Source organism: Lactuca virosa, chromosome 1 (genome assembly GCF_052849685.1).
Source record: "Lactuca virosa cultivar CGN04683 chromosome 1, Lactuca_virosa_CGN04683_v6, whole genome shotgun sequence".
In the NCBI taxonomy this organism is placed as follows: Eukaryota; Viridiplantae; Streptophyta; class Magnoliopsida; order Asterales; family Asteraceae; genus Lactuca; species Lactuca virosa.
Genome location: NC_136426.1, coordinates 290,817,445 through 290,889,533, shown reverse-complemented (window position 1 = coordinate 290,889,533; position 72,089 = coordinate 290,817,445).

Sequence of the window (72,089 nt, the reverse complement as noted above, 5' to 3'; positions counted from 1 at the left end):
TAATATTTATATATGTATAAGATCAAATCGTCTTACCGCTAGTACGCCTCATTCACGAAGCCGGTCTATAAGGGGGGTATAAGGTTGTTGCCTATAAAATGACAACTTAATGGGTGTCCACTCTCACCCACCGCTTCCTTGATCGGTGGAGGGTCGTTAGCCGAACCGGTAGGACAAGGACTTATAAATTCTCATTAAAAGTATAATGATAATACTAAAGTAACTAAACTTTATTGAATTCCCAATCTTAGTTATTTTAGGAAAATGTGAATAAGGTGCTAATCCATGAAATTACACTTTACACTTTGTTTAAGTCATTAGTGGAGCGTGTGTGGTTAATCGGCACACTAACTTGAACTTAACAAGGTAGGTAAAGGGTGACTTAATGTTTATCATAGTATCGATGGAGCGTGTGTGGTTAACCGGCACATCGATTGAGGGGTAATACATTAAGGGTACCAAGTAATTTGCATGGTTACTTCACACCTTGTTTTGTGATCCTCGGCATCCCAGTCACAAAACTTGAAGGGCACACTCGAGATTGAAACATGTCATTGAAGAAATTTCAATGAATCTCAAAGAATCTAGGAGTTTCTAAACCAATTAAAACCTAATTAAATATTTCGTTTTTCATGGTGGAAATTGGAGAATCGTCATTCACCTACCTTCAAATATCTTATAGCTTAGATTACGGCATCCCTCTTCTAAGTTATAAAATATTGTGTTGGGTCCTAGCCTTAATATTACATTTGGGTGTTTTGTTAAGGACTATCTCTATATCTAATCTAATCTATTCCCTCTTCTTTTCAGATGTCTTCCAATAACAATGCTTCTGGCTCAAACCCTACTAGCTCCTTCTCTCTCATGAATCTTTGTGGGAGAGTCATCTTTGATGGGTCCAACTTTACAGATTGGATCAGATACATCAGGATGGTCACTCGGTATGAGAACAAAGAATATGTTCTCGACAAGGAGCTGAAGGTACCCGAGCCAACTGCTACTCCTGAAGAGCTTGCTGAATATGAGGTACATGAAAGAGATACTACAAAAGTGGCATGCATCATGATCGCCACCATGACAGCCGAGCTCCAAAAGTCCTATGAGGACTATTATCCTTTTGAGATGCACCAGGAGTTGATAGACCGCTACCATCAAAGTGCTCGTCAAGAGCGATATGAAATAATCTCCTCCATGATAACAACCCGAATGAAGGATGGTGAACCCATCACGGGCCACATGCAGAAAATGCAAAGGTATGTGGACCGTTTACTGAAGCTGAATGTGAACTTCCCTGAGGAGTTAGCAATAGACATCATTTTGCACTCCTTGCCATCGTGTTATGATCAATTCCGCATGACATATCACATGAACAAGGAATAAGTCACCCTCAGCAAACTTCAAGGACTCTTGAACACCGCCGAAAGTGGTCTAAAGGGTAAGTCAGTTATTACTACTCCTACTCCTACTCCAACTGCGGCCAATGTCTTGGCAATCGGGCATGGCAAAGGGAAGAAGAGAAAGAACCCTTCTAAGGGTACCAAGGGTAAGAACCTTGAAGGCTCCTCTTCAAGCAAAACCAAGAAAGGTTTTGTCACTCCTTCTGCTAACCCTAATGAGGATGAATGCTTCTATTGCCATGAAAAGTCGCACTGGAAGCGAAACTGCCCAAAGTACCAGCAAGATTTGAAGGATGGGAAAGTAAAACCCAACCATGCAGGTATATACACTATATTGTCTAATAACTCACCTCATTCTAAGTCATGGGTCCTTGATACAGGTTGTGGTATTCACATATGTTGTGATTTGCAGGGACTAAAAAGAAGTGAGAATGTGGAGTAGGGAAAGATAAACTTGATCATGGGAAACAGGAAAGCGTCACCAAGATAGGAGTTTATTCCTTAGTGCTAAATAGTGGGTTTACATTAGATTTGAATAAATGTTATTATTCGCCAGAAATGGCAAGAAATGTTATTTCTTTTCATTCATTGTATAAACAAGGTTTTACCTTTTATTTTGATAATAATAATGGTAGTATTGATGCTTTCTTTAATAATGTTCTTTATTTTAAAGCATTACCTTGTGATGGCATGTATGAAACTGTATCTGTTGTAGATGATCTAGGAAATAATGTATTATGTATTAACTCTTCCACTAGCTTAGATAAAGCATCCTTATGGCATTGTCGTCTTGGACATGTAAGCAAAAACGCATAGGCCAACTCCAAAATGATGGAGTCTTGGATTCATTTGACCTAAAGTCAGATGATAGTTGTGAATCTTGTTTGCTTGGTAAAATGACAAAGTCACCTTTTACTGGCACTTGTGCTAGGGGTGAAGGTTTGTTGGACCTCATACACACGGATGTGTGTGGACCCTTCAGAACCGCCACAAGAGATGCTAATCGGTTCTATGTGACTTTTACTGATGATTTTAGTAGATATGGATATGTCTACCTAATCAAGCATAAGTCAGAAACCTTTGAGAAATTCAAAGAGTTTAAGCAAGAAGTGGAGAATCAGTTGGGCAGGAACATTAAGATGCTTCGATCCGATCGTGGCGGTGAGTATCTTAGTACTGAGTTCCTTGACTATCTTAAGGAATGTGGGATTGTCTCACAATTGACACCTCCTAGGACACCACAGTTGAATGGTGTAGCTGAGAGGCGGAATCGGAACTTGTTGGACATGGTTCGTTCCATGATGAGTCGAGCTTCGCTACCAATCTCATTTTTGGGGTATGCCTTAGAGACTGCCGCCCATATCCTTAATCTAGTCCCTACAAAGAAGGTTGCCAAAACACCTCACGAGGTGTGGACTGGAAAAGTTCCCAATCTAGACCACATCAAGATTTGGGTTGCGAGGCTTTCATGAGACGCGAGACTCACGATAAGCTCGAACCCCGAAGCGAAAGGTGTATTTTCATCGGCTACCCACAGAAATCCTTTGGTTACATCTTCTACAGACCCAGTGATAATGTGGTCTTTGTAGCAAGAAGGGGATTCTTTCGAGAGAGAGAATTCATGAGCCAAGGAGACAGTAGGAGGCAAATTGACCTTGAGGAAATTCAAGAGTCAAGTGGTGAAGGAACCTCAAACCCTAGCCCTCAACCTGAGGAGGAAACTCCTGTTGAGCCGACTGAAGAATCTATACCTCTGAGACGTTCCACCAGAGTTCGGAATGCACCTAAGCATTATTATGGTTTTCATATTACTGCAGAAGGTTAGACACTTATCAGTGATAACACACTGGTAAATCTGGATGAGCCTAACAGCTACACGGAAGCCATGGCTGGCCCTGAGGCTGCTAAATGGAAAGAGGCTATGGATAGCGAGATACAGTCCATGTATGACAATCAAGTTTGGAACTTGGTTGACAATGTACCTGATCGTAAGATAGTTGGGTGCAAATGGATCTTCAAGAAGAAGACCGACATGGATGGTAATGTACACACTTATAAGGCACGACTTGTTGCAAAGGGTTATTCTCAAACTCCGGGAGTTGATTATGATGAGACCTTTTCACCAGTGGCCAAGATTAAGTCTATTAGGGTTCTGTTAGCCATTGTTGCATTTCATGATTATGAAATATGGCAAATGGATGTCAAAACCGCTTTCCTTAATGGAAAGTTGGCTGAAGATGTTTACATGGTTCAGCCAGAGGGTTTTATCAGTACAGAGTACCCCAGTAGAGTGTGTAAGCTCGAGAAATCCATTTATGGATTAAAACAGGCACCTCGCAGATGGAATCTTTGCTTTGATGAGAAAGTCAAAGAATTTGGCCTTTCAAGGAGTGAAGATGAATCTTATGTCTATATCAAGGCTAGTGGGAGTATAGTCAGCTTTTTGGTACTGTATGTGGATGACATACTACTCATAGGAAATGACATCCCAACCCTGCAGGAAGTAAAGTCCTGGCTTGGGAAGTGTTTCGCTATGAAGGACCTTGGAGAAGCTGCCTATATCCTAGGGATAAGGATTTTGAGAAACAGGAGTAAAAGACTAATTGGACTTAGTCAAAGCACCTATGTGGACAAAGTGTTGAAAAGGTTCAACATGCATAACTCCAAGAAAGGAGAGTTACCCATCCAGAGTAACGCCAGATTGAGTAAGACACAAAGCCCTAGTACTGAGGCTGAGATAGCAGAAATGAGTCGAATACCTTATGCTTCAGCTGTAGGATCGATCATGTATGTTATGACATGTACTCGACCTGATGTAGCCTTTGCTTTGAGCAGGGTTAGCAGGTATCAGGGGAACCCTGGCAAGGCACACTAGACTGCGATAAAGAATATCCTCAAGTACCTACGGAGGACTAAGGATTGGGTCCTTACCCTCGGTGGCAGTGAGGACTTGAGAGTTGTAGGGTACAGTGATGCTAGCTTTCAGACTGACAGGGATAATTTCCGCTCTCAGTCGGGCTGGGTCTTTACTCTAAACGGAGGGGCAATTACTTGGAAAAGTTCCAAGCAGGAGACAGTGGCTGATTCCACTTGTGAATCAGAGTATATAGCAGCAAGCGAGGCAGCAAAGGAGGCTATATGGCTAACAAACTTCATCGGAGACCTTGGAGTTGTACCAGCTATAAAGGAGCCAATGGAGATTTTCTGTGACAGCAATAGTACGGTTGCCTTAGCCAAGGAACCAAAAGATCATGGGAGATCGAGACACATTGACAAAAAATATCACTTCATCAAACATCGAATAGAAGAAGGAATCCTCGTGGCAAAGAGGGTATCATCGGATGAGAACCCAGCAGATCCCCTCACGAAGGGACTGACTCGGGCTAAGCATCTCCATCATGCTCGGAGCATAGGGCTGAAGGATGATATTAGTTTTAGTAGTTAGATAATCTTGAAATTTGTAAAATGTAATTGACATTTGATGATAAATAAAAGCTGTTATTTATGAGTAAAGTGTTGCTATCTCTTGTCAATCGTTTACTATTATTTCTTTTTGCATGTTTTGACTTCCAGAATAATTATGTTATGGTTTATATCATATTATTCAAACTCTCCACAGTCGGTTATATGTTGGAAGTAGATATGAATCAAGACTGTCGTGGGTTGGCTTGTAGAGGTCTAAGATGTTAGACAAAGCGGGGCTACAGCACTCATGAGTGCTCATAAGTTCTGAGTATTGGATTCAACCCATGCTCACTTGTATCACTTCATGGAATTTATCTCGAGTGATCGTGAGACGGTAATATCATATAAGTCTTCAAACCTAGAGATATGATTTGTTGCCTATGAGTTGGTTATGAATTGATTGCACGAAAACGCATTGGTAACTCGATGTTATAAACCGTGCCTTTGTGTGTAGTTCAACAAGTAGTAGAGCAAACATATGAGTCGAAGTTTATCTGTTCCTTCTAGGATTAGAAGCGATATCTGGGCCCCTCGATAATTTTTTTTGAGCTATGTATCGGGCCCGGTCAGAACTAAATTGATGTGTTCAGTTAAGTTCTATGTCAAACAAATCAGAAATCGGGAAACAAATACTGGACAATAAGCAAGACCATGTTCCATGTATTTGTCCGGCTGATATCTAGAACAGAGGATTATATGATCACTTATCTAAAATGGAGCTTCATAGTTCAACAGAGTTTTAAGAGCTACGATTGCTGATCGGTTCCTGAAGTCATACTTGCAACTATAGTTATTAGACTTATCCAAGTAGGAGACTGTTGGAGATAGTGTCTAAGTCCATAACTATATTTGGTATGTACTTAACCCGACCCGGCATGGTCCATTTCGGTTGCAATTCACCCGAACAATTTATGGATAATCTTTTGAGAATAGTATAAGTTATGATTTATTAATATATTATAAGTTCTAATATATTAATATAAAATCATATTATTTAATTAGTGTTGATCTATAATTAATTTAAAGATCAAAAGTATGACTAATTATATATGGGCTCTTGTATTTATATAGTGTGGGCTAATGCTTATTTGGAATGGGCTAGGCTTGCATGGAAAGTCCATGGATACTCCATAGAGCTTTAACCCATGGATCTCATGGAAATGAAAAGACTTGGGTATTAGGGTTTACATGGATGTAACCCTAATCCACCACACTATATAAAGGAGGCTTTGTTCTTGAAATTGCGCTAGTTGATGTGTGTAAACCAAGAGGGCCTATTTCAAGAAGTTTGTGACTATTCTCTCAAGTTTCCAAGTTTGTGGAGATTTGTAACTTCCATTTGAGGCATCCACAATATTGGTGCTAGGCACTCAAACTCCAAGCTATGAACTACTACTACAAGGTAAGTAATTCTACTAGTTTTATTTGATTCAAGTATCCCATGCCATGCTTGTTAGGATAAGAACCTTGGAAAAATAATTATTTGCATGTATCTTAGTCAAACATAGATCCAAGGTTTCTAGGGTTGCATGTACACCATAGGAGTGTTAGAATGCTGAAAACCCATCAATGAGATCCCAACCCTCCAGGAAGTTAAGTCCTGGCTTGGGAAGTGTTTCTCTATGAAGGACCTAGGAGAAGCTGCCTATATTCTAGGGATAAGGATCTTGAGAGACCGGAGTAAAAGACTAATTGGACTTAGTCAGAGTACCTACTTGGATAAGGTGCTGAAGAGGTTCAGCATGCAGGACTCCAAGAAAGGAGAATTGCCTATCAAGTGTAATGCCAGATTGAGTAAAACTCAAAGTCCGAATACTGAGGCTGAAATAGCATAAATGAGTCGGATACCTTATGCTTCGGCTGTAGGCTCGATCATGTATGCTATAACTTGTACTCGACCTGATGTTGCTTTTGCTTTGAGCACGGTTAGCAGATATCAGGGGAACCCTGGCAAGGCACACTGGATAGCGGTAAAGAATATCCTCAAGTACCTGCGGAGGACTAAGGATTGGGTCCTTACCCTCGGTTGGAGTGATGACTTGAGAGTTGTAGGGTATAGTGATGCTAGCTTCCAGACTGATAGGGATAATTTCCGCTCTCATTTGGGCTGGGTTTTTACCTTAAACGGAGAAGCAATTACTTGGAAAGGTTCCAAGCAGGAGACAGTGGCTGATTCAACTTGCGAATCAGAGTATATAGCAGCTAGCGAGGCAGCAAAGGAGGCAATATGGCTGAAGAACTTCATTGGAGACCTTGGAGTAGTACCAGCTATAAAGGAGCCTATGGAAATTTTCTGTGATAGTGAAAGTGCAGTTGCCTTAGCCAAGGAACCAAGGGATCACAAGAGATCCAGACACATCGACATAAAATATCATTTCATCAGACATCATATAGAAGAAGTACTCCTCGTGCAAAGAGGGTATCATCGGATGAGAACCCAACAGATCCCCTCACGAAGGGACTGAGTCGGGTTAAGCATCTCCAGCATGCTCGGAGCATAGGGCTGAAGGATGATATTAGTTTTAGTAGTTAGATAATATTGAAATTTGTAAAGTGTAATTAACATTTGATGATGAATAAAAGTTGAGTTTATTTATGAGTAAAGTGTTGCTATCTTTTGTCAATCGTTTACTATAATTTCCTTTGCATGTTTTGACTTCCAGAATATTATGTTTTGATTGTTACATACTATTCAAATTTCCACAGTCGGTCATATGTTGGAAGTAGATATGAATCAAGACTGTCATGAGGTTGGTTGTAGATGTCAAGTTGTAAGACATTGCAAAGTATTGCTACGACACTTCATGAGTACTTATAAGTTCTGAGTATTGGAATCAACCCATTTATCTCGAGTGATCGTGAGACGGTAATATCATATAAGTCTTTAAACCTAGAGATATGACTTGTTGCCTATGAGTTGGTTGTGCATTGATTGTACGAAAATGCATTGGTAACTCGATGTTATAAAACGTGTTTTTGTGTGTGATTCAACAAGTAGTTGAATAAGTGTTGAGAGAAAAACTTGGAGACACACTTGAACAAAAGTTAGAACAAGTATAATGCGGAATAGTTAATCTCAAAGGATCTAAAAGCTCAACAATAATATAGTTAGATAGTTAGAGAGTTAGTTGCGGAAATGTAAAGGAATAGAAATGACTGCAATTGTTATATCAAGAAGACACTTAAGCGGATTCATAACAAGGAATGCATTCACTCCAAGTTAATAAGGAAGATCAAGCTTAGTGATTAAGTCTTACAGACTTGCTCCGAGGAGGGATTATGATCAGCAGAGTTATGATATGATTTAATTAAGAAGAGATAAGTGAAGAAAGATAGAGAGATAACTTCAGAATGTGTATTCAGATAGAATGCATAAGTTATCGGTATTAAATACAAAGAGAGTAAGTCTCTATTTATAGAGACTTAGAAACTACACTAGATTACAACTCTATAAGCAGCCGTGCAAGGCATACTGGATAATAGAGTGTATTACATAAAAGACAAATAAAGTAATCTAGCTAAGTTGACTACGGTAGCTGACTCCGGTTGCTGATGCAGTTGCTGATGAACAAGATTGACTCCGGGTGCTGAACCGTTGCAGTAGAGAGATGGTTGCGGTAGCTGAGTTCAAGAGGGTCACTTTTATGATTCAACAATTTCCCCCTAAGTGACCTCTTTAACTCCGGTTCAGCTATCAAGTTTGAGGAACTTGATCAAAATCCACCAGAACTTCCTGACGTTTTCCAACCATGTGATTCTTCTTGTGATCTCGAACTTGACTTCTGCGGTAGTATGCTTCGATCTTTCAATTGCGGTCCGGCAGATGTCAAGTTGTTTCTTGGTCAGGCGGTGCATGGCAGTCATAGGAATGAAATATTTGACGTTGTCAGTCTTCCTTTTGAATATGACTCCAAGTTCAGGGTAGTTTGTTGCGCCTAGGGATCTTTCTTGGAAGCCTTCGGTAGGCATTGGCACAGGTTCAAGCGGTTGGAGATCAAGCTTCTTGAAGATGGTGGGGTAGATATCCGCATGTATCTTGGCAAAGTCACAGACCGTATCCCTCAGAAAAGAGTTGGCTTTTTCAAGCGCTATCTGCATTTTAGGGTGCTTTTCTGACTTGTTTTGGAACACCCTGGCAATAAGGAAGATTTCTTCCGGATACATACAAGGAAAGTCTGCCTGGGTGCGGATGTAGTCGTGCTCCCTTCTGGTGAGGGTATACTGGATGTAGTCAACCTTCATGAACTTTCGGACTTTGTAGTTCTTGACTGCGGATGGTCTATCGTTAGACTATATGTTTTCGATGGAGGAGGCATGTTTAGTGTGAAAAAGACTAAGTCTCTCAAACTCCATTGGCAGTCTCTTGTGATCTGGAAGGCTTTGGTCAAACTGCTCAAATACAGTGAAGTACTTGGCATTTGGAGAAATTGGTATATCCCAGTATCCATCAGCAGGGGGTTCAGCATAAGTGAGGTGCAGTCTGTAATCTTCGTCTAGGTGCCTGCGGTGCGGATTGATCCAAGAATTGATCAAGGACTCGTCCATCATGGTGTCAAACCCGCATTCTCTCCAAATTAATTCTGCCAGCTTGGCTGCTTTCCAATCATGCTTCCTTTGAGCGATGGCAGGGGAGTCTGTGGTGCTTGGAGAAGACATGTTTTCAGCCAAGTTCTTGAAGTGCGGAGGAGTCTCTGGCTTTTTGGGAGTATCCTTTGGAGGTGAAGTGTGAGGAGATGGAGTATGTTGAGATGGTTGCGATGAAGGCTGCGGGGTGGGAATTTTGTCAGTGATGATGGGGGGACTCTGATGGATGGAAGTATCAGAGTGATGGACTTCTTCTTCTTCTTCACTTCCCCCTCTTGAGGGATGCAACTGATGGATTTTGAGCATTCTAACACTTCCTAAGTGTACATGCAACCCTAATAACCTTGAATCTATGTTTTCTCTATATACATGCAAATTTCATTTTCAAGGTTATTTCCTAACTAGCATGGCATGGGGATTACATAAAACATAATACTAGTAGAAATACATACCTTGTTGTTGCTTGGATTCCTTCAAGGCTTTGTAAGCCTAGCACCCCAAATGTTGTGCCTCAAATGCTTCACACAACACCACAAAACTTGGAATAACTTGAGAGAATAATTCTTACACTTGAAAATCGGTTATGCCCTCTCTAGAAACACTCTAGTGCCCATTTTGCATGCTATAGGGTTTCTTTTATAGTGTGTCATAATTAGGAGTTACAAATGTAAACCCTAATTGTCATGACTCTTCATTCCTCATGACCCATGGGTTTGTAACTCCCATGGACTATCCATGGAGCTCCATATGGTTATAACCAAACCCATAAACCATGGATCATTAATCCACCATAAAAGAATTGATGATTGTCATAATCAACCCTATACATTTAATTAGTCTCACTTTGATCACCAAATTAATACTAGATTAATACTTGATCAATACTAATTAAATAATACTATTATTAATATATTAGAACTTATAATATATTAATAATCACAAGTGTACTTTCTCTCATTTTGTCTATCCAAGTATTGCAATGCCATGCAACCCAAATGGACCATACCGGGTCGGGTCAAGTACATACCAAATAAAGTTATGGACTTAGACACTATATCCAACAGTCTCCCACTTGGATAAGTCTAATAACTATATTTGCAAATATGACTTCAAAATCCGACTAGCAATCGTAGCTCTTTCAAAGTCTCTCGGAACTGAGATGATGATGATACGCCATTTAAGATAAGTGATCATATAATCCTCTGCTCTCATGATATCAGCCGGACAAACACATGGAACATGGTCTTACTTATTGTCCAGCATTTGTTTCTCGATCTCTGATTTGTTTCGACATAGAACTAAATTGAACACATCAATTAGGTTCTGACCGGGCCCGATACATAAGTCAAAACCAAATCATCGAGGGGCCCAGATATCGCTTCTATTTCTAGAAGGAACAGATAAACTTCGACTGATATGCTTGTACTAACTACTTGTTGAATTATTCACAAAGGCACGTTTTATAACATCGAGTTACCAATGCGTTTTCGTACAATCAATGAATAACCAACTCATAGTCAACAACTCATATCTGTAGGTTTGAAGATTTATATGATATTATCGTCTCACGATCACTCGAGATAAATTCCATGAAGTGATGCAAGTGAGCGTGGGTTGAATCCAATACTCAGCCCTTATGAGTACTCATGAATGTTGTAGCAACCATTGCATTGTCTAAAGCACTTTGGACAAATCATACAAGCCAAATTCATGACAGTCTTGATTCATATCTACTTCCAACATATGACTGACTGTGGATGGTTTGAATAATATGATATATACCATAACATAATTATTCTGGAAGTCAAAACATGCAAAGTGAAACACAAGAATAATACTAATCTTATATGGCCCCAACACTTTGAGTGTAAATAAAAACACCTTTTATTTAAGCACCATATTGATTACTCATTATTTATATTTCGATTAATCAACTTTATGCTTGAATTAAAACATTAGTTGTCCCATGCTCCAAGCATGTACACTATGTTTTTCCAAACAACAATTATGCCATACTCCAAGTATGCATACTATGTTTACATATAGATCAATTGATAATATTCCAATGATGCTCATTTCACAATTCCAATCCTCGTTGTAAATGCAAGAATACCAAACTCTTGCCATTTACTGTAATCTGTTAGATTCTAAACTTATATGCAATGATCCCCTTGTAATGACTATACACAGAAGTCACAAAGACTTGGCAACAGACATTACAAAGTATTCCAATGGAAAACAATTCCATGGAAATGAAGTCTCAAATTCAAAGTACATTCCTTTGAACATCCTTCTTAGCATTAAGTTCTTTAATCTTACACAGATTCAAAGAATAACTTCCACCCATGGAGACAATTCCACATTACCATTTTGACCATCACTTATGAACAAGAGTTGCCTCTTTTCAAAATATGTCAATATGGTCCTTACTATATACTTCTAATTGTCCATGAGCAACCAATCTTTGGTAAACCTCAGATTGTCCTCGACAACTTTGCTTAATCATTTTAGTCATTTCCAGTTCTATTCCTTTTTCCATCTTAATGCCCTAGGCATTTGGAAAATTTAGAATGGATGAATATTATAGCACATGTAATCAAACCTATACCCAAAGCATATGGGACATGATTTATGCTATAAATTTTTTTTATTTGCCATAATTCGAACTATGAAGAGGGATGCCCTAATCATAATCGAATTTTGAGAACGCAACATATATAGAATTTCCTTATGTTGAACCGTTCCAGCATAACATTCATATATATTCTTGACTAAAGTAGATTAAATTCTCAATCTAAGCTTGTAGAATTGGAGTAAAGTACAAAATCCTCTCCCTTAATTATAGCAAAACAACTTTTTCAAGGCGAATTGAAACTTTTGTTTTCTATAATTAACATCATCCTCCCACTAGCATAATGATTATTATCTTACAAGCATAACACTTATGCTCCCACTAGCTTTGACATGTATCCAGAGATCAACTGGACTTTTAGAAACCAACACTTTATTGACTTTTCTACCAAAGTTCAGATTTCTGATACGTAATTTCTTTGATAAGACTTTATCAAAACCATACACCTTTCCTTAGATAGCTCACTTGTGTATCTAAACAATTATGAAGAGGGATGTCGTAATCATAATGTTTAGACCTTTTGTCATTCTCACAATTGCTATCTACTCAAAATCTACTTAGTGAAAGAGTTTCCTTACCATCATTTTCATGAATCGAAAAGAAACCTTATGACACTTAGATTTTTATGGTGTATGTGTTCCTATCCATTTGAATTTGTCATAACCATAATCACAAGACAAGGTTAGTGACAAATCCAAACTCATATAGACTGAACTTGTTCAATCTTAATTTCTTGTCACCTGGTAGCACAATGCCCACCATTGCTTCCGGTTTGTTATGCAAACAATTGAGAACTCATAGAACTCACAAGCATAATCAACTTTTAACTGGAATAGACACAGAAATAAGAATATGTCAACACGATAGGTTACAAACCTCAAGTCGTGGGATAGTGATTAACAAAACTCTTGATTAGTTTTTGAAACTATTTCAGAATCTTTTAGACTCCCACTGTCGTCTTGACATATAAGACTTCTCTTTGTCAAGAACCATTTCTTGACAATACAAATATTCAAAAGCTAGTGCGGATTCTTATCAAGTTGAACACTTCTCACTATTGGTCTTAGCTGGTCTTTGTTTTATCCAAAACATCACAACTTACCAATCTCAAATGTACAAGAATAGGAAACATCTTACTCTACATTTGACAAGTGTTATGAACCTTCTAAAGACTATGTCACTCAAGTTACAATCTTGGAGTATTACTCCAGGATTTGTTTTTGGAACGAAGTATGAATTATATTTTGATTTAACCATTTCAACAATTCACGATTCCTCTCCTCGGGCAACAAACACACTAAGGTGTCCTTAGAGGATCAATTGTGATATGGTTCCATAATCACTAAGATAATCATAAAACAAAATACACAAGTACTCTCCCATCTCTTTCAGATTGTAGAAACTTTTATCTTTCTGCCTTATTTGATTCTTCTTATTCATTCTGCCATACATTGAAACTTTTCCAATGTTTCAGAATTACACTTAAACTCGTAAGCATAACCATATTTACTAAACTTTAGTAAATCATAACGAATAATCTTATCTACCTTTGTGGTGGACCTGACTGGTGCACAACTTAATGTACCCGATCCTTTAGTCCTTCGCTTGACTCACATGCGAATGTGAACAAGGAATTAGTCTTAATTTACCAAAGATGAAAATTCTCATTCATCACACAATACAACTTGCATGATTCCAAGTTTCTATCCAATTGAAACTTGGGTGATGAGAATCTTTCCTTATTTGGTAAATTATGACACTGCCACTAATGAAAGAATCAAATTCATTTACCCATATTGCTTATCAATGGAAACATATAAGCAACAACCTTTTTCACAAATGCCATTGTAAGGATACTTAAAATAAAATCAAAACCATTTTCTTTTATTTTTAAAACTTTGCGGAAAACTTATCCTTACAATCCATATGGAAAACTTGTTGTTATCTATTCCTAAGAAATATATCATAACTTTTAAGTAACAACTCAAAATTCTGATCACCGAACCATGCGATCGAAATCCATCTTCACGATCAGAATCAGCATATACTTCCTTTAAGTTTCTTCACTCTTCTTTGATTCTTAAAACATCAATATGTGACCCAGTCACATCATGCAATAAGAATCTCAGAATAGAAACTTAATAAAGTTAGATAATGGACTTTACCTAAAGCAGAGTCAAACATTTGACTTTACTATCCTTATAGACTTTTAGGTAAATTTGGCAGCTTCGCAACCAATGCCCTTCCTTTGGCAACAGAAACATATGAACTCTTTGGAAACGGTACATAGACTTAGCCTATCTCTTTACCATTTGGTCAACTGAGTTGACTATGGCCAACCCTTTCAATTGGGAAGAAAAAGTTTTTCTGGACCTCCAATGTTACCATTGTCAATGTCCATGGAAGTTTGGGAAGTTGATCTTCCAATTAAATTTTGCTTTACCAATGCTCCAAATCATTGCTGATTCAGCATCATCAAGCAAATAGGTAAGATCATTAAGGGTCATGTCGTGATCTGTCATCAAGGAGTGACTGAAGAACCAAGTCAACAGCCAGCTACCTCGATACTTCGACACCCGGCTCTCCCGGCTTGTCAATATGGGACTTAATCTCCAAGACCTAAGCACATATAGACTTTGTTTACCAATAGGGATTGAGTGACTTAGAACTTATCAGGTCTTGAAACTTGTGGGATAAGGAGATTTATTGGAGGAGGTGGAGGAAGTGAAGTATGATTTCCAGTCCCACTAATGCACAACAAAGGGATTGATCTTTCACCTTGGTTGCCATTTGGGATATCATCTTCATTAGGAAGCTTGTTCATAAAGATTTGCGAAGACCATAGCTGTCTAAACTAGACATCTATAATGGGAGAAATTCAAGTTAGTTGATTTAAAGTCCTTAATATAACACCCAATATGAAATATTAAGGCTAGGACCCAACAACCTATTTATAACTGGAAGAGGGATGCCGTAATCCAAATTATAAAATAGTTGAAGGTAGGTAAATGATGATTTACCAATTTCCACCATAAAAACGAAATATAATTAAGTTTTTAATTGGATTTGAAACTCCTAGATCTTTTGAGATACATTGAACTTTCAATGGCATGTTTGAATCTCGATTGTGCCCTCTCAAGTTTGTGACTGGGATGCCGAGGATCACAAACAAGGTGTGAATAACCATACAAATTGACTTGGTACCCTCAACAATATTACCTAATCGATGTGCCGGTTAACCACACACGCTCCACCGATCTATAATAAAGTCAAGTTACCCTTTGCCACACTTACTAGTCCATGTTAGTGTGCCGGTTAACCACACACGCTCCACTAACGACTTGGTAAGGTACAAAGTGTAATTTTATGGGCTAGCCCCAATTTCACATTTTCCTATAGTAACTAAGATTGGGAATTCATAATGTATAGTTACTTTATAATTCATTATACTTTTAATGAGTATTTAAAGTCGTATCATACCCGTTCGGTTAACGACCCTCCACCGATCAAGGAAGCGGTGGGTGAGAGTGGACACCCATTAAGTCACCATTTTATAGGCAACAACCTTATATCCCCCTTATAGACCGGCTTCGTGAATGAGGCCTACTAACGGTAAGAATGACATATTCTTATACATATCTATATAATAAAATTATAATAATAGTATAAGTGTTGATTTTTAAACTTTTTAAAAATCTAAGGTTCAATTTGGAATTAAAGTATTAAAGTGTAAGACTTTTCAAATTCCAAAACTTGAGGGCAAGATTTGAAACTATTCCAAGTCTCTTCAATTTGTAACTTATGAGTTTTTAATGGTTCATAAAATGAAGACTCTTCATTTTATGAAACCTCTTTAGTTCTTTAATCACAATTTAAAGAAGTGACTTTTGGTTATCCATAACTTGAGGACAAGTTATGGACACCCTCATTTCCTAACTAGCATGGCATGGGGATTACATAAAACATAATACTAGTAGAAATACATACCTTGTTGTTGCTTGGATTCCTTCAAGACTTTGTGAGCCTAGCACCCCAAATGTTGTGCCTCAAATGCTTCACACAACACCACAAAACTTGGAATAACTTGAGAGAATAATTCTTACACTTGAAAATCGGTTATGCCCTCTCTAGAAACACTCTAGTGCCCATTTTTCATGCTATAGGGTTTCTTTTATAGTGTGTCATAATTAGGAGTTACAAATGTAAACCCTAATTGTCATGACTCTTTATTCCTCATGACCCATGGGTTTGTAACTCCCATGGACTATCCATGGAGCTCCATATGGTTATAACCAAACCCATAAACCATGGATCATTAATTCACCATAAAAGAATTGATGATTGTCATAATCAACCCTATATATTTAATTAGTCTCACTTTGATCACCAAGTTAATACTAGATTAATACTTGATCAATACTAATTGAATAATACTATTATTAATATATTAGAACTTATAATATATTAATAATCACAAGTGTACTTTCTCTCATTTTGTCTATCCAAGTATTGCAATGCCATGAAACCCAAATGGACCATGCCGGGTCGGGTCAAGTACATACCAAATAAAGTTATGGACTTAGACACTATATCCAACAGCAACCCCGGTGCTTCCTCAAGCCATTGCTTAAGTCCATCAACCTTGTTGAAGACTTCTTGGAACTGAGCTTTGAGAGCTTCTGCCAATTGTTGGTTGTTTGGAGTGGAGGAGCTAAAGAGCAACTTGTGGATTTCTTTGGTGAGCTGGAGGATCTCAGGGCCATGGAAGTTGGAGGAAAGGGATTTCTGCAGTCTGTTGATGGTTGCTTGAAGAACAGAGATAGTGGACTCATAAGCAGTATGAGTCTCATCTATCAATTTCTGAGACTGAGAGGCTTGATCCGCGATGGCCGCTTGAAGATCCGTTTTGATTGCGGTCACCTCAGTGATGAGGCGTTCCACTGCAGCCATGAAGTCCTTGTGGTCAGCCTTGCGGTTATTGTCAAGGGACCGGATCCCCATCTCTACTTTGTGGGAGATTCGTTCAGCAGCCATGCATTCCCTTGTTTCCAGACGCTCTATTCTTTCAATCAGTGACTGCGGTCCTGGAGTGTCTTCAGGTTGCGGTTGAGTAGGCTTGACCGAAGCCAAGATCTGATCGATTTTGGCTTGAAGGCTCATGAACTCCTTCCGGGTGGCAACATTCTTCTTCTTTTTCTTCTTCTCTTTAGGCTTGGAAGTCGAATGTTGAGAACCGCTGCACTCCTCTTCTTCTTCAAACATCATGAGGTCATCATCAGAAGGGCTTGGCTTGTTTACCTCTTGGATGTCTTCATCATCAAGACCGAAGGTGGGAGCTGAACTGAGTTCGATTGCAGGTTCTTCTTCTTGTGATGGATTGACTTTAGGAGTGGGAGATGGAATGGGAGTTGGAGTAGGAGGAACTTTGGAGGTACCTGTGGCTGCACCTGAAGCTTGAGCTTTTAAAATTGTTTCAGCCATCTGATCCATCCAGTTCTGAACTTTTTGAATGGTGGCTACGGTACTGGCATTGCTGATGGCATTTGCCCAATACCTAGCCACAGACTGGATCTCCTGTTCTTTCTGTTGTTGCTGCTTGATTTGTTGTTCCTTGCGGGCTTGGAAAGCCCTTTTGAACGCAACATACTTCTTCTTGTCTGACTCAGTTACCGGATTGTACTGTAACCAAGAGTCATTGGATGCATCACCATCAAATCCTTCACAGCGCACCGAAGTGTCCTTCGGGTCCACGGATCCTTGCACATTTGTGCTCACCGTGCCTAAACCACATGTAAAAGATGAAAGCAGAGTAGGATTTCCTGAGCTTCCTCGGTCTCCTTGACCCATGGTCAAGTGTGGCCTCTACTCAGTTCTAGCATGGGCGAAAGAAGTGCCCTGCGGGTGGGAAGGTGTTTGTAGTGTTTGGGTGACAGAAAGAAGGATGGAGCGCAACTCCTCTGGTGAAAAGAAATACAGTCGGAAAGCCCTGTCTTGGGAGTGCACTGGGGGGAGTCTCCACGTAGTTGAGAATCAGACTCACTTTCTGAGACTGACTGGAAAATGTTGGTGGTGTTGAATGGGTGTACGGGCACCCCAAGGACTACTGGAGCCTGTTGAGAGGCTTCAGCATCGGTCCGGTCACGCTTATGGATAGTGGTATCAGTTGTTTTCCTTTTCTTGAGGATAGAAATCGGTTGCCTATCCTCAGAGTCACTATCAGATGGAGGTGTGACTGGTTTGGTTTTTCTTTTCTTGGAGGGTGCGGTTGGTTTTGGAGCGTTTTTCTTTGGAGTTCTCTGCTTCTTGGTTGCCAACTGCTTTCTTCTTTGAGAAAGATTGGATAGTGTAGTGGAAGAGGGGACTGCGGTACCCTCAGGGATAATGGTTGCGGATGGAAGAGGCGGGGTAGAAGGGTATGGGGCAATACCCTCCGTAGCCTCAATGTTGTCTGAGACATCAGCAGTCTCAAGACCAAGAGAAGAAAGGATATGAGTAGGGAGTCTGCGGATCGGTCCAAATACAGTTTGATCAGACGAAGGGTTGTACCTTTTAAGATCCTTAGTGACGAAAAAGTTGATGTCACTACCCATGTCTATTCCAGCATCCGCATGTAAGTCTGAGATGCAAAGTGACCAGAACCGTGCAAATGTGAGCTTGGTTGGGATCTCGCTTTGGTGCTCTTTGGGAATGTATTGGAGGAAGTCGTCCCAAAGGATTTGTCCATAGTTTACGCCGTGGCCTGAGTAGATGCTCCATACCAATTCCAGTAGCTTCAGTCCCATGTTGTCGATGCCTCCGGTTCTGCCGGATAGGCAGCGGATGACAAAGTGACACACAAGCTGCCATACCGCAGGCAGCTGATTCTTTTTGAACTTACCAATCCCTCGAATTGGTTTCTGATACCCCATCTGGTAGAGTGCGGATGTAACGTCTGCCATTGAAGGTGAGAAAATCTTGATGGAAGGGTGAACCAGAAGATTAATGACATTTAAGAACTTTTCTTTGGACAAGATGACCAAAGAATCGTTCATGAAGTTGAGGTGAACTTCTTGGGGGTTTTCCATTAGGCGATATGCAGAGAACGCACATTTGAATAGAGTAGAAACTGGAACAACGTCTGTAAATGCATCGAATGGACCAAACAGAGGGTGGTTCTTGAGAAACTTCATCATAAGCTTGATGGGAGCATTATATGAGGGATGATCTTTAAATATTGCTCTGAAATTACTTGAAGCGATTGTTGGAGAATCGGAACCTGTTGGATTCACAGAACCTGAAGCCTTGGATTGCTTCTTTGATACACCTGATTTCACCATTGTTGAAGATTTGAGAGAAGAAAACAGAGTTCTTGAGAGTTTTAAAGGTTTTGAAGGATTTGGGAGAAATAATCGATATTCAGAAAACGTAAAGTATTGTTGGGGAAGAAGATGGGTTTATAAAGGGGGGTGAAAAATGTTTAACCCTAGGTAAATGGTAAGGATATGGTAAAACGTCGATTGCGGTTTTGGGGCGAATCTATGAATTTTGGATTAAATATCAGCCACACATAATTAAAACGGGTTTGAAAAGATTTTGGGAGATTTCCAAAAAGGGGTTTTGCATTTAATGTAAAGTCATACGCATGTCAATACATCAGGTGATCGTGGGGGGTGATGGGAGAGGAAGTTGTAACGGATGGGACGTATTAGGGAGAGGAAAGGATAAATTAAGGATGAGTTTATTGGAAAAACGTTCTTTTTGTGTGACAGTTTCTAAAGAGAATGTTTTATTTTATTTAATGAAGGATCATTAAATAGCACACAAAGATTCAAGAGTTGATAAAACAGTTGAGAAATTATCACGATGATTGCGGATGGAAATTTCATTGCGGTTGAGAAACGTCATTGCGGATGGAACTTTAATCGCGGTTGAGCACTTCATCGCGGATGAACAAGGAGAGACTGCAGTGAGGAACTGAGAGAAAAACACTTGTACAAAGATTAGTAATAACATACCATAAAGACCCATGAGAGATACGTATGATATATGGTTGCGGTACCTAGACTGCGGTACCAAAACCATCTATCACATGTAATTCTCAATTAGAACCGCAACGGAGACCAAGGATGGTCTGCGGTAGCTATCAATTCAAAAAGAATTGCGGGTCTGGATTCATCATTCATAACATTTGTAGGAAGGTGTTAAGCTTTGTTGAATCGAGCGCTTTTATGAACACATCAACAATCTCTTCATGAGAAGGGATAAAGACGAGTTCAATATTACCTTTTAAGATGTGGTCTTTGATGAAATGATACCGTAGTTCAATGTGCTTAGTCTTGGAGTGCTGAATTGGATTGTGAGAAATAGCAATAGCACTTTCAGAGTCACAATAGATCGGTATCCGCAACATTCTATACCCGTAGTCCATTAGTTGAGTTTTCATCCAAAGGACTTGAGAGCAACAGCTGGCTGCGGCCACATACTCGGCTTCTGCAGTTGATAGAGAGACACAACTTTGTTTTCTTGAGGACCAGCTGACCAGTCGTTCACCCAGAAATTGACATCCTCCTGAAGTGCTTTTTCGATCGAGCTTGCATCCGGCATGATCCGCATCTGTGAAAGCTTGCAGGCTGAAGTCATTGCCTGCGGGGTACCATAGACTAAGAGATTTGCTTCCTTTCAGGTACCGTAGTATCTTTTTGGTTGCGGTCATATGTGAGACTTTTGGGTCAGCCTGATACCTTGGACATACACCAGTTGCAAAGACAATGTATGGCCTGCTTGCGGTGAGGTACATCAAAGAGCCGATGATGCCTCTATAAGTCTTGTGATCCACAGATTCGCCTGAGGGATCAACAGAGATCTTATAACCAAAGGCCATGGGGACCTTAGCAGATGAACAGTTGTCCATAGAATATTTCTTCAATAGTTCATTGGTGTATTTCTCTTGATGAATGAATATGCCTTGCGGTACTTGTTTCACTTGAAGACCTAGAAAGAAATTAATCTCTCTATTCATGCTCATTTTGAACTTGTTGGTCATGAGCTTAGCAAATTCATCCACCATGCCTTGATCAGTCGAACCCAAGATGATATCATCCACATATATCTGTACCATCATAAGGTGGTCGCCTTTTGCTTTTCTGAATAGTGTGGGATCAATCACTCCTCTCTTGTACCCGGATGAGACAAGGAATTCAGAAAGAGTCTCATACCATGCTCTTGGGGCTTGCTTCAGACCGTAGACTGCCTTTAGGAATTCAACATTTTCAAAGCCTGGAGGTTGTTGAAGATAAACCTCTTCTTTTAGTTCCCCATTGAGAAAGGAACTCATTTGGTGTACCTTGACGTTTTTGTGGGCTGCTTATGCTAGAAAGATCTGGATAGCTTCCATGCGTGCTACCGGAGCATACGTTTCATCGTAGTCAATGCCTTCAAGTTGACTATACCCCTTTGCAACTAGCCTTGCCTTGTTTCTGACTACCGCACCAGATTCATCCAACTTATTTTTGAACACCCATCTAGTGCCAACAATGGAGTGACCACGTGGCTTCGGAACGAGCTGCCAAACTTTATTTCTTTGAAATTCTTCAAGCTCTTCTTACATTGCGGCTATCCAGTCAGGTTCAAGCAATGCTTCTTTGATCGTTCTGGGTTCTATCGAGGACATAAATGCTGCATAGTGGCAGTGATCAGATAGGTCCTTGGAAAATCGAGTCTGGATGCCTGCGGATGGGTTCCCAATGATTTGACCTGGTGGGTGGTCTTTCGTCCATACATGAAGACATGGCAGCAGATGATCAGCAGCTGCAGTAGAGCGAATATCTTGAATGTCAGAGGAATCTGCGGTTGGAGATGGCAGTTCCCCCTGGACTTGAGAACATCCTGCTGAGTCATCTTGATCTATTGGAACGGAATTTTCTTGAGCAGTTGGGAGAGGTTCCCCCTGGGTTGCAGATGGGAGTTCCTCTAGAACCTGAGAAGGTTCCCTCTGGACTGCGGATGAGAGAGTAACAATCCTTGGATCGGTTCTAGTGTCGATATTTTCTATGAGTTCATCATCCGAATCCGAAGATACGTTTGATGGTAATGCTTCTCTGCGGGCAGGAATTTGAACAACATCAAGTACTGGAACCTCGACGGTAGCGGCTAGATCCGGAGTAGAGCTTTCCCCCTCAACCGGAGAGGTGGAAGTGTTGAGAGATGCTACTTCAAATAGAGATGGTCCAGAAACATCAGCATGTTGTTGTTGAGCTGCGGGTGACACAAGAACTTCGGATAGTTTCGCCGTTTCAACAGGATCAAAAAGATCATCATAATTGACTTCAACTAGATTCAAGGGACCTAAAGAGGCAGGAATGTCACTTTCCCTGATTGCGGTGGTTTCAGTGGATGGAGGGGCGTCGCGGATGTGAGAATCATCAAATTTCACATCAAAGCTTTCAATGATTATCCTTGTACGCCTGATGAGCACTCGATAAGCAACCTTGTTAGTGGAATAACCAAGGAAGATGCCTTCGTCGGACTTTGGTGCAAACTTGTTGAGCTGATCTCTGTTGTTGATCACGAAGCATCTACACCCAAAAATATGAAAGAAGCGAACATTGGGCTTGCGGTTGTTAAGGCCCTCATATGGTGTTTTATTGAGGTTGCTACTGCTTCAGCCCAGAAGTAGAGAGGAAGTTGGGTGAAGTTAAGCATGGATCTGGCTGCTTCTACCAGTGTGTGGTTCCTTCTTTCTACTACACCATTTTGTTGCGGTGTGTAGGGTGCTGAGAAGTTGTGAGAAATGCCTTTGGACACCAGGAAACTGTTGAGAAGATGATTAGTGAACTAGGTTCCATTATCACTGCGGATGCGTCTAACTGGAAGCTTGATCTGAAGTTCGATTTCTTTGATGAAGTTGATGAAGATCTGCGGTGTCTTTGATTTGAGTATGAGGAAGAAGACCCATGTGAAGCGTGTATAGTCATCAACAATAACCAGTATATACTTCTTGTGGTGGAGACTGGCTACGGTTGATGGACTGCAGAGATCAATGTGCAATAACTCTAGTGGTTCAGAAATAGAAGAGTCCATTATCAGAGGATGACTTGCTTTAGACTGCTTACCACATTCACAAGCCGGACAGAGAGTATCGTTGCTGAATTTGAGAATAGGGAGACCGCGGACTAGTTCTCCAGTGACTAAGTTGTTGATGTACCGGAAGTTGAGATGAGCTAGCTTATGGTGCCATAGCCAGCTGACTTCGGATACAGCTTTGGAAAAGAAACACAACTGCGGTCTACCAATGATTAGAGAAACATCCAAAGGGTACATGGTACCTTCGGATCGAGATTTGATCAGGCAGGAGTTTCTATCACTCGTCATTACATAGCAAAACTGATCATCAAATTCAACACGATGTCCTGCTTTACATAGTTGGCCAACACTGATGAGATTGTGTTTAAGGCTTTCTACATAAGCAACCTTCTGAATGGAAAAGTTCCCCGTAGTGAGAACACCGTAACCTCGGATGACACCGTTTGCATTGTTACCAAACGTGACATTTCCACCATTGCATATAGGCATGAAATCCCGAAGGTACTCTAACCTTCCGGTCATGTGCAAGGAGCAGGCACTGTCAATTAACCACTCTTCTTCTTGTTCCTCCTTGCAAAAAGCCTGAGAATTACACGCTTAGTTTAGGCTTCCAAACAAGTTTGGAGCCAGGGACAATTGATGTGTTTCTGAATGATGCATGGTCCGAGGTTGCAGGGACAGGTCTCTTGTCAACTTTTAGGCCTGGTCCTGGGTGTTTGAGCAGATTTGGATTGTTGTGTTTTTTTGAAAAAATACGAGGTTTCGTGTTGTGGTTTTGAGAAAAGATACGAGGTTTCTGACTTTGACTCGATTTGATGTAAGATGAGTCCTTCTGACAATTACACTGACATTCACAGAAAGAAATTTTGTCTTTTGATCTGACACTGTGATTGGTCAGCGGTTTGAAGGATGTTTTGGATCTGTTACTGGTCCGAGATGGGTAATTCCTGACTTGAGTGTTTTTGGATTTTGAAAAAGTCTGTTTTTGAAAGGTTTTGGCACGTGCAGATCTTTGAGTTCTTTTTGATGGATTTGGTAAGATACCCTTCCATTTGAAATTTTGACGTGACTTTAAAAGTGTTGGAGTGGGTAAAATACCTTTCCATTTAGGATCATTTGAGGAATTGACCTAAAAAACATAGTTTCGAAAAGACTGAACACCATTTTGGGTTGTGTCAGAAGAAGTAGGAATGACTTTTGAAACTGGACTTTCCTTTTTGTTTGTTTTCTTGAAAGAAGAGTTTTTTGAAATGTAGTGTGAGAAAACAAATTTTGCAGGACTTTTGGATTTAGGAAATCTGACTTGCTTCTTGTTTTTTTTAAAAGGTTTGTCTATTGGTACCACGAGATCTGATTTCTTCTTTAAAAGCCTTTTTTGCCAAAGATTTTGGTGAACCGCAGTCATTGTTGTTCAACTGCGGTTTCCTGGAACTCTTAGAATGATTTTGAAAATGCGGACTTGAGTCATCAGAACTTGAGGATTCAGGAATTTGGGAACATTGACCTACTTCAAAATTTTCTATAGGTAGTTCATGAAATATTGGCTGAAGAGTTACAGTTCCTTGAACTGATGACTGCGGTAGGGATGACTTGACTACCGCTGAGTAAGTCTTAGATGGGACTTCGGTGGGACATTTGTGGGACATTTGACTACATTGAGAGACACTGTGGTCTGAGGACATAAATGGAAAGTCTTTTGAGACTTCGGGGCCCTCAACAACAATCTCTTCATCAACTACGGATGAAGTTTGAGAATTTGGATAGACGGTGCCACAGATAGGAATTTGATCACATGTGTGACCCGAAACCTCCGGCACAATTTCCTCAAAGACACAATTATTGCTTAAATTGTGCAGTCTACCGAAGTGAGTTTTAATATCTTCGGGAAAAGTCTTGTCATTGACAGGGAAATGAAATTCACGGTCTGGAGGGACATACAGTCTGTCTTTGTTGAACCGGGGTGAGGAATCCATTGCGGTAGGATAATCATTTGACCAAATTTTCAATAGCTTCACTTTCATTAAACAATTTTTCAATTAAGAGATTTAAGCGTACAATTTCTCTCTGAGCTAAATCTCTCTGGTTCAAAGCTATCTCCAATTGGGTTTCACTTAACATTCTTGCATCCTTTTCTAACTCTAGGTCCTTCTCTAACATAGTCATCTTAAGTCTTTTGTTATTCAGTCGTCCTCTCACGTGGAACATCTCTTGGGACGCAATGTTCTTCTCATCTAAGGCTTTATTATAGTCTGTAAGGACGGCATCACAAGTGTCATTAAGATCATCTATGTAAGGCTGACAGTCATGCATGCTATAGTTTAGAGTTTGGATCATGAGTTTTACCTGTTCGACGATGCTTAGTGTTCCATCCTTTGCCATGTAGCAGTAGTTCTTGTTCAACATTGTAGACCCACCATCGTCCGCAGTGGCCAGCATGCAGATTTTCCCTTTTCCTTTGACACTGTTGATGGCCTCATCTTCATCTCCGGATGACCAGATTTGATGGTCTCTTTTGACATGGGCCACGTATGCCCTTGCCTTTTCAGCTTTTTCTTTGTCTTCCAATTCTTGAGCCATTCTAAGGTAGAATGCTCTGTCTTTCACTACATTGGCCTTACAATCTCGTGTAAAGTGATTCTCTTTGTTGCATTTGTGACAAATTACAACATCAGTCTTGTCTTCTGAAGGCGTACCGGAGTCAGTGATTTGAGGAGACTGCGGTACCTCCTTTGGTTGAATATTCTGAGATTGCGGTGGAGGATGAGAACTTTTGGGATATCGAGAGTGGTTATTCTGGGAACCGAAGTTACGGTTGAATGGAGGTTTGTTGAACTGTTGATTCTTGCGGAAGGAAGGAGGTGGTAGACGGTTGAACTGTTGGCTAACCAGAGTAATAGCCTTCTGAAAGTCTTCTTCATCATCATACTCAGAATCCGCTTCGTATGACTGCGGTGGAGTGTCATACGAGGAAGAGTAAGGTGACTGCGGTGGAGCTAGTGCTATAAGAGCAAGTGGTCCTCCGAAGTCAGCACAATCTTTGAGTACGGTGGATTCTTGAGCTTGCAGCTCTCCATAGAGCTTGTAAAGTGACAAAGAGTGAATCTTCCTGTCACCTTGGACTATCATTTTGGCCATAGTCCAATGTCTTCCTAAACCATTCAAGAACTGAAGATTGATTTCATGGTTACTGCGGATGGTGCCCGCATTGGATAACTTGGTGACTATCAGGTTGAACCTTTTGAAGGAGTCTTCCAAACTTTCCCCAGTATGAGCTTTGAAGTTGTTGAACTCGTTGAGTGCGGTAGTGAGCTTCTTATCTTGTGCTTGTTCTGAGCCTTCGTACAGGTTCTTGAGAACATCCCAGGAGCAACTCCGCAGGATATTTCATAAAAGGCAACAACATCATTTTCCATTTTATCGAGATCATCCTTGGTGGGACGGCTCATGGCTAGTTGACCTCCTCCTAGCCTGGTTGCAGCGCCGTCAGTTTGGACTGGTGTAAGGACTGGAACATGTTGTCCTTCTTCTACGGATCGCCATACATCTCTACCCAGTCTTCTCAAGTACCTTTCCATTCTTTGTGACCAGTGATGATATTCATTTGCGACTAGTATTGGGGCTCGGTTAGAACCACCAACATTGTTGGAAACATTCAGAGATAATGATTGTGCCATTTGAAATTGTTTTTTTTTGTTTGAAGAAATGAGCTTTAGTGGTATAGAAGGCTCTTTGAAAAATCAGAGTTCCGTTTTCAAAAAGCAACCACTTTGGCTCTGATACCAATTGTTGAGAGAAAAACTTGGAGACACACTTGAACAAAAGTTAGAACAAGTATAATGCGGAATTGTTAATCTCAAAGGATCTAAAAGCTCAACAATAATATAGTTAGATAGTTAGAGAGTTAGTTGCGGAAATGTAAAGGAATAGAAATGACTGCAATTGTTATATCAAGAAGACACTTAAGCTGATTCATAACAAGGAATGCATTCACTCCAAGTTAATAAGGAAGATCAAGCTTAGTGATTAAGTCTTACAGACTTGCTCCGAGGAGGGATTATGATCAGCAAAGTTATGATATGATTTAAGTAAGAAGAGATGAGTGAAGAAAGATAGAGAGATAACTTCAGAATGTGTATTCAGATAGAATGCATAAGTTATCGGTATTGAATACAAAGAGAGTAAGTCTCTATTTATAGAGACTTAGAAACTACACTAGATTACAACTCTATAAGCAGTCGTGCAAGGCATACTGGATAATAGAGTGTGTTACATAAAAGATAAATAAAGTAATCTAGCTAAGTTGACTGCGGTAGCTGACTCCGGTTGCTGATGCCGTTGCTGATGAACAAGATTGACTCCGGGTGCTGAACCGTTGTGGTAGAGAGATGGTTGCGGTAGCTGAGTTCAAGAGGGTCACTTTTATGATTCAACAATAAGCATATGAGTCGAAGTTTATCTGTTCCTTCTTGGATTAGAAGCTGATATATGGGCCCCTCGATGATTTTGTTTTGACCTATGTACCGGGCCCGGTCAGAACTAAATTGATGTGTTCGATTAAGTTCTTTGTCAAACAAATCGGAAATCGGGAAAAAAACTGCTGGACAATAAGTAAGACATTGTTCCATGTATTTGTCTGGCTGATATCTAGAAAAGAGGATTATATGATCACTTATCTTAAATGGCGTATCATCATCTTCTCAGTTTCGAGAGACCTTGAAAGTGTTGGATTAGTGTCTAAGTCGATAACTATAATTGGTAAGACTTGACCCGACCCGGCATGGTCCATTTTGGTTGCATGGCATCATGCACTTGGATAGACTAAAATGAGAGAAATAACACTTAAGGATTATTAATATATTATAAGTTCTAATATATTAATAGGATTATTTAATTAGTATTGATCAAGAATTAATTTGGAATTAATTAAGTGATCAAAAGAAGACTAATTAAATATATGGGTGGATTGTGTAAATCACCCATACTTGTATAGTGGGCTAATGCTCCATGGATTATCTACTTGGGCTAAAACCCATAGGATGCTCGATGGTGTATTTGAACCCATGGATCCAAGGAAATGGAAAGCCATGACAATTAGGGTTTACCCTAATTGTAACAACTATATAAGATCATATTCTTTGGGGAAAATCGGCCACTATGTATGTGAGAAAGGGCTAGCCGATTTTCATGAAGTGTGGTGTTTCTCTCTAAGTCTTTCCAAGTGCATATGATGTTGTGTGAACCATTTGAGGTGTCACACTTGGGGCACTAGGCACTCAAGCTTCATGAAGACATTCTACATCAAAGAGGTATGTATTCTATCTTGTTCTATTCATTATTTTGGATGCTAGATTAGGATAATACCTTGGATGTTCATAAATGCATGTATAATAGAAAAAAAAAATCCAAGGTATTTAGGGTTGCATGTACACTTTGGAGTGTTAGAATGCTCATAACCCTACAGTGGTATCAGAGACTAGGCTTGTTTTCTTGTTATACTTGGAAAAATGGCTGAAAAATCGAATTTTGTTGCTGTCTGCACAGCAGACTCGCCGAGTTCATGAAGGGACTCGATGAGTCCAAGGCAAAATGCATCCAACTCGCCGAGTTGGTTCGTGCACTCGACGAGTTGGACCCCCAGACAACATAAATTCGACTATTTTGGCTGGAATTGGACTAGGAACATTACCCTAAGATGTTTTTGGACTTATAAACTTGTTTTTGATGTGGTAATGTTCATGCTAATCCATTTTTAAAGATAATTGTTAATAGATTCATGTTTTGTATTAGTTTAAAGTGTTACTCTAATTACATGAAAAAGTTTGATTTCAATTATCTTGTTCATATGAGTTGCTTAGATTAATAGGGAAGTTGTGTGAAATTGTTGTTTTCAATCCATTTTAATCTAAGAGTAGATTCTAAAATGTCTTTGTGTAACTTGTCCTCAAGTTACATGAAAAGTCACATTAAAGTTTCTTAAAACTCATAAAAGTTGGCAAAGGTTACAAATGAAGAGTCTTGTTTTCATTGAATGTTTTTATGACTCCATAACTTGTCCTCAAGTTATGGAGGTTCAAGAGTCACTTCATTAAATCATTATTATGTGTAACCTTAATTAGTTCCATAAGTTACAAATAAAGAAAAGTTACATTCTTTTATTTGTTTAAAGTCTTCCAGAACTTGTCCTCAAGTTATGGAACTTGAATAGTTTTTTAATTAAAACTACTTTAAACACATAAGTTATGGAATTAATTAGTTTTGAATAGTTTCAAAACTTGCCCTCAAGTTTTGGAATTTGTAAAGTTTTCTCATGAATACTTTAGTTCCAAGTTAAGCCCTTAGAATTTTAAAAGTTAAAATTCAACCCTTACACTTTATTATATTATAAGTTAATAATATTTATATATATATGTATAAGAGCAAGTCAGTCTTACCACTAGTAGGCCTCATTCACGAAGCCAGTGTATAAGGGGGGTATAAGGTTACTGCCTATAAAATGGAAGTTTAATGGGTGTCCACTCTCACCCACCGCTTCCTTGACTGGTGGAGGGTCGTTAGCCGAACAGGTAAGGACAAGGACTATAATTCTCCCTTCATTAAAAGTATTAATGAAAAATACTAAGTAACTAAACACTTACAAATTCCCAATCTTAGTTACTTAAGAAAATGTGAATAAGGTGCTAATCCATGAAATTACACTTTGCACTTTGTTTAAGTCGTTGGTGGAGCGTGTGTGGGTAACCGACACACTAACTTGGATTTAACAAGGTGGGAAAGGGGTAACTTATTGCTTATCATAGTATCGGTGGAGCGTGTGTGGTTAACCGGCACATCGATTAAGGGGTAAACATTTAAGGGTACCAAGTAATTTGCATGGTTACTTCACACCTTGTTTTGTGATCCTCGGCATCCTAGTCACAAAACCTGAAGGGCACACTCGAGATTGAAACATTCCTTTGAAAAGTTCAATGAATCTCAAAAGATCTAGGAATTTCAAATCCAAGTAAAACTTAATAAAATTATTTCGTTTTCATGGTGGAAATTGGTGAATCGTCACTCACCTACCTTCAACTATTTTATAACTTGAATTACGGCATCCCTCTTCCAGTTATAAATAGGTTATTGGGTCCTAGCCTTAATATTTCATATTGGGTGTTATATTAAGGACTTTAAATCAACTATTTTGAATATCTCCCAAAAGATGTCTTGTTCAGACATTCATGATCATCCCAAATCTCTTGAAACAAGTTTTCTTAAATGAAGTTGATATCCCTTGGAAATCATACTTCTTTCACCTCCTCCAATTATTCTCCATAACCCACAAGTTCTTGGAAAAGTTAAAGGTCACTCAAGCCCGATTGGCAACCAAGGTCTATGTGTGATCACATCTTGGAGATGAAGTCACATATTGACAAGCCGGGAGAGTTGGGTGTCAAAGTCTACAGAAAGTGGATGTTCAATCACTTTCTAAGTCACATAGTGAGTTCCTGTGGGACTCCTATGAAATAGACTATCACAAGACCCTTATTGATCTTATCTATTTGCTTGGTGCTGCTAGATCAGAAATGATTTGGTGTACTAGTAAAGCAAATTTGATTAAGAGGATCACCTTCCCAAAACTTTATGGACAGTGACAATGGTGACACTGGAAATCCAGAAAGAGCATTCTCTTCCCAATGGTAAAGAGAAAGGCTAAGTCTGAGATTGTCCCATGTACCATTACCAAAGGGTCCACATGTTTATGTTGCCAAAGGAAAGGGGCATTGGTCACGAAGTTTCCAAATTTGCCTAAGGATGTTAAAGTCAATAAGTTTTGACTCTACTTCAGGTAAAGTCCATTATCTAACTCTAGAAAGTTCCTATTTGGAGATTCTTATTACATGATGTGACTGGGTCACATGTTGGTGTTTTAAGAATCAAAGAAAAGTGAAGGAACTTAAAGGAAGTATATGCTGATTCTGATCGGAAGATGGATTTCGATCGCATGGTTCGGTGATCAGAATTTTGGGCTGTTACTTAAGAGTTATGATATTTATATTGCCTAGGAATAGATAACAACAAGGTTTTCATATAGATTGTAAGGATACGTTTTTCCACAAAGTTTTTAAAAGAAAAGGAAAATTTTGATTTTATTTATTTTAAGTATCCTTACAATGGCATTTGTGAAAAGTTGTTGCTTATAAGATTCCATTGATAGCAATATTGGAAAAATGGATTTGATTCTTTCATTTGTGGTAGTGTCTAAATTTACCAAATAAGGAAAGATTCTCATCACCCAAGTTTCAAATTGGACCGAAACTTGGAATCATGCAAGTTGTATAGTATGATGAATGAAAACTTTCAGTTTTGGAAAATTAAGACTAATTCCTTATGTGAATAAGGAAAGGACTAAGGGATCGAGTACACATTCTTGTGCACTGGTCATGTCCACCACAAAAGATCAAGAAGACTATTCGTCATGATTTACTTAAGTTCAGTAAATATGGTTATACTTATAAGTTTAAGTATAAGTCTGTAGCATTGGAGAAGTTTCAATGTGTGACAGAACGAATAAGAAGAATCAAAGTATGGCAGGAAGATAAAAGTTTCTCAAATCTGAAAAGATGGGAGAGTAATTTAGTATCATGTTTTATGATCATCTTAATGATTGTGAGACCATATTGCAATTCATCCACTAAGGATATCTTAGTGCATTCTTATGACTAAGAAGAGGAGTCATGAATTGTTGAAATGGTTAAATCAAGAAGATGAGTCATACTTCATTCCAAAGCAAGTCTTAGATTGGAACTTGAGTGACACATCTTAAAGAAGGTTTATTAACACTAGTCAAATGTAAGAGTAAAAGGTTATCTACTCTTGTAAATTTGAAATTGGTAAGTTGTGATGTTTTGGATAAAACAGAGACCAACTTAGGCCAATTGTGTGAAGTGTTAGTCTTGATAAAGAATCCGCACTATCTCTTGAATATTTGACAAGAGAGTCTTATATGTCAAGAGGACAGTGGGAGTCTTAAAGGTCTTGAAAGTCTCGAGAAATTTAAGTTCTTCACTAGCACACGACTTGAGGTTTATAACCTATCGTGTTGACATTTCTGTGCCTATTCAAGTTGACTTTCCATAGGAGTTCTGAGAGTTCTCAATTGGTTGTACAGCTACTTGGAAGCAACGACAGACCCTTGAGCTGCCAAATGGCAAGAATTTAAGATTGCACAAGTTCAATCCATATGAGTATGGGTTTGTCATTATGGTTTTGATAAATTAATATGGGTAGGAACTTATACACCCTAAAATCTAAGTGTCATAAGGTTTCTCTCCGATTCATGAAAATGATGGTGAGGAAACGCTTTCACTAAGTAGATTTTAAGTAGATAGAAATTGTGATATTTGCATTCTCAAAGTCGTTAGTGGAGCGTGTGTGGTTTACCGGCACACTGACATGGACTTGTGAGAAGTGGCAAAAGGTCTAAACAATTGAGACTATGATTACGACATCCCTTTTCATAGCTCTGAAATTGTTTAGACACATCTGTGAGCTATCTTAGATAAAGGTGTATGATCTTGATAAAGTTTTATCAAAGCAATCTAGTATCAGAAATCTGAACTTTGGAAAGAAAGTCAATAAAGTATTGATTTCTAGAAGTCCAGCTGTTTTTCTGAGTACATGTCAAAGCTAGTGGGAGCATAAGTGTTATGCTAATAATCATCATGTTAGTGGGAGCATGATAATTATGATTTGTATTGCAAGTTAGCAATGTTAATTATAGAAAAACAAAAGTTCAGGGGTTGAAAAGTTGTTTTGCTATAATTAAGGGAGAGGAGATTACACTTCATTTCAATTCTATAAGCTTAGTATGAGGTTTTAATCGACTTTAGTCAAGGATATATATTTGAATTTTGTGTTGGAATGGCTCAACATAAGGAAATTCTATATATAGTTCCATTATTTGCGTTCTAAAATTCGATTGTGATTACGGCATCCCTTTTAATAATCTGAATTAAGAGAACTTGGCAAATAGAAATAGAAATATTGTAGCAAAAGACTGGTCTAGTCTTTATGTGAGACATCATGAATCATGTCCCATATGCTTCAGATATAGGATAGATTGCATGTGCTATAATATTCATCATTTCTAAATTTTCCAAATGCTCGGGGCATTAAGAGCGGAAAAGTTTAGAAATGGATATGACTAAAATGATTAAGCAATTGTCGAGGACAATCTAAGGTTTACCAAAGATTGATTGCTCAAGGATAGTTGGGAGTATAATGTTATTTTTGGAAGGACCATATTGATATATTCTGTAAGGAGGCAACCCTTATTCAGAAGTGATAGTCAAAATGGAATATGGAAATGTTTCAAAGTTGGAAATTTTTCAATCTTTGTAAGATTAGAAAACTTAATGCAAGAATGATGTTTCCATGGAGTTGATCTTCATAGGAATACTCTGTAGTGTTTGTTGACAAGTCTTTGTGACTTTGTGCATAATCATTACAAGAGAATCAGTGCATATAAGTTTAAAATCTTACAGATTTTGGTAAGTGGCAGGAATTTGGAATTCATGCATTTGCAGTTAGCATTTGGGACTGTGAAATCACAGTCATTGGAATTATGTTCAATCGATCAATTTCACAAAGTAAAGATCATAGAAAACATAGTATGCATACTTGGTGTATGGCATGACTAATGTTTAGAAAAACATAGTGTACATCCTTGGAGCATGGGACAACTATTGTTTTAATTCAAGTATAAAGTTAACAGCTGAAACAGTATACAATGAATAATGTGTAATCATATGCTGATAAATAAAAGGTGTTTTATTTATATTCATAAGTTCTGAGACCATATTGGATTCGGTTATTATTGTGTTTCACTTTGCATGTTTTGACTTCCAGAATAACTAGGTCGTTCCTCTTGAATGACTAAGTTATTCAAACTATCCACAATCGGTCATATGCTGGAAGTAGATATGAATCAAGACTGTCATCAATCGGGTTTGTAGATGTCCAAGGTATGGGACATAGCCACGAGGTGTTACAACATTCATCAGTGCTCATATGTTCTGAGTATTGGATTCAACCCATGCTCATTTGAATCACTTAATGGATTTTATCACGAGTGATCATGAGACGATAATATCCTATGTTCTTCAAACCTAGAGATATGAGTTGTTACTATGAGTTGGTTGTACATTGATTGCACGTAAACGCATTGGTAACTCGATGTTATAAAACGTGCCTTTGTGTATGATTCAACATGTAGTAGAACAAGCCATATGAGTCGAAGTTTATCCATTCCTTTTACCTTCGGGATAAAAGCGATATATGTGGGCCCCTCGATGATTTACTAATGATACATGTGAGTGCTTGGCCAAGCCAAGACTGTTTTGATTTGTTCAATCAGTCAGTCGTCATAAATCGGAAATCGGGAAACAACAAATGATATCTAGAATGGAGGAATATATGATCCTTTATCTAATGGACAAGTCATTGACAAAGGTCAGAGATCATCGGCAAGGTCAGAGTTCGACAGAAGCTTTTGAGAGCTACGATTGCCAGTCGGTTCTTGAAGTTATACGCAATAACAGTTTTAGACTTATCCAAGTGGGAGACTGTTGGATTAGTGTCTAAGTCCATAACTATAATTGGTAAGACTTGACCCGACCCGGCATGGTCCATTTGGGTTGCATGGCATCATGCACTTGGATAGACTAAAATGAGAGAAATAACACTTAAGGATTATTAATATATTATAAGTTCTAATATATTAATAGGATTATTTAATTAGTATTGATCAAGAATTAATTTGGAATTAATTAAGTGATCAAAAGAAAATTAAATATATGGGTTGATTGTGTAAATCACCCATACTTGTATAGTGGGCTAATGCTACATGGATTATCAAGTTGGGCTAAAACCCATAGGATGCTCCATGGATGCTCCATGGTGTATTTGAACCCATGGATCCAAGGAAATGGAAAGCCATGACAATTAGGGTTTACCCTAATTGTAACAACTATATAAGATCATATTCTTTGGGAAAAATCGGCCACTATCTATGTGAGAAAGGGCTAGCCGATTTTCATGAAGTGTGGTTTTTCTCTCTAAGTCTTTCCAAGTGCATATGATGTTGTGTGAACCATTTGAGGTGTCACACTTGGGGTACTAAGCACTCAAGCTTCATGAAGACATTCTACATCAAAGAGGTATGTATTCTATCTTGTTATTTTCATTGTTTTGTATGCTAGATTAGGATAATACCTTGGATGTTCATAATTGCATGTATAACAGAGAAAACATAGATCCAAGGTATTTCGGGTTGCATGTACACTTAGGAGTGTTAGAATGCTCATAACCCTACAGAAAGAGCTACGATTGCTGATCGGTTCCTGAAGTCATACTTGCAGTTATAGTTATTAGACTTATCCAAGTGGGAGACTGTTGGATAAGGTGTCTAAGTCCATAACTATTTCTGGTATGTACTTGACCCGACCCGGCATGGTCCATTTGGGTTGCATGGCACCATGCATTTGGATAAACTAAAATGAGAGAAATAACACTGATGGTTTATTAATATATTATAAGTTCTAATATATTAATAATATTATTTAATTAGTTTTGATCAAGAATTAATTTAGAATTAATTAAGTAATCAAAAGATGACTAATTAAATATATGGGTTGATTATGTAAATCATCCATAACTTATATTATGGGCTAAGAGGCTCCGTGGATTATCAAGTTGGGTTCCACCCATAGGATGCTCCATGGAGTTAAACCATGGATCATGAAATGAAGAGTCATGTTACATTGGGGTTTTAACCCTAGTGCAACACAATATATAAAGCTCATGTTTCTCCCAAAATCGGCTACACATGCATACTTGAGGGCTTGGCCGATTTTTAGAGTGTTATACATTCTCTCAAAGTTTACTCCAAAGCATTTGGTCTTGTGTGAAGCATTTGAGGCATCACACTTGGGGTGCTAGCCTCACAAGGTTTCAAGGAATCACAATCATTAACAAGGTATTTTATTCTATCAAACATTTAAGTTAAAATGTTCCCCATGTATGCTAGATAGGATCATTAACCTTGGAAATCAACTTTGCATGAATTTTAGACAAACATAGATCCAAGGTTATTATGGTTGCATGTACACTTAGGAAGTGTAGAATGCACAAAACCCAACACGTAGTCCATAAGTTGTGTTTTCATCCAGAAGACTTGTGAACAACAACTGGTTGCGGCCACATATTCAGCTTCTGCGCTAGACAATGAGACACAACTTTGTTTCCTTGATGACCAGCTGGCGAGTCTTCCACCCAGAAATTGACAGCCACCGAAAGTGTTTTTTCGATGCAATCTACATCCAGCATGATCCGCATCGGTGAATGCTTGTAGGCTGAAGTCGTTCCCTGCGGGATACCAGAGGCCAAGAGCTTTGCTCCTCTTTAAGTATCTGAGAATCTGCTTAGCTGCGGTCATATGTGATACTTTCGGAATGGCCTGGTACCTTGCGCATACGCCTGTTGCAAAGACAATATATGGTCTACTTGCAGAGAGGTACACCAACGAGCCAATTATTCCTCTATAAGTTTTGTGATCTACTAATTCTCTGGAAGGATCAGCAGAAATCTTATATCCGAAGGCCATTGAGACCTTGGCCGAGGATCAATTTTCCATTGAATACTTCTTCAGCAGTTAAGAGGTGTATTTCTCCTAATGGATGAAAATCCCTTGAGGAACCTGTTTTATTTGAAGTCCTAGAAAGAAGTTAATCTTCCTGTTCATGCTCATTTGAAATTTGTGTTGGGTTTTGAGCATTCTAACACTTCCTAAGTGTACATGCAACCCTATTAAACCTTGGATCTATGTTTGTCTAAGATACATGCAAAATGTTATTTTCCAAGGTTTATAACCTATCTAGCATGGCATGGGGTACTTTTAAACATAAAAGAACTAGATGAGTTACATACCTTTTGTTGATCGTTGATTCCTTGGAGTTTGAGAGCCAAGCACCAATAATGTGAATGCCTCAAATGGAAATCACAAATCACCACAAACTTGGAAAATGTATGAGAGAGTATACTAACTCTTGATTTTGGTCACCACACTTACACACACACTAGTGTCTTTTTCATGCAACATAAGCTTGTTTATATAGTATGCATGGTTAGGGTGAAACCCTAATAACCCATGTCTTTTCATCTTCCAAGGATCCATGGGTTAAAAGCTCCATGGATCATCCATGGACTTCCACATAAGCTTAGCCCATTAACAAATGAGTATTAGCCCACACCATATAAATATAATAGCCCATGATTTAATTAGTCTTCCTTTTAATCACTAAATTAATTCATAATTAATTCAAGATTAAAACTAATTAAATAACATGACTTTATATTAATATATTATAACTTATAATATATTAATAAATCGTAAGTATACAATTCTCATAAAATTATCCATAAACAGTTTGGGTGAAGTGCAACCCAAATGGACCATGCCGGGTCGGGTCAAGTATATACCAAATAAGTTATGGACTTAGACACCTTCTCCAACAATTTGTTGGTCACGAGCCTTGCAAATTCATCCACCATCCCCTGATCTGTAGATCCGAAGATGATATCATCCACATATATTTGTACAAGCACAAGGTGATTACCATTCGCCTTGGTGCTTGCTTTAGACCGTAAACTGCTTTCTTAAGCTTGTAACAATGATCTGAGAACTCATGACATTCGAAGCCCGGAGGTTGCTGAAGATAAACCTCCTCTTTCAATTCACCATTTAGGAAGGCACTCTTTACATCCATTTGATGTACTTTGATGCTCTAGTGAGCTGCATACGCAAAGAAGATGCGTATGGCCTCCATTCTGGCTACAAGAGCATATGTTTTGTCATAATCAACACCTTCAAGTTGACTATACCCCTTGGCAACTAGTCTTGCCTTGTTTCTGACAACCGCACTAGATTCATTCAACTTGATCTTGTACACCCACCTAATACAAACAATAGTGTTACCTTGCGGCTTTGGAACGAGTTGCCACACTTTGTTTCTTTCAAATTCTGCCAGTTCTTCTTGCATTTCTGCTATCCAGTCGGGCTCCATTAAAGCTTCTTTGATCGTTCGGGGCTCTACCGAGGACGTAAACGTTGCATAGAGACAGTGATCAGATAAATCTTTTGAAGATCGAGTTTGGATGCCTGCGGATGGGTTTCCGATGATTTGACCCGGTGGGTGGTCCTTCGTCCATACATGTAGACGGGGTTGCAGATGGTCAGCGACTGCGGTGGAAGGAATATCTTCAATATCAGAAGACTCTGCGGTTGGAGACAGCAGTTCCCCCTGGACTTGAGAGCAGCCCGCAGAATTATCTTGGACTGTTGGAGCATGATTAACATTTTCTTGAGCAATTAAAAAAGTTTCCCCCTGGATTGCGGATGTGAGTTCCCCCTGAACCTGAGAAGGTTCCCCTAGACTGTTGAAAGAGTGATAATCCTTGGGTCGGTTCTTGTGTCAATGTTTTCTATATTTTCATCATCTGAGTCCGAAAAGACATTTGAGGGCAGAGATCCTCTGCGGAGAGGAACCGGAGCTACTTCTTCGAGTACTGGAACCTCGATGGTTGACATTTGATCCAGAGTTGAGCTTTCCCCCTCAACCGGCAAGGTGAAAGTATTGAGTGACACTTTATCGGAGAGAGTAGGACCAGACACTTCAGCATGCTCCATTTGAGCTTCTAGGGACACGAGGACTTCAGATAGTTTAGCAGTCTCTACAGGGTCGAAAAGGGCATCATAGTTTATTTCAACTATGTTTAACAGACCCGAAGAGGCAGGAATATCACTTTCTAGGATTGCTTTGGTTTCAATTGACGGAGCAGTGTTGCAGACGTACTAGTCATCGAATTTGACATCGAAGGTTTCGACTATTAGTCTCGTGCGTCTAATGAGAACCCTATAGGCTACTTTGTTTGTTGAGTAGCCAAGAAAAATGCCTTCATTAGACTTTGGTGCAAACTTGTTAAGATGATATTTGTTGTTGATCACAAAACATCTACACCCAAATATGTGGAAGAATCGGACATTTGGCTTGCGGTTGTTAAGGCCCTCATATGGAGTTTTGTTGAGATGCTTGCACACAATGCTTCGGTTTTGCACAAAACATGTCGTGGCCACTGCTTCGGCCCAGAAGTAAAGAGGACGATTGGCAAAATTTAGCATAGATCTGGCTGCTTCCACCAAAGTTCGGTTTCTTCGTTCTACTACTCCATTCTGCTGCAGTGTGTAGGGAGCTGAGAAATTGTGACTGATACCCTTTGAAACCAAGAAACTGTTCAAGAGATGATTAGTAAACTCGGTTTCATTATCACTTCGGATGCGGCGCACTGGTAACTTGATTTGTAGTTCAATCTCCTTGATAAAGTTGATCAACACCTGCGGTGTTCCTGACTTGAGTCTCATAAAAAAAACCCATGTGAAACGAGTGAAGTCATCTACTATAACCAGTATGTATTTATTGTGGTGGAGACTGGCTACGGTAGACGGACCGCAGAGGTCAATATGTAAGAGTTCCAGTGGTTCAGAAATTGAAGAGTCAATCACCATAGGATGGCTTGCTTTGGACTGTTTGCCAAACTCACAGGCTGGGTAGAGGGTATCATTGTGATATTTCAGAATGGGGAGACCTCGGACAAGTTCCGCGGTAACCAGGTTGTTGTTATACCGGAAGTTGAGATGAGCTAGCTTGCGATGCCATATCCAACTGACTTCTGATACTGCTTTGGATAGGAAGCACAGTTGTGGTTTCCCAATGATTAGAGAGACGACCAAAGGATAGATGGTACCTTCGGATTAAGATTTGATCAAGCAAGTGCTTCTATCACTTGTCATTATATAGCAAAATTCACTATCAAATTCAACCTGATGGCCTACCTTACATAGCTGACCAACACTTATGAGATTGTGTTTAAGACCATCCACATAAGCAACCTTTTGGATAGAGAAATTTCCAGTAGTAAGAACACCATAACCTCAGTTTATCCCATTCGCATTGTATGCCGAATGTGACTTTTCCACCGTTGCAAATTGGCCTGAAATCCCGAAGGTACTCCAACCTTCCGGTCATGTGCAAGGAGCAGGCACTGTCGATTACCCATTATTCTTCTTGTTCCTCCTTGCACATTGCCTGAGCATTACACGGTTAGTTTGTGCACCCAAATGAGTTTGGAGCCCGGGGCAACTGATGGATTTTTAATTGATGCATGAACAGAGGTTGCAGGGACAGGTTTCGTGTCGACTTTTAGACCTAGTCCTGGGTGTTTGTGAATTTTTGGAGTGTTGTGGAATTTAGAAAAGTTACGAGGTTTTTGAAAGGAACAAGGTTTGACATATGATGAATCCTTTTAACAAAGACAATGATATGTACATGAACTTTTTTTTTTCATTTACCCTGACATTCTACTGGTTCAGCGGTCCGGATGAAGGAATAGTCTTGTGACCAGTCCGAGAGAAGTGACATCTGACAGTGGTGTTGTTGGGATTTGAAAAAGTACGTTTTGTAGTGTGTTTTAAAACGTTGAGGAGATTTTAAAAGTGTTGGAGTTGGTAAAATCGCCTTCCAATTTGGGTCATCTGAGGAATAGATTAGAAAACCATTACTTCGAAAAGACTTTACTTTCTTTTGGGTTGTGTCAGATGTTTTTGAAATGGTCTTAGAAACTGTACATTCCCTTTTCCTTGTTTTCTTGACTGAAGAGTTTTTTGAAAAGTAATTTAGGAAAACAAGCTTTTCTGGACTCTTAGATTTTTTAATTTTGACTTGTCTTTTGTTTTACGAAAAGATTCCATGGTTTTTGCCACAAGTTCGAATTTCCTCTTTGAAAGCCCTTTTTGCCTCGGTTTTTGGAGAACCGCAGTCATTGATGTTCAGCTGCGGTTTCCTGGAAACCTTTGATATTTTTTGAAAACAAGGACTTGATTCATCCGAACTAGACGATTCAGGATTTTGGGAGCATTGACCAATTTCAAAGTTTTCTATGGGTATTTAATGATGAATTGGCTGAATGGTCACCGTGCTCTTGACTATGGTCTATGGTAAGGAAGATTGGACTACCGCAGAGTAAGTCTGAGTCGAGACTTCTGTGGGACACTTGATGATAGGCACATGGAAAGACTGCGGTTCAAGACTGCAGTGAGAGACACTACAGACTGAGGGTAGATATGGGAACTTCATAGAGACTTCAGGTCCTTCCATAACAATTTCCTCGTCAACAACTGATGAAGTATAAGAATTGTGATGAATTGTGCCAAAAGTAGGAATTTGATCACTTGAGTGACCCGGAAATTCAGGAAGAATTTCCTCAATAACACATTTGTTACTCAGATTATGAAGTTTACCGAAGTGAGCTCTGATGTCTTCGGGGAAGGTTTTGTCATTGACTGGGAAATGGAATTCTCGGTCAGGAGGGACATAGGGATGGTCTTTATTTAATCGGGGTGATGAATCCTTTGCGGTAGAGTACCCATTGGACCAACCCCAATTGTATGTTTTTCTATTAAAAGATTTAAACGTACAATTTCACTCTGAGCTAAATCTCTTTGGTTCAAAGCTATATCTAATTGCGTTTCACTCAACATTCTTGCATCTTTCTCTAACACTAAGTACTTTTCTAACATAGCTACTTTGAGTCTCTTGTCTTCCAGTCGTCCTCTTACATGGAACATCTCTTGGGACACAATATTCTTCTCATCTAGAGCTTTGTTATAAACTGTAAAAACGGCAGCACATGTGTCATTAAGGTTGTCTATGAAGGGTTGACTGTCATGCATGTTATCATTTAGAGTTTGAATCATGAGTTTTACCTGTTCGATGATTCTTAGATTCCCATCCTTCGTCATATAGCTGTAATTCTTTTCAAACTTTGTAGATCCATCCTTGTCCGCAGTTTCCATCATACAAATCTTGCATTTTCCCTTAACGTTGCTGATTGTTTCATCCTCATCTCTGGATGACCAAACCTGATGGTCCCTTTTCACTTAGGCTACGTATGCCCTTGCTTTCTCCTTTTCTTCCAGCTCTTGAGCCATTATAAGGTAGAATGCTCTGTCTTTCACCACATTAGCTTTGTAGTCTTTAGCAAAGTGGTTCTCCTTGTTGCACATGTGACAAATTACAACATCGCTTTTGTCTTCTGAAGAGGTACCGGAGTCAGTTGATTTGATGGGTTGCGGTGCCTCTTTGGATTAAGTATTTTGATGTTGTGGTGGTGGGTAAGTGATTTTGGAGAAACGGGAATGATTGTTTTGATTGAAGTTGCGGTTGAAGGGAGGTTTGTTGAACTGCTGATTTTTACGAAAAGAAAAGGGTGGTAGTCTGTTGAACTGTTGGCTAACAAGAGCAATTGCATTCTAGAACTCTTCTTCATCATCATATTCTGAGTCAGCTTCGTATGGCTGCGGAGGGTTGTCATACGAGGAAGAGTAAGATTGAGTATGTGGTGCTTGTGTTGGATTAGTGTCTAAGTCCGTAACTATAATTGGTAAGACTTGACCGGACTCGGCATGGTCCATTTGGGCTGCATGGCATCATGCATTTGGATAGACTAAAATGAGAGAAATAACACTTAAGGTTTATTAATATATTATAAGTTCTAATATATTAATAAGATTATTTAATTAGTATCAATCAAGAATTAATTTGGTATTAATTAAGTGATCAAAAGAAGACTAATTAAATATATGAGTTGATTGTGTAAATCATCCATACTTGTATAGTGGGCTAATGCTCCATGGATTATCAAGATGGGCTAAAACCCATAGGATGGTCCATGGATGCTCCATGGTGTATTTGAACCCATGGATCCAAGGAAATGGAAGGCCATGACAATTAGGCTTTACCCTAATCGTGACACACTATATAAAGATGTTATTCTTGTAAAAATCGGCCACTATGCATATAGGAGAAGGGAATGCCGATTTCATGAAGTAAGGATTTCTCTCTAAGTTATTCCAAAAGCATATGATGTTGTGTGAATGATTTGAGGTGTCACACTTGGGGCACTAGGCTCTCGAGCTTCATGGAGTCATTCTACATCAAAGAGGTATGTATTCTAACTTGTTATATTTCATGTGAATCAAAGTTTTGTATGCTAGTTAGTATAATACCTTGGATATTCATATTTGCATGTATAATAGAGAAAACATAGAGCCAAAGTATTTAGGGTTGCATGTACACTTAGGAGTGTTAGAATGCTCAAAACCCAGCAGTGGTATCAGAGCCTAGCTTGTTTTCTTGTTATACTTGAAAAAATGGCTAAAAAATCGAATTTTGTTGCTGTCTGAACAGCAGACTCGCCGAGTCCATGAAGGGACTCGACGAGTCCAAGTGTAAACTCATCCAACTTGCCGAGTTGGTTCATGCACTCGATGAGTTGGACCCCCAGACATCATATATTCGACTGTTTTGGCTAGAATTGGACTAGGAACATTACCCTAAGTTGGTTTTCGATTTATAAACTTGTTTTTGATGTGGTAATGTTCATGTTAATCCAATTTCTAAGATAATATTCATATTTTCAAGATTTGTATTAGTTTGTGTGTTCATGCTAATTTCTTGATGATTGATGAATTGAATTATCTTATTCTTATGAGTTGCTTAGATTAATAGAGAAGTTATGTGAAATTGTTGTTTTCAATCCATTTTAATCTAAGAGTTGATTCTAAAATGTGTTTTTGTAACTTGTCCTCTAGTTATACGAAAAGTCACATTTAAGATTCATAAAACTCATAATGTGTTCCATAAGTTACAAATAAAGAAGAGTTACTTTCTTTTATTAGTTTAAAGTCTTCCATAACTTGTCCTCAAGTTATGGAACTTGAAGAGTTTTTAATTAAAACTACTTTAAATACATAAGTTACGGAATTAAATAGTTTTGAATATTTTCAAAACTTGCCCTCAAGTTTTAGAATTTGTAGAGTTTCCCTCATGAATACTTAAATTCCAAATTAAGCCCTTAGAATTTTAAAAGTTAAAATTCAACCCTTATACTTTATAATATTATAAGTTAATAATATATGTATATATATATATATATATATATATATATATATATATATATATATATATATATATATATGTGTGTGTGTGTGTGTGTGTGTGTATAAGAGCAAGTCAATCTTACCATTAGTAGGCCTCATTCACGAAGCCAGTCTATAAGGGGGGTATAAGGTTGTTGCCAATAAAATGGCAGCTTAATGGGTGTCCACTCTCACCCACCGCTTCCTTGACTGGTGGAGGGTCGTTAGCCGAACGGGTAGGACAAGGACTATAATTCTCCTTCATTAAAAGTATTAATGATAAATACTAAGTAACTAAACCCTTTATAAAGTTCCAATATTAGTTACTTAGTAAAATGTGAATTTGGATTATGGCATCCCTCTTCCAAGTTATAAAAAATATTGTGTTGGGTCCTAGCCTTAATATTTCATATTAGGTGTTATATTAAGGACTTTAAATCAACTATCTTGAATATCTCCCAAAAAGATGTTTGGTTTAGACATTTATGATCTTCCCAAAGCTTTCCTAATGAAGATGATGTCCCATGGTTGGTTCATGGAAATCATACTTCTCTCCTCCAATTATTCTCCCTAACCCAAAAGTTCTTGAAAAGGTTAAGGTCACTGAAGCCCTATTGGCAAGCAAGGTCTAGGTGTGATCACGTCTTGGAGATGAAGTCACATATTGACAAGCCGGGAGAGTTTGGTGTCAAAGTCTAGAGAAAGTTGGATGTTCAATCACTTTCTAAGTCACATAGTGAGTTCCTTTGGGACTACTATGAAACAGACTAGGACAAGACCCTTAATGATATAATCTATTTGCTTGGTGTTGCTGAATCAGCAATGATTTGAGGACTAGTAAAGCAAATTTGATTAGAAGATCAACTTCCCAAAGCTTCAATGGACATTGACAATGGTAACATTGGATATATAGAAAAAGCTTTCTCTTCCCAATGGAAAGGGATCGGCATAGTCAACTCGGTTGACCAGATGGTAAAGAGAAAGGCTATGTCTGAGATAGTCCCATGTATCATTACGAAAGAGTCCATATGTTTCTATTTCCAAAAGAAGGGGCATTGGTTGCGAAGCTGCTAAATTTACCTGAAAGATCTTAAAGATGGTAAAGTCAATAAGTTTGACTCTACTTCTGGTAAAGTCCATTATCTAACTCTATTAAGTTCCTATTTGGAGATTCTTATTACATAATGTGACTGGGTCACATGTTGGTGTTTTAAGAATCAAAGAAAAGTGAAGGAACTTAAAGGAAGTATATGCTGATTCTGATCGCGAAGATGGATTTCGATCGCATGGTTCGGTGATCAGAATTTTGAGCTATTGCCTAGGAGTTATGATATATTGCTTAGGAATAGTTAAGCAACAAGTTTTCATATGCATTTGCATTGTAAGGATAAGTTTTTCTGCAAAGTTTTAAAATAAAAGGAAAATTTTTGATTTAATTTATTTTAAGTATCCTTACAATGGCATTTGTGAAAAATTGTTGCTTATATGATTCCATTAATAGCAATATTGGAAATGGATTTGATTCTTTCATTTTGTGGTAGTGTCATAATTTACCAAATAAGGAAAGATCCTCATCACCCCAAGTTTCAAATTGGACCGAAACTTGGAATCATGCAAGTTGTATAGTGTGATGAATGAGAACTTCCAGCTTTGGAAAATTATGACTACTTCCTTGTTCACATGTATATGTGAGTCAAGTGAAGGACTAGGGGATCGAGTACACATTCTTGTGCACTGGTCAAGTCCACCACATAGATCGATAAGACTATTCGTCATGATTTCCTAAAGCTTAGTAAATATGGTTATACTTACAAGTTTAAGTATAATTCTGAAACATTGGAAAAGATTCAATGTATGTCAGAACGAATGAGAAGAATCAAATTAGGCAGAAAGATAAAAGTTTCTCAAATCCAAAAAGATGGGAGACGACTTTAGTATCATGTTTATGATCATCTTAATGATTAAGATACCATATCACAATTGATCCTCTAAGGACATCTTAGTGCATTCTTATGGCTAAGAATAGGAGTCATGAATTGTTGAAATGGTTAAATCAAGAAGATGAGTCATACTTCGTTCCAAAACAAGTCTTAGAGTCATATTCCAAGATTGTAATTTGAGTGACACATCTTAAAGCAGGTTTTATTAACACTAGTCAAATGTAAGAGTAAAATGTTTTCTACTCTTGTACATTGGAAATTGGTAAGTTGTGATGTTTTGGATAAAACAGACCCCAACTTAGGCCAATTGTGTGAAGTGTTAATCTGGTAAAGAATCTGCACTATCTATTGAATATTTGGCAAGAGAGTCTTATATGTCAAGAGGACAATGGGAGTCTACAAGATCCTGTAAGAATTTCAGGATCAAATCAAGAATAAAACTTGTAGTTTATAACCTATTCTGTTGACATCTCTATGCCTATTCCAATTAAAGTTGGCATTGCATATGAGTTTTAAGAGTTCTCCATTGGTTACACAGCTACTTCGAAGCAATGGCAGGCCCTTGAGCTGCTAGGTGGCAAGAATTGAAGATTGCACAAGTTCAGTCCATATGAATTTGGAATTGTCACTAATCTTATCTTGTGATTATGGTTTTGACAAATTTCACATGGAAAGGAACACATACACCATAAAATCTAAGTGTCATAAGGTTTCTCTCCGATTCATGAAAATGATGGTGAGGAAACGCTTTCACTAAGTAGATAGAAAGTGTGATATTTTCATTCTCAAAGTCGTTAGTGGAGCGTGTGTGGTTAACCGGCACACTAACATGGACTTGTGAGAAATTGCAAAGGTCTAAACAATTGAGACTATGATTACGACATCCCTTTTCATAGTTCTGAAATAGTTTAGACACTCATGTGAGCTATCTAAGGAATGGTGTATGATTTTGATAAAGCCTTATCAAAGCATCTCGTATCAGAAATCTGAACTTTGGTAAGAAAGTCAATATAGTATTGATTTCTAGAAGTCCAGCTGATTTCTGAGTACATGTCAAAGCTAGTGGGAGCATAAGTTTTATGCTAATAATCATCATGTTAGTGGGAGCATGATTATTATGTTTAGTATTGCAAGTTAGCAATGTTAATTATAGAAAAACAAAAGTTTCAATTCGTGAAGTTGCAGGGGTTGAAAAGTTGTTTTGCTATAATTAAGGGAGAGGAAATTATACGTCATTTCAATTCTAAAAGCTTAGATTGAGGTTTTAATCATCTTTACTCAAGGATATATATATATTTTGTGTTCGAATGGCTCAACATAAGGAAATTCTATATATGGGTCCATTATTTGCGTTCTAAAATTCGATTATGATTACGACATCCCTTTTCATAATCTGAATTATGAGAACTTGTCAAATAGAAATAGAAATATTGTAGCAAAAGACTGGTCCAGTATCATATCTTTATGTGAGACATCATGAATCGTGTCCCATATGCTTCGGGTATAGGATCGATTGCATGTGCTATAATATTCATCCTTTCTAAATTTTTCCAAATGCTCGGGGAATTAAGAGGGAAAAGTCTATAATTGGATATGACTAAAATGATTAACCAATTGTTGACGATAATCTAAGGTTTACCAAAGATTGGTTGCTCAAGGACAGTTGGAAGTATAGTGTTAATTTTGGAAGGACCATATTGACATATTCTGAACTCTTATTCAGAAGTGATAGTCAAAATGGAATATGGAAATGTTTCAAAGTTGGAAATTATTCAACATGTGTAAGATTAGAAAACTTAATGCAAGAATGATGGTTCCATGCAGTTGATCTCCATTGGAATATTCTGTAATGTTTGTTGACAAGTCTTTATGACTTTGTGCGTGATCATTACAAGAGGATCAGTGCATATAAGTTTAAAATCTAACAAATTTTGTCAAATTGTAGGAATTTGGAATTCTTACATTTACAGTATGGATTTGGGACTGTGAAATGAGAATCGTTGGAATTATGTTCAATCGATCTATTTCACAAAGTAAAGATCATGGACAAACTTGGTGTGTATACTTGGTGTATGGCATAACTAATGTTTGGACAAACATAGTATGTATACTTGGTGTATGGCGTGACTAGTGTTTAGAAAACATAGTGTACATGCTTGGAGCATGGGACAACTATTGTTTTAATTCAAGTACAAACATGATAGCTGAAACAGTATACAATGAATAATGTGTAATCGTACGGTGATAAATAAAAGGTGTTTTATTTATATTCATAAGTTCTGAGACCATATTGGATTCAATTATTATTGTGTTTCACTTTGCATGTTTTGACTTCCAGAATAACTTTGTCGTTCTTCTTGAGTGACTAAGTTATTCAAACCATCCACAGTCGATAATATGTTGGAAGTAGGTACTTAGGCAAGACTGTCATGAATCGGGTTTGTAGATGTCCAAGGTAGTGGACATAGCCAAGAGGTGCTACAACATTCATGAGTGCTCATAAATTCTGAGTATTAGATTCAACCCACGCTCATTTGAATCACTTCAGGGATTTTATCACGAGTGATCATGATACGATAATATCTTATATTCTTCAAACCTAGAGATATGAGTTGTTACTATGAGTTGGTTATACACTGATTGCACGAAAACGCATTGGTAACTCGATGTTATAAAACGTGTATTTTTTTATGATTCAACAAGTAGTAGAGCAAACCATATGAGTCGAAGTTTATCCATTCCTTTTACCCTTAAAGGGATAAAGCGATATCTGAGTGCCCCTCGATGATTTAGTGATGACATCCCGAAGTGCTTGGCTAAGCCTGGACTAATTTGATTTGTTCAATTAGTTGGTCGTCATAAATCGGAAAATGGGAAACAACAGATGGACAGGGAGAATGATTATAATCCATATCTCAGTCCATATGATATCTAGAATGGAGGAATATATGATCCCTTATCTAATGGACAAGTCATTGACAAAGGTCAGAGTGCATCGACAAGGTCGGAGTTCGACAGTGGCTTTTGAGAGCTACGATTGCCAGTTAGGTTTTGAAGTCATACTCAATAATAGTTTTAGACTTATCCAAGTGGGAGACTGTTGGATTAGTGTCTACGTCCGTAACTATAATTGGTAATGCTTGACCCGACTCGGCATGGTCCATTTCGATTGCATGGCATCATGCATTTGGATAGACTAAAATGAGAGAAATAACACTTAAGGTTTATTAATATATTATAAGTTCTAATATTTTAATAAGATTATTTCATTAGTATTGACCAAGAATTAATTTGGTATTAATTAAGTGATCAAAAGAAGACTAATTAAATATATGGGTTGATTGTGTAAATCATCCATACTTGTACATTGGGCTAATTCTCCATGGATTATCAAGATGGGATAAAACCCATAGAATGGTCCATGGATGCTCCATGGTGTATTTGAACCCATGGATCCAAGGAAATGGAAGGCCATGACAATTAGGGTTTACCCTAACTGTGACACTCTATATAAAGATCTTATTCTTGTAAAAATCGGCCACTATGGATATAAGAGAAGGGCAAGTCGATTTCATGAAGTAAGGATTTCTCTCTAAGTTATTCCAAAAGCATATGATGTTGTGTGAACTATTTGAGGTGTCACACTTGGGGCACTAGGCTCTGGAGCTTCATGGAGTCATTCTACATCAAAGAGGTATGTATTCTAACTTGTTATATTTCATGTGAATCAAAGTTTTGTATGCTAGTTAGTATAATACCTTGGATATTCATATTTGCATGTATAATAGAGAAAACATAGATCCAAGGTATTTAGGGTTGCATGTACACTTAGGATTGTTAGAATGCTCAAAACCGAACAGCTTGTGCTATGACAGCGAGTGGTCCTCCGAAGCCAGCACAATCCTTGAGTACCGTAGATTCTTGTGCTTGCAATTCACCATAGAGCTTGTAAAGAGATAAAGAATGGATTTTTCTATCTCCTTGGACTATCATCTTAGCAGCCGTCCATTGTTTATCCAAACCATTGAGAAACTAAAGATTTGTCTCATGGTTGCTTCGAACCGTGCCAACATTCGATAACTTAGTGACAATCAGATTGAACCTTTCGAAGGAGTCTTCTAAACTTTCACCAGCATGTGCTTTGAAGTTGTTGAACTCATTGAGTGCGGTTGTGATCTTCTTATCTTGAGCTTGTTCTGTACCCTCATATAAGTTCTTGAGAACATCCCAGATTTCTTTTGCTGATTTGCAATTTATGATAATGTCGAAGTTGTCAGGAGCAACTCCACAGGAAATCTCATAAAAGGCAACAACGTCATTTTCCATTTTTTCGAGATCATCTTTGGTGGGACGATGAAAGTCTGGTTGACCTCCTCTTAGTCTGGCTGTGGCACCGTCAGTTTGAACTGGTGTAAGAACAGGGACATGAGGCCCTTTTTCTACAGATCTCCATACATCTCTCCCAAGTCTCCTTAAATATCTCTCCATCCTTTGAGACCAGTGACGATATTCGTTTGCCACCAATATTGGAGCTCTATTAGAACCACCAACACTGTTGGAAACATTGAGAGATAATGCTTGTGCCATATTTCCTTGTTTTGAAAAGATTTTGTTTTTTTTTTGTTTTTTTTAGAAATGAGCTTCAGTGGTATAGAAGGCTTTTTGAAAATCAGAGTTTTGCTTCAAAAGGCAACCACTATGGCTCTGATACCAATTGTTGCGAGAAAAAGTTGAGAAACACACTTGAACAAACGTTAGAAAAGGTTTATATTGCGGAATTAAAGTTTAACTCAGATCATAAAGCTCAGCAATAATAATAAGTTAGAGTTAGATAGTTAGATAATTAGGTGCAGAAATATAAGGAAATATAAATGACATCAAGTATTATATCAAGTATACACGGAAGTTTATTCTTAACGAGGAATGCACTCAAACCAGGTTAGTGAATGAGATCAAACTTAGTGATTAAGTCAAGACTGACTTGCTGCAAAGGAGAGATTGAGATCTGTTATATTCCAGTTTATGTTCTGAAAAACATAGAGAGTAAGAAGGATATGAGAGAGTAAGTTATGAATTTCAAGAGATATGAGATTCAAGATGCGTAGATGTATATATTCCATCAGAATAAGAGAACTCTATTTATAGAGTCACAAAGATTACAAAGGTCCTATCCGTTTAAAGTTGACATGCAAGGTACATTGGATAAAAGAAAGTACATTTATAAATCAGATAAAAGACTAAGACTAAGTGCTGATGACGATAGTTGCGGTTGCGGTACTTGACTGCGGATGAGATTGATTGCTGATCAGGAATTGGTTGCAGATCAGGGAACCAGAAGGGCCGCACTTGTGGCAAGTGCGGCAAGGGTCATGAGGGAGTTTGTAGAGCGGGATCTTGCTACAAGTGTGGCAAGGAGGGGCACATGGCCAAGGATTGTCCCAAGAGGTTCGCAGTCTGTTTCCACTGCAACCAGACCAGACACCGGAAGGCTGAGCGTCCGTAGCTGCGGGGGTCAGCACAGGGATCATCGCAGGGGTCTGCCCCTGCTACTGTACGAGCTACAGAGAGTCAGACGGTGAAGACCGAGGCACCGAAGGCCCGAGGAAGAGCCTTCCAGTTGACAGTGGAGGAGGTCCGCGCAGCGCCCGATGTCGTGGCTGGTATGTATTCTTTCATGTATTTATTTTGAGTTTGAGATATTGTGCTTATATTATGATATGCGTAGGTACTTTTCTTGTGAAATCTGTACCTGCATTGGTGTTATTTGACTCGGGTGCGAGTCGATTTTTTGTATCATTAGCCTTTAGACAGCACATCAGTATCTGCCGAGAGGCGTTGAGTCGACATCTTCGAGTTTCCATAGCTGACGAGCAAGCGGTGTATGCCACTGATGTGATTCGAGGATGTGTACTCGAGATCTTCGGCGTTGAGTTCCCAATAGATTTGGTTCCGATCGCGATGGGGGATGTCTGTGTCATCGTGGGCATGGACTGGTTGAGCAGATTCGGAGCGGTCATCGATTGCGAGAGACAGCTGGTGACCATACGAGACCCTAGGTGGGGAGTACTTACAGTGTACGGCAAGGGTACCCGTTCTGTTGGATAAGGTGTCTAAGTCCATAACTATTTCTGGTATGTACTTGACCCGACCCGACATGGTCCATTTGGGTTGCATGGCACCATGCAATTGGATACACTAAAATGAGAGAAATATCACTTATGGTTTAATAATATATTATAAGTTCTAATATATTAATAATATTATTCAATTAGTTTTGATCAAGAATTAATTTAGAATAAATTAAGTGATCAAAAGATAACTAATTAAATATATGGTTAGATTATGTAAATCTTCCATATCTTATATAGTGGGCTAAGAAGCTCCATGGATTATCAAGTTGGGTTCCACCCATAGGATGCTCCATGGATGCTCCATGGAGTTAACCCATGGATCATGAAATGAAGAGTCATGTTACATTAGGGTTTACCTAATGCAACACACTATATAAGCAATGTGTTTCTCCCCAAAATCGGCTACACTTACAAGAGAAGAGGGCTAGAGCCGATTTTGTGTGTTATACATTCTCTCCAAGTTACTCCATTGCATTTGGTGTTGTGTGAAGCATTTGAGGCATCACACTTGGGATGCTAGGCTCACAAGGTTTCAAGGATCATAAGCAACAACAAGGTATGTAATTCTATCTTTCTTTTATGTTAAAAATTGTTCCCCATGTATGCTAGATAGGAACATAGCCTTGGAAATCAACTTTGCATGATAATTAGACAAACATAGATCCAAGGTTATTAGGGTTGCATGTACACTTAGGAAGTGTTAGAATGCTCAAAACCCATCAGTGGTATCAGAGCCAGGTTTGTTTGTTGATTTTTTTGCAAACTGCTTGAAAAAATCGAGTTTTCTGTTTTCTGCTCGTATGAACTCGCCGAGTCCATGGGGGGACTCGACGAGTCCATGAATAAATGCAAGCTACTCGTCGAGTCTGTTCATGCACTCGACGAGTAGAGAATACAATTTTCAGAATTTCGACTTTTGTTGCTGGAAATGGACTAGAAACACTACCTTAAACTGTTTTGGTGTTTTAAAACTCGTTTTAGATGGTTTAATGTTTATGCTAATCCATTTACAATGACAAATATCAAAAATTACAAGTTTTTAAGTGTAATTTTTGATTCTTGAAAGTGTTCATATTCATGTTCTTGAACTTATGAAGATTAGATGATCATAGGAATTTTTTGTAACCTACTTGGTAGTTTAATTCTTGATCATAATGTGTTTTATTGGAATCCATAACTTGTCCTCAAGTTATGGAAAACCAAAAGTCACACTTTTATTAAAGCCATTAAAAGGACACAAGAGTTATAAAAATGAAGTGTCTTCATTTTTATTACTCAATTAATTCATATGTTATAAGAAATGAAAAGTTTTGAAAGTTTACAAAACTTGCCCTCAAGTTTTGGAACAAGCAAAGTCATGATTAAAACTTTAGTTCCAACCCTTAGAATTTTAAAAGTTAAAATTCAACCCTTATACTTTATAATATTATAAGTTAATAATATATATATATATATATATATATATATATATATATATATATATATATATATATATATATATATATATGTATAAGATCAAGTCATCTTACCTCATGTAGGCCTCATTCACGAAGCCGATCTATAAGGGGGGTATAAGGTTGTTGCCTATAAAATGGCAACTTAATGGGTCGTTAGCCGAACGGGTAGGACAAGGACCTATAAATTCTCATTAAAAGTATAATGATTATTATAATGTAACTAAATGTGTTATTAAATTCCCAATCTTAGTTACTTTAGGAAAATGTGAATAAGCTGTTAATCCATGAAATTACACTTTACACTTTGTTTAAGTCGTTAGTGGAGCGTGTGTGGTTAACCGGCACACTAACTTGGACTTAACAAGGTAGGTAAAGGGTGACTTAAGGATTATTATAGGTCGATGGAGCGTGTGTGGTTAAACGGCACATCGATTGAGTAATAAACATTAAGGGTACCAAGTGATTTGCATGGTTACTTCACACCTCGTTTTGTGATCCTCGGTATCCCAATCACAAAACTTTGAGGGCACACTCGAGATTGAAACATGCCTTTGAAAAGTTTATTGAATCTCAAAAGAATCTAGGAATTTCTAAGAACCAAATTAAAACTTAATATATTAATATTTCGTTTTTGGTGGAAATTGGTGAATCGTCATTCACCTACCTTTCAAATATGTTATTACTTAGATTACAGCATACCTCTTCTAAGTATAATATATTGTGATTGGGTCCTAGCCTTAATATTACATTTGGGTGTTTTATTAAGGACTATCTCTATATCTAAACTAATCTTTCTTTCTTCTCTTTTAGATGTCTTCAAACAACGCTGCTTCTGGCTCTAATCCTAATGGCTCCTTTACCCTTATGAACTTGTGTGGGAAAGTCAGTTTTGATGGATCCAACTTTAATGAGTGGATCAGAAACATCAGAATGATTACTCACTACGAGGACAAGGAATATGTCCTCGATAAGGAGCTTATGGAAATTGATGAGACCACTGCTACTCCTCAGGGGATCGCTGACTTCCGGGCACATGAAAGGGATGCCACCAAAGTGGCATGCATCATGATGGCTACCATGATAACAGAACTTCAAAAATCCTATGAGCATTTCCACCCCAATGAGATGCACCAAGACTTGATGGAAAGATACCATCAAAGTGCTCGATAAGAGAGGTATGAAATCATCTCCTCCATGATAACAACTCGTATGAAGGATGGTGAACCCATCACGGGCCACATGCAGAAAGTGCAAAGGTTTGTTGACTGTTTGCTGAACCTTAATGTGAACTTCCCCGAGGAGCTTGCAATAGATATCATTTTGCACTCCTTACCTTCATGTTATGATCAATTCCTCATGACATACCACATGAATAAGGAAGAGGTCACACTCAGTAAACTTCAAGGACTCTTAAAGACAGCGGAAAATCGTCTTAAGGGTAAGGCGGTTGTTACTACTTCTACTCCTAACAACTCCTCCCCTGTCTTGGCAATCGGGAAAGGGAAGGGTAAGAAGAGGAAGAGCCCCTCGAAGGGTACCAAGGGTAAGACCCTTGAAGGCTCCTCTTCAAATGGAACCAAGAAAGGTTTCGTCACTCCTTCTGTTGACCCAAAAGAGGATGAATGCTTCTATTGCCATGAAAAGGCACATTGGAAGCGGAACTGCCTAAAGTACCAACACGATGTGAAGGATGAGAAAGTTAAACCCAACCATGCAGGTATTTACACTATCTTATTTAATAACTCACCCTATTCTAACTCTTGGGTCCTTGATACCGGTTGCGGTATTCATATATGTTGTGATTTGCAGGGACTAAGAAGAAGTGAGAATGTGGAGCATGGAAGAATAAACTTGATCATGGGGAATAAGAAAGTTGCACGTGTCACCAAGATTGGAGTTTATACTTTATCGCTAAGTAGTGGGTTTAGTTTAGATTTGAATAAATGTGTTATTCGCCAGAAATGGCAAGAAATATTATTTCCTTTCATGCATTGTATAAACAAGGTTTTACCTTTTCATTTGATAATGAAGTTGGTTCTATTAATGCTTTCTTTAATAATATTCTTTATTTTAAAGCATTACCTCTTGATGGTGTGTATGAAGATGTGTCTGTTGTAGATAACTTAGGAAATAATGTATTGTGTATTGATTCTGTTAATAATAATTGTTGGATTAATGTCTAAGTCCATAACTATATTTGGTATGTACTTGACCCGACCCGGCATGGTCCATTTGGATTGCACTTCACCGGCACAATTTATATGGATAGTCTTTTGAGAATAGTATATTTATGATTTATATTAATATATTATAAGTTCTAATATATTAATATGGAATCATATTATTTAATTAGTATTGATCAAGAATTAATTTAGAATTAATTAAGTGATCAAAAAGAACTAATTAAATATGGACTCTTATATATATGGAATGGGCCAAGTTCATTTAGGTTGGGCTAAGCTTTCATGGATGGTCCATGGAGCTTTTAACCCATGGATCCTATGTAAATGAAAGGTCATGGGTATTAGGGTTTACATGGATGTAACCCTAATCCTCCATAATATATAAAGGGGTCTTTGGCTCACAAAATTGGCACAAGTGTGTGAAAATAAGAGTGGGCCGATTTTACTGTGCATACATATTCTCTCAAGTTCTTCTAAGGTGTTTTGGTGATTTGTGATCCCATTTGAGGCTTTCACACTATTGGGGCTAAGATCTTAAAGCTTGAAGACATCAAGCTACATCAAAAGGTATGTCATCTAACTAGAACTTTGTAGTATAGGTGCTTCATAATATGCTAGTTAGGATGAAACCTTGGAATAGTTAATATTTGCATGTATAATAGAGAAAACATAGATCCAAGGTTTATAGGGTTGCATGTACACCATAGGAGTGTTAGAATACTCAAAACCCAACAGTGGTATCAGAGCCATGGGTTGTTTTCTGTTATATTGATGCAAATGTTTTATTTTCAAGTTGAAAAAAAAAGGAAAAAAAAACATGACATTTGTCAAATTTTAAGATAATTACTTGTTTTGTGAAAAACGAATTATTTGTAAAATTTGAATCATTTGTTATATGAGGAATTAGGTCAAATTTAGTAAAAGATAAAATGATATGATTATTTTATTAGTTTTAAAAGTTTGATCTAAATGTTTTAAGGAGTTACATATTTTGTCATAAAATTTTGGAGCTCAAAAGTTTTTTTTAAAGTTGTGATCTTAAGGGTTTTTGAAATTTCCATAAGTTATGGATATGAAAGTTTTTTTTAAAAAAAAAATTGATTCAAAGTTTTTATGGAGTTACAAAATTTGGTGAATGTTTTAAAGAATTCCATAAGTTATGGAACATGGAAAGTTTCATCATAAAACACCATTAATTCCATAAGTTATGGAATCCAAAGGTTTTCAAGAATTACAAAACTTGCCCTCAAGTTTTGGAATTTCAGAAAAGTTTTTTATGAAAAAAAGAATTGAATTCTAAAACTCTTGGGTTCATAACTTAAACAATTAATTAAATGGTTTTAATTTTGAGTTTAATAATTGGAATTATGATGTTTTGTTCAATAGTTCAAATTAACTCTTATGGACTTTATTAATAGTTAATTAAAGCGTTTAATTAAAAGAGTATTATTAATCCATAAATATATGGTTTGAGTTTAATTAAAATAATAGTCTAGTTTAATTAATATATTAAACCACCAAATATTTTAAATGTCTAAAATACACCCTTATACTATTATAATATTAAAAGGTTAATATATTATATGTATAAGAGCAAGTCGTCTTACCACTAGTAGGCCTCATTCACGAAGCCGGACTATAAGGGGGGTAGAAGGTTACTGCCTATAAAATGGCAGTTTAATGGGTGTCCACTCCCACCCATCGCTTCCTTGACCGGTGGAGGGTCGTTAGCCGAACAGGTAGGACAAGGACTATAATTCTCCCATCATTATAAGTATAATGATAAATACTAAGTAACTAAACACTTATAAATTCCCAATCTCAGTTACTTAGGAAAATGTGCATAAGGTGCTAATCCATGAAATTACACTTTGTACTTTGTTTAAGCTGTTAGTGGAGCGTGTGTGGTTAACCGGCACACTAACCTGGACTTAACAAGGTAGGCAAAGGGTAATTTAATGTTTATCATAGTATCGTTGGAGCGTATGTGGTTAACCGGCACATCGATTGAGGGGTAAATATTAAGGGTACCAAGTATATTTGCATGGTTACTTCACACCTTGTTTTGTGATCCTCGGCATCCCAGTCACAAAACCTGAAGGGCACACTCGAGATTGAAACATGCCATTGAAAAGTTCAATGAATCTCAAAAGAATCTAGGAGTTTCAAAACCAATTAAAACCTAATAATACATTTCGTTTATCTTGGTGGAAATTGGTGAATCGTCATTCACCTACCTTCAAATATTTTATAGCTTGGATTACGGCATCCCTCTTCCAAGTTATAAAATAGTTTGTTGGGTCCTAGCCTTAATATATCATATTGGGTGTTATATTAAGGACTTAAATCAACTTTACGTGAATTTCTCCCATTGTTGATGTCTAGTTTAGACAACAATGATCTTCCCAAACCAAGCTTTCCTAATGAATATGACTTCCCGAGTTTGGCTCATGGAAGTCATACTTCTCTTCCTCCACCACCTCCAATTATTCTCCCTAACCCACAAGTTCAAGGTCACTCAAGCCCTAATGGCAAGCAAGGTGTATGTGTGATCACATCTTAGAGATGAAGTCACATATTAACAAGCCGGGAGAGTTGGGTGTCAAAGTCTTGAGAAAGTTGGATGTTCAATCACTTTCTAAGTCACATAGTGAGTTCCTTTGGGACTACTATGAAACAGACTATGACATGAACCTTAATGATCATATCTATTTGCTTGGTGCTGCTGAATCAACAATGATTCGGAATGATAGTAAAGCAAATTTGATTAGAAGATCAACTTCCCAAAAACTTTATGGACAGTGATAATGGTGACACTGGAAATCCAGAAAAAGCATTCTCTTCCCAATGGAAAGGTATTGGCCATAGTCAACCCGGTTGACCAAATGGTAAAGAGAAAGGCTAAGTCTGAGATAGTCCCATTACCAAAGGGTCCATATGTTTATTTTGCCAAAGGAAGGGGCGTTGATTGCAAAGCTTCCAAATTTACCTAAGGATGTTAAAGTCAATAAGTTTGACTCTACAGTAGGTAGAGCCCATTATCTTACTCTGTTAAGTTCTATTATGAGATCCTTATTACATGATGTGACTGGGTCACATGTTGATGTTTTAGGAATCAAAGAATAGAGAGAAATCTTAAAGGAAGTATATGCTGATTCTGATCGCGAAGGTGGATTTCTATCGCATCAGAATTTTGAGCAGTTGCTTAAGAAGTTATGATATATTTCTAAGGAATAGATAACAAAAATTTTCCATGTGGATTGTAAGGATCAGTTTTTACGCAAAGTTTTAAAAAAAAAAAGAAAATTGTTTAATTTTATTTATTTGAAGTATCCTTACAATGGCATTTGTGGAAAATTGTTGCTTATATGATTCCACTGACAACAATAATGCAAAATGGATTTGATTCTTTCATTTGTGGTAGTGTCTAAATTTACCAAATCAGGAATGTTCCTCATCACCCAAGTTTCAATTGGACCGAAACTTGGAATCATGCAAGTTGAATAGTATGATGAATGAGAACTTTCAAGCATTGGAAAATCAAGACTAATTACTTGTTCACATGGATGTGTAAGTCAAGTGAAGGACTAAAGGGATCGAGTACACATTCTTGTGCACTGGTCATCTCCACCACAAAGCTCGTTAAGACTATCTGATTTACTAAAGTTTAGTAAATATGGTTATACTTACAAGTTTAAGTATAATTTTGAAACATTGGAAAAGTCTCAATGTATGGCAGAACGAATGGGAAGAATCAAATTAGGCAGAAAGATAAAAGTTTCTCAAATCTGAAAAGATGGGAGAGTACTTTAGTATCATGTTTGTGATCATCTTAATGATTTAGAAATCATAACACAATTAGTCCTCTAAAGGTCATCTTAGTGCATTCTTATGACTAAGAAGAGGAGTCATGAATTATTGAAATGGTTAGATCAGTAAGATGAGTCAGACTTCATTCCAAAACAATTCTTAGAGTCATACTCCAAGATTGTAACTTGAGTGACATATCTTAAAGAAAGGTTTAAAAAACTTGTCAAATGTAAGAGTAAAAGTGTCCTACTCTTGTACATTTGAAATTGGTAAGTTGTGATGTTTTGGATAAAACAAAGACCAACTAAGGCCAATTGTTTGAAGTGTTTGTCTTGATAAAGAATCCGCACTATTTCTTGAATATTTGGCAAGATAGTCTTATATGTCAAGAGGATAGTGGGAGTCTTAAAGATCCTAAAAAGAATTTCAAGAACTAATCAAGAATTAAACCTGAGGTTCTTCACTAGCACACGACTTGAGGTTTATAACCTATCGTGTTGACATATTCTGTGCCCATTCCAGTTAAAGTTGGCTTTGCATAGGAGTTCTGAAAGTTCTCAATTGGTTGCATAACAACTTGGAAGCAATGGCACGCCCTGTACTGCCAGGTGGCAAGAAGTTAAGATTGCATAAGTTCAGTCCATATGAGTTTGGATTTGTCATTATCCTTGTCTTGTGACTATGGTTTTGACGATTCACATGGATAAGAACACATACACCATAAAATCTAAGGGTCATAAGGTTTCTCTCCGATTCATGAAAATGATGGTGAGGAAACACTTCCACCAAGTAGATTTGAAGCAGATGGCAAAAGGTCTAAACAATTGAGACTATGATTACGACATCCCTTTTCATAGTTCTGAAATTGTTTAGACACACATGCATGCTATCTAAGGAAAGGTGTATGATTTTGATAAAGTTTTATCAAAGCATCTCATATCAGAAATCTGAACTTTGGTAAGAAAGTCAATAAAGTATTGATTTCTAGAAGTCCAGCTGATTTCTGAGTACATGTCAAAGCTAGTGGGAGCATAAGTGTTATGCTAATAATAATCATGTTAGTGGGAGCATGATAATTATTGTTAGTGTTGCAAGTTAGCAATGTTAATTATAGAAAACAAAAGTTTCAATTCGTGAGGCTGTAGGGATTGAAAAAGTTGTTTTGCTATAATTAAGGGAGAGGATATACTTCATTTCAGTTCTAAAGGCTTAGATTGAGACCTTAATCATCTTTAGTCAAGAATATATATATGAATTTCATGTTGGATTGGTTCAACTTAAGGAAATTCTATATATTGCGTTCTCAAAATTCGATTATGATTACGGCATCCCTCTTCATAGTCAAATTTTGAACACATGGCAAATAAAAATATTGTAGCAAAAGACTGGTCTAGAATTATGTCTTTATGTGAGACATCATGAATCGTGTACCATTTGCTTTGGGTACAGGATCGATTGCATGTGCTATAATATTTGTCATTTCTAAATTTTTCCAAATGCCCAGAGGCATTAAGAAGGGAAATGGTCTAGAATTGGATATGACTAAAATGATTAAGCAATTGTCGAGGACAATCTAACGTTTACTAAAGATTGGTTGCTCAGGGACAGTTGGAAGTATAGTGCTAATTTTGGAAGGACCATATTGACATATTCTGAAAAGAGGCATCTCTTATTCAGAAGTGATAGTCAAAATGAGAATATGGAGTTGTCTCCATAGGTGGAAGTTATCTGTGTAAGATTAGAAAACTTAATGCAAGAAGCATGTCCAAAGCAATGTACTTTGAATATGAGACTTAGTTTCCATGGAGTTGATCTCCAGTGGAATACCTTATAATGACTGTTGACAAGTCTTTGTGACTTTGTACATATTAATTACAGGAGGGTCAGTGCATATAAGTTTAAAATCTAAACAGATTTCGATAAATGATAGGAATTTGAAATTCTCACATTTTTCGATAAGGATTTGGGAGTGTGAAATTAGAATCATTGAAATTATGTTCAATTGGTTTATTTCACAAAGTAAGGATCATACACAAACATAGAGTGCATACTTGGTGTATGGCAAAGCTATTGTTTAAGAAAAAACATAGTGTACATGCTTGGAGCATGGGACAACTAGTGTTTTTAATTCAAGTATAAAGTTGATAAAACTGAAACAATGAATAATGAGTAATCAGTATGGTGATAAATAAAAGTGTTTATTTATATTCATAGGGTTTGATACCATATTTGATTCATTTATTCTTGTGTTTCACTTTGCATGTTTTGACTTCTAGAATAACTAAGTCGCTCTTCCATAATGATTAAGTTATTCAAACCATCCACAGTCGGTCATATGTTGGAAGTAGATATGAATCAAGACTGTCATGGGTTGGTTTGTAGAGGTCCAAGTTGGTGGACAAAGTGGTGCTACAACACTCATGAGTGCTCATAAGTTCTGAGTATTGGATTCAACCCGCGCTCATTTGAATCACTTCATGGATTTTATCACGAGTGATCATGAGACGATAATATATTATATTCTTCAAACCTAGAGATATGAGTTGTTACTATGAGTTGGTTATACATTGATTGCACGAAAACGCATTTGGTAACTCGATGTTATAAAACGTGCCTTTGTGTATGATTCAACAAGTAGTAGAACAAGCCATATGAGTCAAAGTTTATCCATTCCTTTTACCTTCGGGATAAAAGCGATATCTATGGGCCCCTCGATGATTTAGTGATGACACATGTGAGTGCTTGGCCAAGCCAGGACTGATTTGATTTGTTCAATCAGTCAGTCATCATAAATCAAAAATCATGAAACAACAAATGGACAGAGAGAATGATTATAATCCATGTCTCAGGCCATATGATATCTAGAATGGAGGAATATATGATCCCTTATCTAATGGACAAGTCATTGACAAGGTCAGAGTTCGACAGCGGCTTTAAGAGCTACGATTGCCAGTTAGGTTTTGAAGTCATACTCAATAATAGTTTTAGACTTATCCAAGTGGGAGACTGTTGGATTAATGTCTAAGTCCATAACTATATTTGGTATGTACTTGACCCGACCCCGCATGGTCCATTTTGGGTTGCAGTTCACCGGCACAATTTATATGGATAGTCTTTTGAGAATAGTATATTTATGATTTATATTAATATATTATAAGTTCTAATATATTAATATGGAATCATATTATTTAATTAGTATTGATCAAGAATTAATTTAAAATTAAATAAGTGATCGGAAAGAACTAATTAAATATGGACTCTTATATATATGGAATGGGCCAAGTTCATTTAGGTTGGGCTATGCTTTCATGGATGGTCCATGGAGCTTTTAACCCATGGATCCTATGTAAATGAAAGGTCATGGGTATTAGGGTTTACATGGATGTAACCCTAATCCTCCATAATATATAAAGGGGTCTTTGGCTCACAAAATTGGCACAAGTGTGTGAAAATAAGAGTGGGCTGATTTTAGTGTGCATACATATTCTCTCAAGTTCTTCCAAGGTGTTTTGGTGTTTTGTGATTCCATTTGAGGCTTCCACACTATTGGGGATAAGATCTTAAAGCTTGAAGAAATCAAGCTACATCAAAAGCTATGTCATCTAACTAGAACTTTGTAGTATAGGTGCTTCATAATATGCTAGTTAGGATGAAACCTTGGAATAGTTAATATTTGCACGTATAATAGAGAAAACATAGATTCAAGGTTTATAGGGTTGCATGTACACCATAGGAGTGTTAGAATGCTCAAAACCCAACAATAATAACTTGGATAAAGCATCATTATGGCATTGTCGTCTTGGACATATAAGCAAGAAACGCATAGGCCAACTCCAAAAGGATGGAGTCTTGGAGTCATTTGACCTAAAGTCGGATGACAGTTGTGAATCATGCTTACTTGGAAAAATGACAAAGTCACCCTTTACTGTTTCTTGTGAGAGGGGTGAAGGTTTGTTGGATCTTGTACACACGGATGTGTGTGGACCCTTCAAATATGCCACAAGAGATGGTAATCGTTATTATTTGACTTTTGCTGATGATTATAGTAGATATGGGTATGTCTACTTAATCAAGCATAAGTCAGAGACTTTTGAAAGGTTTAAAGAGTTTAAACAGGAAGTCGAGAATCAATTAGGCAGGAACATTAAGATGCTTCGATCTGATCGAGGTGGTGAGTATCTTAGTTCAAAGTTCCTCGACTATCTTAGGGAATGTGGGATTGTCTCACAATTGACACCTCCCAGGACACCGCAGTTGAATGGTGTGGCTGATAGGCGTAATCGAACCTTGTTGGATATGGTTCGTTCCATGATGAGTCGAGCTTCGCTACCAATCTCATTTTGTGGGTATGCCTTAGAGACTGCCGCCCATATCCTTAATCTAGTCCCTACAAAGAAAGTTGCCAAAACTCCTCATGAGATGTGGACTGGTAAAGTACCCAAACTAGACCACATCAAGATTTGGGGTTGCGAGGCTTTCGTTAGGCGCGAAACTCACGATAAGCTAGAACCCCGAAGCGAGAGGTGTATTTTCATCGGCTACCCACATAAATCCTTTGGTTATCTCTTCTACAAACCTAGTGAGAATGTGGTCCTTGTAGCTAGGAGGGCTGTCTTTCGAGAGAGAGAGAGAGAGAGTTCATAAGCGAAGGAGACAGTGGGAGGAAAATTGACCTTGAACAAATTCAAGAGTCAAGTGGTGAAGGAACTTCAAACCCTGGCACTGAACTTGAGGAGGAAACTCCTGTTGAGCCAATTGACGAGTCTGTACCTCTGACGCGTTCCACGAGAGTTAGGAATGCACCTGAGCATTACTATGGTTTCTGTATTACTGCGGAACGTGATACACTTATCACTGATGAGACACTGATAGGTCTGGATGAACCTAACAGTTACGCGGAAGCCTTGGCAGGCTCCGAGTCTGCTAAATGGAAAGAGGCTATGGATAGCGATATACAATCCATGTGTGACAATCAAGTATGGAACTTGGTTGAGAATGTACCAGGTCACAAGACTGTAGGGTGCAAATTAATCTTCAAGAAGAAGACCAACATGGATGGTAATGTACACACTTATAAGGCTCGACTGGTTGCAAAGGGCTTCTCTCAAACTCCAGCAGTGGATTATAATGAGACCTTTTCTCCAGTAGCCAAGATTAAGTCTATTAGAGTTATGTTAGCCATTGCTGCATTTCATGATTATGAAATATGGCAAATAGATGTCAAAACCGCTTTTCTTAATGGAAAGTTGGTTGAAGATGTTTACATGAGTCAGCCAGAGCTTTTTGTCAGTAACGAGTACCCTAATAGAGTGTGTAAGCTTGTGAAATCCATTTATGGATTAAAGCAAGCACCTTGCAGATGGAATCTTTGCTTTGATGAGAAAGTCAAAGAGTTTGGCTTTTCTAGGAGTGAAGATGTCTTGTGTATATGTCAAGGCTAGTGGGAGTATAGTTAGCTTTTTGGTATTGTATGTGGATTACATACTACTCATAGGAAATGACATCCCAACCCTGCAGGAAGTTAACTCCTGGCTTGAGAAGTGTTTCTCTATGAAGGACCTAGGAGAAGCTGCCTATATTCTAGGGATAAGGATCTTGAGAGACCGGAGTAAAAGACTAATTCGACTTTGTCAAAGTACCTACTTCGATAAGGTGCTGAAGAGATTCAGCATGCAGGACTCCAAGAAAGGAGAGTTACCTATCCAGTGTAACGCCAGAATGAGTAAAGCTCAAAGTCCGAGTACTGAGGCTGAAATAGTAGAAATGAGTCGGGTGCCTTATGCTTCGGCTGTAGGCCCGATCATGTATGCTATGACTTATACTCGACCTGATGTAGCTTTTGCTTTCAGCATGGTTAGCAGGTATCATGGGAACCCTAGCAAGGCTCACTGGACAGCGGTAAAGAATATTCTCAAGTACCTGCGGAGGACTAATTTCCGCTCTCAGTCAGGCTGGTTCTTCACCCTAAACGGAGGAGCAATCACTTGGAAGAGTTCCAAGCAGGAAACGGTGGCTGATTCCACTTGTGAATCAGAGTATATAGCAGCGAGCGAGGCAGCAAAGGAGGCAATATGGCTGAAGAACTTCATTGGAGACCTTGGAGTAGTACCAGCTATAAAGGAGCCCATGGAAATTTTCTGTGATAGTGAAAGTGCTGTTGCCTTAGCCAAGGAACCAAGGGATCACGGAAGATCCAGACACATCGACAGAAAATATCATTTTATCAGACATCGCATAGAAGAAGGAGTCCTCATGGCAAAGAGGGTATCATCGGATGAGAACCCAGCAGATCCCCTCACGAAGGGACCGAGTGGGGTTAAGCATCTCCAGCATGCTCGGAGCATAGGGCTGAAGGATGATATTAGTTTTAGTAGTTAGATAATTTTGAAATTTGTAAAGTGTAATTGACATTTGATGATGAATAAAATTTGTGTTTATTTATGAGTAAAGTGTTGCTATCTTTTGTCAATCGTTTACTACAATTTCTTTTGCATGTTTTGACTTCCACAATACTATGTTTCGTTTTACATATTATTCAAATTTTCCACAGTCGGTCATATGTCGGAAGTAGATATGAATTAAGACTGTCATGAAGTTGGTTGTAGGTGTCAAGTTTTAGGACAACACTTCATGAGTACTCATAAGTTCTGAGTATTGGAATCAACCCACGCTCACTGGCATCACTTCATGGAATTTTATCTCGAGTGATCGTGAGACGGTAATATCATATAAGTCTTCAAACCTAGAGATATGATTTGTTACCTATGAGTGGGTTATGCATTGATTGTACGAAAACACATTGGTAACTCGATGTTATAAAACGTGCTTTTGTGTATGATTCAACAAGTAGTAGAGCAAACATATGAGTCGAAGTTTATCTGTTCCTTCTTGGATTAGAAGCTGATATCTGGGCCCATCGATGATTTTGTTTTGACCTATGTACCGGGCCCGTTCAGAACCTAATTGATGTGTTCAATTTAGTTCTATGTCAAACAAATCAGAAATCGGGAAACAAACTGCTGGATAATAAGTAAGACATTGTTCCATGTAATTGTCTGGCTGATATCTAGAACAGAGGATTATATGATCACTTATCTAAAATGGCGTACCATCATCTTCTCAGTTCCGAGAAACCTTGAAAGAGCTACGATTGTTGAGCGATTCCTGAAGTCATACTTGCAGTTATAGTTATTAGACTTATCCAAGTGGGAGACTGTTGGATAAGGTGTCTAAGTCCATAACTATTTCTGGTATGTACTTGACCCGCCCTGGCATGGTCCATTTGGGTTGCATGGTACCATGCAATTGGATAAACTAAAATGAGAGAAATAACACTTATGGTTTATTAATATATTATAAGTTCTAATATATTAATAATATTATTTAATTAGTTTTGATCAATAATTAATTTAGAATTAATTAAGTGATCAAAAGATAACTAATTAAATATATGGGTAGATTATGTAAATCTTCCATATCTTATATAGTAGGCTAAGAAGCTTCATGGATTATCAAGTTGGGTTCCACCCATAGGATGCTCCATGGATGCTCCATGGAGTTAACCCATGGATCATGAAATGAAGAGTCATGTTACATTAGGGTTTACCTAATGCAACACACTATATAAGCAATGTGTTTCTCCCCAAAATCGGCTACACTTACAAGAGAAGAGGGCTAGAGCCAATTTTGTGTGTTATACATTCTCTCCAAGTTACTCCATCACACTTGGGGTGCTAGGCTCACAAGGTTTCAAGGATCATAAGCAACAACAAGGTATGTAACTCTATCTTTCTTTTATGTTAAAAATAGTTCCCCATGTATGCTATATAGGAACATAGCCTTGGAAATCAACTTTGCATGATAATTAGACAAACATAGATCCAAGGTTATTAAGGTATCATGAACACTTAGGAAGTGTTAGAATGCTCAAAACCCATCACATTCTGGGTTAGCGTTTTGTTCGGCCGCTAGAGCGAGGCAGAGCCTACAGCATGGCTGTAGTGGGTTTGTGGCTTATGTGATGGATACGAGAGTAGATGCGTAGAGGCCAAGAACGGTCGATGAGGTCCGATAGTGCGTGAGTTCCCGGACGTTTTCCCCGAGGAGTTTCCGGGTGTGCCTCCTGAGAGGCAGGTAGAGTTCCGTATCGATTTGGTTCTGGGGGAAGCGCCCTATCGCCTTCCTCCTCCAGAGATGCAGGAGTCATCCTCGCAGCTTCAGGAGCTGTTGGGGAAGGGGTTTATTCGGCCGAGTAGCTTGCCTTGGGGAGCGCCGATCCTTTTTGTCAAGAAAAAGGATGGTTCACACCGGATGTGCATTGATTACCGGGAGTTGAATAAGTTCACGGTCAAGAACCGTTACCGCTTACCGGGGATCGATGATTTGTTCGATCAGTTGCAGGGAGCGTCTTGGTTCTCCAAGATCGATCTGAGGTCTGGATATCATCAGATGAGAGTGCGTGATGAGGATATCCAGAAGACGGCGTTCAGGACTCGTTATGGGCATTACGAGTTCGTGGTGATGCCTTTCGGGCTCACCAATGCACCGGCGGCATTCATGGATCTCATGAACAGGGTGTGTAGACCGATGTTGGATCGTTCGGTGATAGTGTTCATTGATGATATATTGGTGTATTCGAGATCTAGAGAGCAGCATGAGGAGCATTGGAGGGAGATCCTTGGAGTTCTGAGATCGGAGAGGCTTTACGCCAAATTCTCCAAGTGTGACTTCTGGTTACTAGAGGTCCAGTTCCTGGGACATCTCGTTAACCAGAATGGGATATTGGTCGATCCGGCCAAGATTGAGGCAGTGATGAGTTGGGAGGTGCCGAGATCCCCCACCGAGATCAGGAGTTTTCTGGGGTTGGTCGGCTATTATCGGAGATTTATTAAGGATTTCTCCAAGATTGATCTTCCTCTCACCAGGTTGACTCGGAAGGGCGTGACTTTTAGTTGGGGCCTAGAGCAACAGGCCTCCTTCGAGACACTTCGCCAGAGATTGTGCGAAGCCCCGGTGTTAGCCCTTCCGGAAGGGATGGAGGATTTTATGGTGTATTGCGATGCATCGATATCGGGATTGGGTGTGGTGCTGATGCAGAGAGGGCACGTGATAGCATACGCATCGAGGCAGCTGAAGCCTCATCAGACGAGGTATCCCACCCACGATCTGGAGTTGGGGGCAGTGGTGTTCCCCTTCAAGATCTGGCGTCACTATCTGTATGGGGTTCGATGTACCATACATATGGACCACAAGAGTTTGAAGTATTTGATGGATCAGCCCAACCTGAACATGCGCCAGAGGAGATGGTTGGATGTGGTAAAGGATTATGAGTGTGAGATCCTGTATCACCCTGGCAAGGCTAATGTTGTAGCTGATGCCCTGAGTCGTAGGGCGGAGAGTTCCCCGATACGTGATGTACGTATGAGGTTGACGGTGATGACTTCGGTGTTGGACACCATTCGAGAGGCCCAGGCAGAGGCCGTGAGACCGGAGAACCGCAAGAGAGAGCGAGTGGTCGGGCAGGTGTCTGAGTTCGCTGCCGATAGCCAAGGGCTTATGACCTTTCAGGGTCGGATTTGGGTGCCGTTTGAGGGCGGGGCACATACCATTCTGATGGAGGAGGCGCATAGATCGAGGTTCTCGATCCATCCCAGGGCCACTAAGATGTACTTGGACCTGAAGAGAAATTATTGGTGGCCCTGTATGAAGAGTGATGTTGCATGGTTCGTGGAGAGGTGCTTGACCTGTCGCAGGGTTAAGGCCGAGCACCAGCGTCCGCATGGCAAGTTGCAGCCACTTGAGGTTCCCTAGTGGAAGTGGGAACAGATTTCCATGGATTTTATCACCAAATTGCCGAGGACGGCGAGGGGTGTCGATGTAATTTGGGTGATCGTTGACCGGCTGAAGAAGAGCGCTCATTTCCTTGCCATTAGTGAGAGCTCTTCCGCAGAGAGGCTGGCAGAGTTGTATATGAGAGAGGTGGTATCGCGGCATGGAGTGCCGATCTCGATTGTGTCTGATCGAGATGTACGTTTCACTTCCAGGTTCTGGAAGAAGTTCCATGAGGAGTTGGGGACGAGGTTGTACCACATACCACCCATAGACGAACGGACAAAGTGAGCGGACGATTCAGACGCTCGAGGACATGCTTCGAGCATGTGTGTTGGACTTCGGAGGGAGTTGGGACACGTACTTGCCGTTGGCTGAGTTTTCTTACAATAACAGCTACCATTCGAGCATTGGTATGCCTCCCATTGAGCTGTTGTATGGGAGGAGATGTCGGACTCCCATTTGCTGGGGAGAAGTAGGGCAGCGTGTGATGGGTAACACCGAGATAGTGCTTCAGATGACAGAGCAGAGGTTGTTGACAGCTCAGAGTCGCCAGAAGAGTTATGCGGATAGGCGACGAACCGAGCTTGAGTTCCAGGTGGGAGATTTCGTACTCCTGAAGGTATCTCCTTGGAAAGCCGTGATCCGATTCAGGAAGAGGGGCAAGCTGGGGACTCGGTACATTGGTCCGTTTAGGGTGACCGCGAGGGTGGGCAGGGTAGCATATCGTTTGGAGCTACCTGCCGAGTTGAGCCAGATTCATGATACCTTCCACGTGTCTCAGTTGAGGAAGTGTATAGCTGACGAGTCGGTGATGGTACCGCCGGAGGATATCCAGGTGGATGCGAGCCTGAATTATGTTGAGAGACCAGTCGCGATCATGGATCGGAAGATCAAGGTTTTGCGGAACAAGGAGGTGCCCCTGGTCCAGGTCAAATGGCAACACCGGAGGGGGTCGGAGCTGACTTGGGAGCCGGAGCTGGAGATGCTGGAGCAGCATCCAAAGTTTTTCGCCGAGCGAGACTTCGAGGGCTAAGTCTGATTCTAGTGGGAGAGAATTGTAACATCCTGATTTCCAGGTTAGTAATTCCATTATGTTATTTTGAATAAAGAAGAGGGACTCGATGAGTTGGCGCCTAGACTCGTCGAGTAGGATCGCGATTGTTGACTGGATTAATGAAGGGACTCGACGAGTCGGAAAGGGGGGACTCGACGAGTCCACGCTGTGGGCTGAAACCCTAAATCCCCGGGCATGAGCCCTATTTAAAGGACCTTATAGCCCTCTTGTGCGGCTACCTGTCCAGAGATAGTGCCCCTTGAGAGATTGAGCGAGTTGAGAGAGAGATAAAGCCATATTGATCGATTTTGGTGTGATTTAGAAAAGGAGAAGTTGTTTCCAGCAAGAGGAGGTCACGGGAGTTATGGATCCAGGGTCTTCAAGTTCAGATCTACAATGTTGAGGTATGAAATCGAACTCCCTTTCTGTTTTGGGTTAAGATCTATGAATATAGGGTTTTCTATACCCTTTTAGGGCTTGAATTGTTGAATTTATGGTCCCTTGTTGTGTTAGACTTCGGATCTGGACGCATAGAGGTCCAGAGAGCCTTTCCCATTCTGCTTTATGTTGGTTTATGGAGGAAAAGAGACTAGGTTGCCATTTTAGAAGCCATTTCACCAAGGAAAGCCTTATGTATGTTGCATGTGAGTCAAGATTCGACCATTACGTGGTTATTGGTCGTGGGGAAGTCAGATATAGTTTAGGGAAGCGGATCTGACCTCAGAAGGTCATTTCAGTGTTGTCATGGGAGCAACTCGCCGAGTTCATAAGTGGACTCGACGAGTCGAGTCGGGGTTGCCCCGCGATTCGTTGCTGAGTAACCCGACAAGTGGAGGAGGGACTCGTCATGCCAAGGGAGGCTTAGAAGGATTCAGAGGACCCGAGTGGACTCGCCGAGTCGCCAGTATGCACTCGACGAGTTTGGTGAAAGTTTGACCGTTGACTAGAGTTGACTTTGTTGACTTTAGGGTTGAGTCAATATTTGGACTTTGGAGCCTTTGGAAGGGTAGAATGGTCTTTTACCCTTCTTAAGAGAACTTAGAGAGAATTAGCCTAGCCTGTGAAGTCGTATTGATTAGAGTAATTATGTTATGTGTTTTAGGCGGAGGCTAGATCAGTATTTCCGTGTTCGAGGTTCACCGAGTTATCCGAGGTTAGTCTTCTCACTATACTTTACCTGGAGTGGTAATTAGAGTTATGTGACATAGTATCTTGTATGCTATGTATGTGATGTGTTGCACTGGATTATTTCTATGTGATTTATGCTGTGTGTATTCCAGAGTTACAGAGTTAGGGCCGGAAGGTCCGCAGAGTTAGGGCCAGAGGGCCCACATAGTTATAGCCTCGAGTGGCTAATATGTGTTATATGTGGTATTTTGGAGAACTCACTAAGGATTTATGCTTACAGTGTTTTGTGTTATGTGTTTCAGGTACTAGTGAGGATCGCAGGAAGGCGCCGGCATGATCAGTACAC